The 68,961-nt window shown below is 47.0% G+C and overlaps 4 protein-coding genes and 1 long non-coding RNA gene across 5 annotated transcripts; all 5 read left to right on the top strand.

Moving 5' to 3' along the window:
• Window positions 1-1,280: 1,280 nt before the first annotated feature.
• Window positions 1,281-5,298, top strand: LOC127218934 (uncharacterized). Its single transcript, XR_007834249.1, has 3 exons — window positions 1,281-1,437; window positions 3,339-3,500; window positions 3,883-5,298. It is a non-coding gene; the product is annotated as an uncharacterized LOC127218934 (long non-coding RNA).
• Window positions 5,299-7,449: 2,151 nt separating this feature from the next.
• Tlcd2 (TLC domain containing 2) lies at window positions 7,450-9,558 on the top strand. Its single transcript, XM_051180039.1, has 4 exons — window positions 7,450-7,786; window positions 8,006-8,088; window positions 8,295-8,377; window positions 8,862-9,558. Exons 1-4 carry the CDS (start codon window positions 7,614-7,616, stop codon window positions 9,306-9,308), a joined length of 786 nt encoding a protein of 261 aa, XP_051035996.1. The 5' UTR covers window positions 7,450-7,613; the 3' UTR covers window positions 9,309-9,558.
• A 15,655-nt stretch (window positions 9,559-25,213) lies between these two features.
• Prpf8 (pre-mRNA processing factor 8) lies at window positions 25,214-49,680 on the top strand. The gene is made up of 42 exons (XM_051179988.1): window positions 25,214-25,419; window positions 25,876-26,044; window positions 27,530-27,694; window positions 27,816-28,034; window positions 28,144-28,356; window positions 28,656-28,781; window positions 28,876-28,981; window positions 29,498-29,688; window positions 29,822-29,941; window positions 30,023-30,212; window positions 30,322-30,441; window positions 30,550-30,684; window positions 31,006-31,135; window positions 31,461-31,657; window positions 31,905-32,111; window positions 32,229-32,392; window positions 32,531-32,657; window positions 32,768-32,960; window positions 33,403-33,590; window positions 33,747-33,985; window positions 34,151-34,297; window positions 34,450-34,660; window positions 35,246-35,362; window positions 39,300-39,547; window positions 39,639-39,818; window positions 40,174-40,309; window positions 40,425-40,594; window positions 40,751-40,880; window positions 40,973-41,119; window positions 41,559-41,719; window positions 42,146-42,337; window positions 42,718-42,955; window positions 43,067-43,195; window positions 44,638-44,751; window positions 44,827-45,000; window positions 45,262-45,455; window positions 46,408-46,647; window positions 46,743-46,884; window positions 48,549-48,689; window positions 48,784-48,923; window positions 49,013-49,215; window positions 49,376-49,680. Exons 1-42 carry the CDS (start codon window positions 25,320-25,322, stop codon window positions 49,528-49,530), a joined length of 7,008 nt encoding a protein of 2,335 aa, XP_051035945.1. The 5' UTR covers window positions 25,214-25,319; the 3' UTR covers window positions 49,531-49,680.
• A 383-nt stretch (window positions 49,681-50,063) lies between these two features.
• Rilp (Rab interacting lysosomal protein) lies at window positions 50,064-53,255 on the top strand. Its single transcript, XM_051180036.1, has 8 exons — window positions 50,064-50,543; window positions 50,617-50,710; window positions 50,803-50,909; window positions 51,001-51,189; window positions 51,466-51,611; window positions 51,953-52,075; window positions 52,508-52,591; window positions 52,843-53,255. Exons 1-8 carry the CDS (start codon window positions 50,322-50,324, stop codon window positions 52,985-52,987), a joined length of 1,110 nt encoding a protein of 369 aa, XP_051035993.1. The 5' UTR covers window positions 50,064-50,321; the 3' UTR covers window positions 52,988-53,255.
• A 249-nt stretch (window positions 53,256-53,504) lies between these two features.
• Scarf1 (scavenger receptor class F member 1) lies at window positions 53,505-65,427 on the top strand. The gene is made up of 11 exons (XM_051180013.1): window positions 53,505-53,738; window positions 54,056-54,114; window positions 54,352-54,453; window positions 55,180-55,702; window positions 58,443-58,661; window positions 59,055-59,183; window positions 60,014-60,117; window positions 60,247-60,364; window positions 62,310-62,431; window positions 62,527-62,673; window positions 64,123-65,427. The coding sequence occupies exons 1-11, from the start codon at window positions 53,539-53,541 to the stop codon at window positions 64,956-64,958; spliced, it is 2,559 nt and encodes an 852-aa protein (XP_051035970.1). The 5' UTR covers window positions 53,505-53,538; the 3' UTR covers window positions 64,959-65,427.
• The last annotated feature ends 3,534 nt before the right edge of the window (window positions 65,428-68,961 follow it).

Below are 68,961 nucleotides of genomic sequence, written 5' to 3'. Positions count from 1 at the left end.
ATGGAGAAGGACAGGCGAGGAGGAGGATGTGGTTAATGCTGACTTGTCCCCTGGGCTCGAACAATCAGCTGTTACTAGGGCGGAAGGCAGGAAGTCTCCTTAAAGGCACAATGTCCTGAACGCAGAAACGTTAGCAGTCACTAGAGCAGTCCATACTAAACACAGGAGCTACCTCGGGCTCCCCTTTCAATTTTCCGCGCCCTCAATTTGGAGATAGTGCAAAAGTCATAAACTCTAGGCCACAAGTTCCTCTTTGGGGGTGAGGAGGGAGTGATGAGGTGGTCGCCGGCTTGTCTCTTTAAATAAGTAATTCAGCAGCTTTTGCCAAGTCATTGGGTTCATTTCAGTTTTTGCCCATCCCCCACTCTTCATACTCTGATTGGCCCCTGGGGAAGGAGCAGCCTCTTCATTGGTCTCCACCTTTGAAATCACTTCCCTAAGTAGGTCTGAGTCAGTGAAGCACTCTTGAGGGCGGTACTGAATGGGTGTTAATCTTAGGATGGGGCTTCTGGCTGATATTTCTAAACTTGATTTCTAAAGTGAGGGCTATGCTACAAATCTTTTGTTAGGAAGCTGCCCCTTGAGAAGCCGTGGGCTCTTAGGCGACTAGGACGAGACATTAACTAGAAGAGACCTCTAACTAGACCCACTAAGGGTAGACTAGCTCTCCAGTGAAGACTGGGGTTATGCGGGTGACAGTCGTCCCTATACCCCGAAGCCCTCGGGAGTTCTGCTGCATCGGTGGCTGACTTCCATTTTCAGTTCAGCCCAATCTGTTGCTTCTCAAGCCCCACCTTCTCTTAACTTAGGCCTTCTGTGGAGGCTGGTGAATCAGTTCTGAGGTTGTCTAAAAGTTCCAAGAAGGAGGGGCTGTAGCCCTTTAAGGACTTGCCGGCGACCGATTCAGAGATCAGTTTAAAAATGCCAACTCACATAGCGCGCTGCATTCTGGGAAGCCGAGTGTCACTGTAAGAACTTCATTAACCAGGATGCACTGCAAAAACACACGCCTTCACTTCCTTCTGTTCTTTTAAACTGTGGCTTGACGTAGAGCCGGTCTAAGTAAATTGCCTAGGCCGAGGGATAGCCACACCTTTTCGGCTATTGGCCAGCTGGTGAGTTGTTGGGCGTGGCTTAGAGCAGTTCCTCCGAGCAAGGGGGTGGCCTCCTTGCCAATCAGAGCCCAGACGTCGGGAGGGGCGGGAGTAAGCAGAGGTGCTGGAGCCCCCAAGTGGGTGTGGCCACGTTGCCCAGCAGTGGGCAGTGATTGGCCCTGGGCGGTGCATTCGCAGCTCGTGCGTCACGACGCCGCCAGCTGATCGGAGACTGGAGCCGGTGTGTGCTGGACGCTGAGAAGAGACAGAGCGTTCGGCCGTGCGGAGAGGACGCAGTGATTTTGCTCCCCAGTCCTCAGCAACCCCCCACACCCAGCATCAGGTGGGTGTGATCTGGGGACCCGGTCATTGCTGGGGGAATCGCGGTAACAGGATGATGGGGAAAAGTAGGGTCCTGGCGACCACACCCTGCCCTTCTGGGGGAGGGGAGAGGGGGTGGCGGGCACGGAGACGCTCCTGTGAGAGGGTCCTGGACTGGCCCGAGTAGTGTGTCTGGACGTTTAAAGAGAGGGTCCTGGACAGGAATCGTGGCAGAAAGTCCGGAGAGGTAATTGGGCAAGAAGAGGAGAGGCCGAGGGCTGGGGGCGTCTAACCCTGATGCCCTCTGGTTTGAGAATCCAGGAACTGACCATTTAGCCTGGGGAGAATGTGGGAGAGCGAGTGGTGTGAAGGTGCACTGCCTCTACTGGCGCTGACTGGGTCAGGGCTAGTTCAAGTCCCTGGCAGGGAAGGGGTCGCTGGGCGGGCCGGCCCCTCCTCTCATTTCCTCTCGGGGATGTTATGTAAGGGGGGAGGGGAAAGGAGTAGGGGGCGGCGGTGCGGAGGCCTTATGCAACCCAAAGGTTAGGGTTTCACCGCGGTTGGGCGGAGGTTGGGGGGGCGGACAGGAGGAGGGCCTGGAAACTCTACCCGCACCCCCCCACAGCCTAACTGGCCGTCTTGGACAGAGAGAAGGTCACCTTTGCACCTCCCCCCAGTATGTCCGGTGGTGAGGCCCCTAGCCCCGGCTTGGCCATGACCGCCTGGGAAGCCGGCTGGCTGGGTGGGGCGCCTGGGTTAGTCATCGCTGGGCTCCCTCTCTCCCCACCTCCTGGCCAACTCTTGGCCCCTCCCCACGGGCCTCTGGCTAGGCTAACGTCCCCACCTCCTTCTGGCCCTAGTTTCGGCCTCTAACTCATTTGGCCTGTCATTCTGGCTGTCAGTAGGCTAGGAGTTGTCATGGTGCCAGAGGGTTGATGGAGCAGCTGGTCAGAGGGTCAGTGCCCTGGGCCCACCCCGCCCGGCAGCCAAGGGCACCTGCTTGGCACAAACTCTCAGCAGCCAATGAACCCTGTAGCTGAACAGAGTCAACTTGGGCAGAGAGGAGTGGACAGAGACTTCACCTAGGAGAAGAGAAGGAAGATACCACAAAGTTTATGCTTCCCAAGAGGCTTTTGGAATTTGAAAATCACCCACCCCACCGTAATCATTCCACCCCCTGAATCTAGAAATCCCAAGGCAAAATCTCCTTGGCCCCTCAATCTGGCAATGGCCATGCCCTTGGACTGACTGTGCAGAACCTCCCTCTCCAACTCACAGCCCTCTAGCCTGCCACGCCCCCAGCCCCCTCCCTGGGCCATGCTGCAAGGCCCCGGCTTTTCCTGCTGATTCATGCGTTGGAACTGTGGGGGCGGGGCTTGGAACTTGGAACAAAGTTCAGACGTGGAGGGGCCGGCAGACAGCTTGGAATTCATACCAGATGTACCCGGAATGTGTAAGCGGAATGCCTGGCATCTCAGAGTCCTGAGGAAGCTGCCCAGCCACCCCTGCCCGTGCATCCCTCCCCTCCTGCCTCTGGTCTGCTGTCCTCTCCCTCATATTGCTCAGAGCCCCTGCTGACCTCCCACACTCTAGCCCTTCTCCCCCCTTCTAATCCTCCACAAACCCTCCTTCCAGCTGAATTCAGGAACAGACCTCATAACTCTGGACCTGAAGTAAAAATTTTCACTTAAGACCTGGGTTCTAGACCCTGCCCTTTGAAGGTTGAAGATACCAGATTCCTCAACCGGTTGTCAAGGGTTGCCCTTGCTTCTTGGTCTGTAAAGCAGGTCAAGGCAAGTGTATTTAGAAGTCTCTTGCATCTCACTCAAGAACCAAAGGTATTGAAAGTCAGCTAGAGTGGGTGGCCATGCCCATCGCCCAGCCCTATGCCGAGCTTTCCTGTCTTTCCTCCCTCTCATTTAGGAGCCTGTGCCTCCCACACCCTCCCCTGGCTGAGCCGCAGTAGTTCTTCAGTGGCAAGCTTTATGTCCTGACCCCGCTAAAGCTGCCAGTTGAAGAACTGTTGCCCTCTGCCCTTGGCTTCGAGGAGGAAGAGGAGCAGCTTCTTCGCCTATCATCTGGAAGGTGACAGAACTGGGGTTGGGAAGGGCTGGGCAGCAGGGGTGATGGATGGCTTTAGGGAAGGGAAAGTGCTCTGGGGAGCCCTTACCCACACTGGCCCAGCAAAAGATCCAGGTTAAAGGTCCTGACTAAGTTGGAGAATAGTTGGCTCCAACTCCCCAAGGTTGGTTGATCTCTGTGTACAATGGGAAAGAATGGAAGGAAAGTCCGTCTACCTGTTTATCAAGACTTCCTCATAGGCCTGCCTTTCTTATCTTCTCCCCCCACCCCAGCTTTCACATGAGGTCCTAAAGTAAATGTACTCATAGGAAAGGTGACACCAAAATTCTGATCTAAATAGTCCATCCATATGTTTACCTTTCTCTGTATTTTTTTTTTTTTTTAGATTGGTCCAGATTTTGGATTTAGGGGTACTTAACCTCTGTGGGATCCTTAAACCTGTCTATTTCTCCACCTGTGAAATGGGGAATCCCATAGATGAGTAGGCAGGAGGGCATCACAAGTCCACCTGTGCTGACTCAGAGCCTGGGCTCTTCTTTTCCTGGGGGTAAAAACAAAACAGCTCTTCATACAAATTGTCCCTCGCTCACCCCCTGACTATACAGCCAGGAATTGGGGTGGAGGGAAAGATTAAGAACTAGTGGGAGGCTAGTCCTATGCTGACTTCTCATTATACAAGGGTGACCCAAGGTTTCCCCTCTACCCAAAGTGAGATTCCAGCTCCTGATTGGGTCCTAGCAACCGATGCCATTTATTTTCTTCCTTTGCTTTCCAGGATAGTGAGACTCAGCTCAGTGCTATGCAGGCAAGAAATTGTCTCCTCCAGCCATTAGGGGAGATGGGTTGTCTGATATGAGTCCCTCTGCTGCCTCTAGCTCCTGATTCATTCTCAAGCTTGGGCTTGGGCTCAGATTGTGGTTCAACTTTGGCCCAGTCTCCCTAACAGAAGATGGGTTCAGGGGCTATAGGAAGCTGTTTGTTCTGCTTGGCAGGAAACAGAGGGGGAATTCTAGCCTATTCTCTATTTATGAGAAACTGAAAGTCATAGGGGAGAATAGATCACATAACCTAGTCCTACTACAGCCTGAGATGAGGGATAGGATGTGTAAGGGACTGCAGCAGAGAGGGGGATGGGGAAAACCAAATCTACTCATACACTGCAACAAAGATTGCTCTGTCCCGAGACATTGCTTTCTTCCCCTCCTCGCTTTACTGGCCACAGTGTGTCCCTCCAGCACTGGGTTCATGGCTCTGCTGTCTTCATCCAACATGGAGCCTCAGAGGTGAGGAAGGGCAGCCTGGAAACACAGAGGCAGGTGGAAGACCAGTGAAGGACCTGGCCTGGAGCCACAAGGGCTTGTCCCAGACATTGGTCAGAGGGGCTCATAGAAGCCTGGAGAGCACCAGGAAAGAGCCGCCAGCCTCAATGAAAAGACAGCTTCCAGCCATCTCCTCTCCAGACCTACCTCCCTTGGAGATGAAGAGCTATAATGAAGTGCCCTGCAGTTCCTATATACTCACCCTCAAGGAGCATGAGCCACCTGTGAAAGGAAACACGAGCAAATTCAAAGAGAGGTTCAAATGTGTAACACTATGGAAAAACATGTTTTTGGCTGGGGCTGTAGCTCAGTTGGTAGAATGCTTGCTTTATGTCCACAAAGTCCTGGTTGAAGCTTCTGCATTGCCTAAAACTGGGTGTGGTGGCACAGGCCTACAATCCCTGGAGGTGGTGGCAAGAGGATCCTACAAGAGGTCATCCTCTGCTACACAGTGAGTCATCCTGAACTACATGAGACTCTTGTCTCAAAAAAAAAAAAAAAAAAAAAAAAAGAAAGGAAGAAAAGAAAAAGAAAAAAGAAAGAAATAAATTAGAAATTAGTAATTGAAAGAAGGCAGACATCACTGAAAACATTTTCCCGTGATCACGTTGTAACAAATTAATGAAAGCCAAAAGAACACTCCCATACATTGTGGGTAGCAGGATCAAACATTGCAAGAGATGACTTTTGGCCTTGTAATTTTGTGTTCTAGTAATGTATCTTAAAAATCAGGATTCGATTATAAAATGTTCATCTTGGCATTGCAATAGAGAACAATAGAAAGCAACTGCTTGTTTGGACAGCCATTCCTTTTCTGTAATGAAAGTTTGCAGTAGGGGATTGCTTAAGTGAATTATATTCATTCCGATGGTGAAGTACTGCATTGCCTTCCAAAGTCATGGAGAAAAATGCTCTTTGGATATTAAAAAGATTATAAAATGTATGAATTTGTGACCTTAATTTTGTTTTTTAAACACTTTGTTTTTAAAATTATGAGTGCATACTTGTAATCCGTAGATCTAAAAAAAAAAAAAAGATTGAAAGTGGGCTGAAAATGTTAACAATGGTTACTTTTGGATGGGGGATAGAGCAGTTGTGAATATTTTCTACACTAATTGTATATTGCTTTTATATGTTAAATAAATTGCAAAAGATAAATGTAGTTTTTAATTTTGTGTGTATGAGTGTTTTGCCTACATGCATGTATGTAAATCATTCCCATGCCTAGTGCCTGCCTCCAGAGGCCAAAAGAGGGCTTAGAACTGGAGTTACACAGTTGTGAGCCACCACGTGGGTGATGGGAATTAAATATAGGGCCTCTGCAAGAGCAGCATGCTAACTTCTGAGCCATCTCTTTACCCCCTCTGTAATTTTTAAAAGATTTATATTATGTGTCTGTGGGTATGGATACATGAGTGTGGGTGCTTGCAGAGTCAGAAGAGGTCTTCACAGTCTCGTGAGCTGAGTTACATGCTGTTATGAGCCATCTGATATGGATGCTGGGAATTGAACTCAGGTCTCTAGAAGAGCTGCATGTGCTCTTAGCCACTAGAGCCCTCTCTCCAGTTTGATGTTTTTTTTTTTTTTTTTTTTTTTTTTTTTTTTAAATTTGGAGAATTGGGTGTGGGAGAATGGGCTGTACCTAATGTCCTGTTGAAAAATGTTTGCTTGAGTCACCTATTGCTTCTTGACGTGTGTGTGTGTGTGTGTGTGTTTTGCTGGGAATCACACCCAGGGACTTGTACAAGCTGGACAGGTGCTCTCTGCCACACTGAAGGTAGCCAGCCCTGTGAACGTCATTCTTGTCTGAATCCATCCACTCACTCTGCATATAGGAAGCATTCCTCCGAGTTTCTGGCTGTCAGCCAGCGAAGGTGGTGTATAGCTCAAAGTAAGAAAGACTTAAGAAATGGTCAAAACCAGTCACTCTTCAGGGAATTTGGGGTTGGAGAGGACGTTCCTCTTAAGGCCAAATGGTCTAGTATCTGAACAGTGTTACGGTGTTATTAACTGTGGGTGTTTATCTCTTTGAAGTTGACCTTTTTCTTGAGACCTGGGGAGAGAAGGAGAATGCGTTTCAAGTATGTGGTAGTAGTGATTTCCATTTGCCTCCCTTGCCTAATAAAGATCTCCAGAAGTGGGGGGGAAAAAAACTTGGGAAAGGATCCCCCCAGTGGACTCCTACAAAATGATTGTGGGGAAACTTCTGTTTGGGGGAATAGTATGTAAGGGAATTTCAGATGGGCAGAGGGCACCTCTGCGTAACCGGCCATGTTCACAGGTAAAGGTGTTGTGGGGCAAGGTTTGGTCCCTCAGGGGTTAGGCTGCGCTGGCCTTCTACTTTGGGGCTAAGGGTAAGGATGATCTGTAGGTGAGAGTTGAGGAAACCAGAACAGGTGAAAGTTAGTGGGCGGAGTCCCAGACCTGTCAGGTAAGGCTAGACTAGATTGCTTTCTGGGATTCTGAGGGGTTTGGCATTGGAAAAAGACTTCAAGTGTTGTGCAGAAAGGTCTCTGAACTTGATTGCTGGACTTGATGCCCGGGAGCCCCCAAACCACTATCCCCAGGCAGGGCGGGACACCATTGCTTCTGTGGCTCCACGGGTGGTGGACCCACAGCCGCACCAATCACTGCCCAGACGAGGGATAGGGGCGTGGACAAGCAGGGGAAAGTTACAACAAGCTGGAAAAGCTAGGCGGGCTAGGAAGCCCGGGGCACAGCCCATTGGAAAAGCCTGTCCAGGTCCCAGACACAAGGATCAAAAGCACAAGCTAAAGCCTCGCTGACCTGCCACACCATGGCATCCTGGGGGCTCCTCGTGACTGGTGCCTCCTTCATGGTATTTCGGGGGCTACACTGGGGACTGCAGCTGCTGCCCACCCCGGAATCTGCTCGGGACCGCTGGATGTGGCGGAACATTTTCGTTTCGCTGATACACAGCCTACTGTCTGGAGCAGGGGCGCTGATCGGGTGCGGAACTTGGGGATTGATGAAGCACTGAGGGGAGGGGCGCGGGTGGAGATGAGGGCGTGGAAGACTGAGGTTGGAACACTGGGTGGGTACCTTTTAGAATAGATGCGAAGTCTTCAAAATCTGGAACTGGGTTGGGTTGCGGATGGGTGGGAGTACTCAGGGGAGGAATGGATCTAGGTCTTGGAGAATTTGACCTTAGCTCCCCATCTTCCCCAGGCTGTGGCTGTATCCTCAGATGGTCACCAACCCGATTCATGGCCACCCATCGTGGGCAATGGTCCTAGTAGCAATGTCAGTGGGTGAGTGTACAGAACAGACTGGGCGACGGAAGACAGTGTTGGAGCGGGAAGTCTAGGTCCCTCCCCGGCTTTGGAATGGAGCAGGTGTTGCTGGAGGTTTGCTGTGAGGGACTGAGGACCTGGGAAAAGTGGGATTTGAGACACCTCTATCTATGCTGTGCACCAGCTCTGAGGAGGAGCCTGAACCCCCTCCCCCATGCCCACAGGTTATTTCCTGGCGGATGGAGTTGACATGCTGTGGAATCAGACCTTGGCCCAGGCTTGGGATCTTCTCTGTCACCATTTGGTGGTGAGACACTGATGGGAGAGGCCAGACAGAAAGGAAGCACTCCCAACTTGAGGACCCAACCCCTCTTCAGCCTTCCCACAAAATCCCCTGAAAACCCATCTTCCCAGTCTTGGGCTGAACTAGAGGGAGGTTTTGACTACTAGCCACAGTTTGAAGTCTGGGTGCTCCCCAAGGAGTTTGGATCCCCCACAAACAGGTCAGGAAAACTTTGATACAGTTTTTCTGAGAGGGAGGAGTCATGATACAGGGCGTGGGAATGAGGCAGGAAAAGCCAGGAATGAAAGCTGGGGTGTGCTATGCAAATAGTTTAGCTTCAGAGTGAGAAAGCCTCTGGGCTAAGGCTGCTCACGCTCCCTAGATAAGGGTCAGGTTTGGAGGGAGTCCTACAAAATGCTTAAGAGTCCCCAGTATAGGATTAGAATTAGGATGTCAGGGCTTGGTGGCACAGGTCATGCAAAGGTGTGACTTTGAACTTTGCCCCTAGGTAGTGAGCTGCCTCAGCACTGCTGTTCTGTCTGGCCACTTTGTGGGCTTCGCTATGGTATCTCTACTTCTGGAGCTGAACTCCATCTGTTTGCACCTACGGAAGCTGCTGCTGCTTTCCCATAAGGCCTCATCCTTGGCCTTCAGAATAACCAGTTGGGCCACCCTGACCACTCTGGCCCTCTTCCGTCTTCTGCCTCTGGGATGGATGAGTCTGTGGCTGTTGCAGCAGCACTACCAGCTGTCTCTTGCTTTGGTCATCCTTTGTGGAACGGGGCTGGTCACCGTGGGTATCATGAGCATTTCTTTGGGTATCCGCATTCTGATCAGGGATGTCTTGCAGCCCCGGCCCTACCCTATCTTTGTGCACAAGGAGACTCAGCAGACCAAGACACATGATGGTGAGTCAGTCACCAGGAACAATTCCACTCTCAGTATGAAAGACTAGAGAAGTGGAGGTTTCCTCTTCTGTCAGGCAGGGAATACTGGGGCCAGCAGAAGGAGATAGTAGCCTTCACTGCATAGTCTACTGTGTAGCAAGGGCTAGACTGTATTATCAGCATCAGTGTCTCAGGACCTTTTCCAAATAACTCACTTCTCTCCCCTTCCCAAGTCTCAAGAAGGAATGTGGATGCTAGTGACCTCATGGGAACTTAGAGTCTGCTCACCGAATTCCTTTGCTCCTGAGTAAGGACAGACAATGGGACAGGAGGTCTTTCTAAAATCAGAGAGACCTGGGGGGGGGCACATGCCAGAGGCAGAGAGACCTCATTTATGACCAAATTCTGGCAGTGAGATGAGAGCACAAGAAACATTATCTGGCTGGGCGGTGGCGGCGACGGCAGTGCACACCTTTAATCCCAGCACTCGGGAAGCAGAGACAGGCAGATCTCTGTGAGTTCGAGACTAGCCTGGTCTATAAGAGCTAGTTCCAGGAGAAACCCTGTCTCGAAAATCAAAAAAAAAAAAAAAAAAAAAAAAAAAAAAGAAGAAGAAGAAGAAAAAGAAGAAGAAACATTACATTATCTGTTGCCAGGAGGGATAGGCATGGAGCTGCAAGTGACAGACAGAAGCCGGGCCACTTCAATTGTTGCCCATACCTTCGATCCTCTAGGCCAGTCTACAAATACTTGGATTGTACTCAACCCTATTGCATAGCCTTTCTAATACTTTATGTACCTTCTGGCCATTTTAGAGAAATGTAAATTCTTAAATGAACATGGTCTGTCTCCTAAGGCAGCACAGAGCCAGGAGCCACAGGAGAGACTGAAGTACTCAGTGTGACCACCCACTGAGCTTTTCAAGGCTCTGGATTTCAAGCACAGCAGAGGAGAGCAGCCCCCACCCCCTCCAGAGGTGACAGATAGCTGCCAGATCCACTTCTGTAGTCTTTTGAAGGTTCTCTCCTTCCTGTCTCTGTAGCAAGTCTGCTATTGCAGGTCTCCTCCCTTTCTAGTCTGAAGGTCCAGGTTACAGGAACTAAAGAGCAGATTAAGATTACTTTGTGCTGAACAATGGGGCAGAAAGTGATAACCCTTAACAACCCACAAAAAAGATACAAGAGCAAAAAGAGGCAGGAGGGGCTTTTAAAAATTGATCCTAAGGCAGGTGTTGGTGGCACGGACCTTTGATCCCAGCACTTGGGAGGCAGAAGCAGGTGGATCTCTGAGTTAGAAGCCAGCCTGGTCTACAGAGTGAGCTCCAGACAGCCAAGGCTACACAGAAAAACCCTGTCTTGAAAAACTAAAACCATTAAAAAGAAAAAAAAAAAAAAGACGATGCTAAAAAGTTAAGGGAGAGAAAGATAAAGAGGATGAGGAAGACAGATGTGCACAGACAACGGTCTGGGTAGCAGAGAAAAAGATTAAACCCCATTGAGAAGCCAGGCAAAGAGAGCTTGAGGGTAGGGAAGAGCAAAGCTTCAGCAGACACCGAGAAAGGCTGTTACAGAGGTTGAGAGGAACCCACATCACAGCACTGATGAAATGATCACAAACAAAGAAGGCAGGAAAAACAGGAATAAAGTGGGACAGAAAGGGACCCCAAGAGAGGAAGGCCCAGCTAGCCTAGACATGAAACTATTGAAAGCAGACTCTGGAGAGATGGAGGTGATTAGTGGCAAATGGAGAGATTAACAGGGTGAGAGAGAGGTGGAGATGGAGAAGGGGGGGTCAGCGAGGGGACTGAGAAGCAGGGGCAGAGGCGGGAGACGGTTTGCTGTATAGAAACAGGAAGCGTGTTGATCAGGAGATGGGCAGCAAGACAAAGCACAGGCAGCTGCAGTGAGATGCAGACAGGCTGACAGTTACAGGAAGGCAGAGACTGGTGGGGAGAGGGGTCACGTCAGCATCAGCAGTGAGACAGAAGGGTAAGGCAGGGCAGAGGAGACTCACGAGGAGTGGGGACAGCATGTAAAGCAACTAGGTAACACCCAAAAGAAGTAAAGGAGGAACAAAGAGATGGAGAGAGAGGAAACAAAAAAAGGAATGGGAAGCAGAGAAAGAATATTCCATGAGATCTCCATTATAGTCAGAAAAACAGGAGCCAAGCAGAGAAAATAACAAGCAAAAAGACTGGAGCCTGCCAAGGTGGCACATGCTGATAATGCTAGCGCTTGGGAATGACAAGCAGGAGGATCAGGAGTTCAAGGCCAACCTGGGCTACACGAAACCCTGCCTCAATAAACCAACAAAACAGGAAAAAGAAAAAATTGGATGTGATGTGGTAGCTGCAGCATTACCAAGATCCTGGGTTCAATGGCCAGCACAAAGAATTTTGTTTTTTAAATGTAGGGTTCCACAGGTGCTTTGTTTGATATGGGTCTCATCACCAGAGTAATACCATGGCCAGGTGAAGTAGTCCTCAAGACTGACTCCATGCTGTTCCAGCAACTTGCTGATAGACTCTGCCCTCCAGCAGAGGGGGAGAGCCTCACTGGCGAGAGAACATTGACATTTTAGGCCTCAGAACACTATCCCTATTATACATGAATAAATTGCTATGCAAATGATTTCATTAGTCTACTGTGAATGTGATTGCTTTGAGTCATTTCTCTTGGCTCCAGTGGTACCCTGGTTTGCAATGTGATGTGGGTTGTGGAAGCTTTGACTTGGAAGGGTTTCCTATTACAGATTTCTCTGTCTCTCCCTCCCCCTTTCTCTGTTTTTGTTTGTTTGTTTTGTGGGTTTTGGTGTGTGTGTGTGTGTGTGTGTGTGTGTGTGTGTGTGTGTGTGTGTGTTTGTATGGTGTGTGTGGTCTGCTTGGATGAAGTGGTGACTTGCATTAAATTTTTCCTGATCCTCCTGCCTTCTAGGATCTAGACCTGTGAGTATGGAAGTGTACCATCATCATAAAAGGCCAGGCCAACACAGTCTCTTTATTTTTTGTTTGTTTGTTCAATTGTTTTTTGAGACAGGGTTTCTCTGTGTAGCTTTTGGAGCCTGTCCTGGAACTCACTTTGTGGATCAGGTTGGCCTTGAACTCACAAAGATCCACCTGCCTCTGCCTTCCAAGTGCTGGGATTAAAAGCATGTGTTACCACCATCCAGCACACATTCTGTTTGTAGTCTACAAATAATTGAAATGTTATCAGATCCACTATGATCGGAAAACAAACCTAGGGGACAGATGTCTTAGTAAATAAAGACACTTGTTATCAATCAGGCCTGATGACCAGATGGGTTTTGTTGTTGTTGTTGTTGTGCTGTTGTTGCATTTTTTTGATTTTTTTCTTTTTTGTTTTTAGCTCTGGCTGACCTGGAACTCAGAGCTCCACCTGTCTCTGCCACCACACTTGGCCTAACACCCTGAGTTTGACCCTCAGGGCCCACATGATGGAAGTATAGAGTAGATTCTCACAAGTCCTCTTCTGCCTTTCTCATGTGCTGTGTGGCATGGGCCCTCCTTCCTCAAAGGGGGAAATGTAAGAATTAAAAAAGAAAGAAACCGGAGCAAACTCAGGTCCTGTGTGATGATGGCTCAGCAAGTAAACGTGCTTTCTACCAAAACTGTGGAGACCGAGGACAGCCTCCTTTAGGTCATCCTCTGGCCTCCACAGGCATGCACACACACACGTGTGCCTACACATACACACCATCAGGAAATAAATACATCAAGAAATGTAAGGACATTTTTAAGGTGGTATGTAAAATTAATAAAATAAAAAAAATATTTTTAAAAGAACAATTCCCAGTCTGGAGAGATGGCTCAGAGGTTAAGAGCAGTGAGATTCTGAGTTCAATTCCCAGTACCCACATGGTGGCTCACAATCTCTTCTGCCATGCAGGGATCATACAGGCAGAAAACTGTAAACATAATAAACAAATCAATCTTTAAAAATTTGTAAGTAATAGATTTAAGTAAATAAATAAACAAATAAAAGAACAAATCCAACCAGGCCTGAGGACACACCTGTAATCCTAGCCCTTGGATGTCTGAGATAGGAAAGTGAGGAGTTCAAGACTAGCCTCAGCTAGATGGTACATTCAAGACTAGCCTGTGTTATAGAGAAGCAGAGAAGAGAGAGAGACAAGAGAGAGAGGAGAGAGAAAAAGAGTGAGGAGAGAATGGTCAGTGAAGACTGGGAAAGTGAGACTCCAATTGGAGGAAAAACCCTCCAATTTACTTAAGTGGGTATGAGTGGACTTGAGAGTGGAGGAGCTCCAAAGTGAAGAGCAAGACACTGATGACAAAGACCCATCAGCTCAGATAAATTACCTCCGAAATGGCTTTTCCACATCAGGATGTTTTGGCTTGAAAGTCAGCCAGACTAACTCAGCGACTATTGATTTCTGCAGTCTCTTTCCAGGGTGGTGTCGATTCCTCTGTCCTCTGCAGACATTACTGCTGCTGAAGCTGGCATTGTTGAGCAGTATCTGTCCATGAAATGGTAGACACACCTTCTGCAGGATCCGAACACAGATGCAACTCTTGGTCTCAGGGAGTCTTTCTGCAGAGATAAACACAACGTGTGTGTTTACAACAGGAGAGGGTCCCTGGAAAGGGCTCCCTGCCTACCACCACCAAAAACACAAACCTTGGGCTAACATCTGACATTTCAGGGAATGAACGTATATATTTATGATGTAGCCCTGGATGTTCTGGAATGCACAATATAGACCAGGATGACCTCAAAACTCAGAGATCCATTTGCCTCTGTTTCTCAGGAGCTAGGATTAGAGATGAGGACCACCATGCTTGGGTCATGATTTATTTAGTTTTATTTTATGTGTATGGATGTCAGCCTGCATGTATGTGTGTGTATCATGGGCATGCCTGGTGCCCACAGAGGTCAGGAGAGTGTTGGATCCCCTGAAGATGAAATCACAAATGACTGCATCAGTCCAGTGAGGGTGCTGCGAATGAAACTCAGTTTGCAAGAGTAGTATGTGCTCTGAACTGTTGAGCTGTGTCTCCAGCCTCAGATTTCTCAGTTAATTTTGCCCTCTCACTCAGGTCCACCTGCTCATGTCCTTGAGAGAACTTCTTCATCTTCTTGACCTTCACTGGCCATTGTGCCGGTTCCAGTGGCTGAGAGACTTGCAGATCTCAAGTTCAGGCAGTGAAAGAGGAAGACAGATAAGCCCTTGGAGCTAGAGCACCACAAACACACCTGTTTCCTCTAGCCTGTCTGAGTACACTTTGCCCCAACCTTCTGCCCTTCCTTCCCCCAAGTCTAAATCTGCCCAATCCAAATGTGCCCCTTCCCCATAGTAATCCGAGTGATTCCTGGGACCTTAGGAAGAAGGCAGATGAGAAATTTGCACAGCTTAAGGCAGCTGCAGTAGTATTTCTTTACTGTACATTCAATCTTAAAAATTTATGCCAGGTGGTGGTGCACACCTTTAATCCCAGCCCTCAGGAGGCAGAGGCAGTTGGATCTCTGTGAGTTCAAGGCCAGTCTGGTCTACAGAGTCAGTTCTAGGACAGCCAGGGCTATACAGAGAATTGGGGGGGGGTGTTGCTGTTTCCTTTGATGTACAGCAACTTTTTATTTTCTGTTTATGATGGTTAGTTCCTGTGCTGTGGTGTTTTATTTAAAAAGTTCTTGCATATATGGATATCTTGAAGGGTACGCCCTATGTTTTCTTCTAGAAGTTTCAGGTTTTAAATTAAGGTTTTTAATCCACTTTGAATTGGTTTTTGAAATATTTACAAACTGTCAAGTGCAACTACTGTGATCTAAGGAAGCAGTGTCATTTTATTTTGTCATTCCAAGTGTTCTCCTTTTAACAAATATTTATAAAGGACCCACTATGTTCCAAGCAAACAGGGTGAGATATAATGACAATGAGTAACCGAGACAGATCTCTGGGCCCACAGTCAGCATTTTGTTAAACTGAGGAAGTGGAGTCATTCAAGGATAGAATGAGAGTGATGGTTACAGAGACAGGTGATCCAAAGGACCTGGGAAGGAACGGACTACAAGTGGAGGGTAGGCTTGTTGTATCCTGACATCCAAGGGGCTCTCAGAACCTCACTCAGAACCTTTCTACCCAAGCCTTCACCCTTTCCAGCATCTTAAAGGATGTGCATAGCAACTACCATAGGCTCATTGTGTAAATTAGAAGCATAGGCCTCCTTCCCTAGCTATCCCACCCCGTAGGCCCTATGTATGCACATGTGCATTTAAACACCAAGTTCAGAATGGCTCTCAAATCCCTGCCTCTTTTTCCAACTCTGCCATCCCATCCCAGTTCTAGCCTGGGTGACAATGACAGCCTAATAGATATTCTCCACATAGTTTGTGATTGTTAAAAAGTCAGTCTATCATGTCTTTCCCTGCTTGAGACTATCCAGTGGCCTGTGTGCCTGAGAGTACCTGTGTGTCAGGAGTAGGGTACCCAGGGCGTTGCAGGTGTTACACCACTGAGATGTATGTCCTTTTTGGGGACAGTTTCATGCATGTATAAAGTGCATCTATGTAGCTTCCTCCTTAACATAAAAGCAAAACTGTTAGGTGGTGGTGTCAAACACCTCACTTCCATCACTTGGTAGGTAGATCTCTGTGAGTTTGAGGCCAGCCTGGTTTACAGAGTGAGCTCCAAAGCTTCAAAGCTACACAGAGAAACCCTGGTCAAATAGCATGTAGGTTCCAGGAGCCTCCCTTTGTCCTCTTCGCGTGGTTCTTCCTATTGGCTTTAGTCTTTGTGTGGCTCTCTCCAGCTTATTAACTATTCCATGCTTCTTTCATTCTCTTTTTGAGACAGACCTTCACTTTGCAGCCATGCTAGTCTCAAACTTGAGAGAAATCTCTTCCGTCAGTCCCGAGTAGTGGGTTAGCTCTACTCCAGCTTCCCCTGTACTCTCTCTCACTCCCAACTTCTTCCAGTATGAGTGAAATTTTGATGATGCTATAACTGGGCTGTGTTGTACCTTAGCAGGTAGAGTACTTACTTCTCTAGCACACACTAAGCCCTGGACTCGATCCATAGCACTGCACCATTGCATAGGCCAGGCATGGTAGGGCAGGGCTAGAAGCCCAGCACTTGAGAAAAGTAAGTGGCAGGGTCAGAGGTCAAGTCACCTCTATCTCTCAAGTTTGAAGCCAATCTGGGTTATAAAGGACCCCATGCAAATAAATAAATAAATAAATAAATAAATAAATAAGCAGAAATCAGATTTTGAGCCAAGCAAGTTAGCATTCCCCTTTAGTCCTAGCACTCTGGAGGCAGAGGTAGACAAATGTCTGTGAGGTTAAGGCCAGTTTATGTAGCCAGGGCAGCCAAGACTATGTAGTGAGACCTTGACTCAAACAAACAAACAAACATTTTTTTTGCATAATTATAAAGGGCTGTGGTGATAGGTGCTAGCTGATCCTTGATTGTTATTTTTGAGACAGGAGCTGTCCCTTTCTATAGGGGAAAGTGAATAAATAAATGAATGAATGAATGAATGAATAAATAACTTCTGAAAGTGAATGCTCAAAAAGAAGCTGTGCTTATTAGTTGGGAAATAGCATAAATGTGATATGGAAATGCATACTAAAATAATCAGTAAGTCAGTGAACAACCTTTAAACACAGTCTCACTGTGTAGCCCAGGGCACTTTTGAAGTCTCCATGACTGAATGAAATACAGACATGCACCATGGCAGAGTCTGAAATTGGCCTCCTTGTGAGGGGGCAGGAATAGAAGGTTCTGTCCCTGTTAGCAATCTTGGTCACAAGCTTTATGAGACTTCATTGCTTTCTCTTTTCTTTTTTTAAAAGTCACATTTATTCATTTATTGGAGGAAAGCCTGAGTGTCAGAGCCCATGTGCATGAACACCACAGCATATGTGTGAGCACCAGCAGCCCACATATGTGAACACCACAGCCTGTGTGTGAGCACCAGCAGCCCACATATGTGAACACCATAGCCTGTTGTGAACACCAACAGCACATGTATGTGAACACCACAGCACATGTGTGTAGAGTTCAGAGGATAACTTGACGGAGTCAGTTTCCTCCTCATACTGTGTGGGACACAAGGGTAGGACTGGGGTCAGTCAGCCTTGGTAGCATGCACCTTTATCCACAGTGTCATCCTGCCAGCCCAACTCTCTCTTTTTCCTTTGTTATGTCTACCCACCCCAGATGAGAAGACAGTGGCAAACCAAAGAAGATTCTGTTCCAGGCTAACTTGGCGACCTCATGTTATCAGGGATGCTTATAAGAGCATGGCTAACCTTGGACATCTCCGTCTCTAGAACTCCATCTCCAACAGGGATGACTCAGGAAAAAAAAAAAAAAAAAAAAAAAAAAAAAGCATCACCAAATCACCAAAGAGTTCTACTACTTCACCCAGCAATGTTTGCCTGCTGTATTACCTTGGGGGTGGGTGAGTGAGCCTTGTGCTTTTTCATTAGGATTTCATGTGAGTGATCACAACTAATCTGTGAAGTCTAACTGAAAAGAAACAGCTACACTATAGTGTGCCGCTGCACCTGGTTCTATTTTTCTTTCTTTCTTTCTTTTTTCATTTTTCTTTTTTTGTGGTGCTGAGGATTGAACCCAGGACCCTATGTATTCAAGGCAAACACTCTGCCAGTGAGCTACATTCCCAGACCTATTGTTCTATTTTTTTTCTTTCCTTTTAGATTTTATTTTTATTTAGTTGCATGTGTTTGTGTGAATGTATGCTATGTGTAAACAGAAACCTGAGGAGGCCAGAAGAGGGTGTCTGATCCCCTAGAGTTACAGGGGTTGTGAGCCATTATATGGGTGTTGGAAACTAAACCTGAGTCCTTTGCAAGAGCAGCTAGTGCTTTTAACCATTTAGCCACTTCTCCAGCCCCATGGTTCTATTTCTTTATTAATTTTTTTGTGGGCTGGAATTATGGCTCAGTGGTAGAGGATTTGCATGCAAGTGCTTCAAAGTTCAAATCTTTTTGTTGTTTTTGTTTTTTTCAAACCATGGTTTCTTTGTGTAACCCTGGCCATATTGGAACTCACTCTATAGATCAGGTTGGCCTCGAACTCACAGAAATCTACCTGCCTCTGCCTCTGGTGTGTTACGAGCAGTTTTCCCACCAGCCTGGTCCCACAGGTATAAAGCTGTTGGACTGTTACTAGTGTTTCCTATCGGCTAGCTCTGTCTTAAATATTAACCCATTTCTATTAATCAAAGTATTTCCATGTGGTCTTGGCTTACTGGAGAGAAGGTCCGGCCCTCTGCTCTCTTGGTCCTACATTTTGACTCTCCTCCTACCTCTTCCTGAATCCTCCGTCTCCCAGTCCCACCTATCTTGCTTTCCTATTGGCCAATAGTGCTTTATTCATTAATCAATACGAGAAACGTATTTACAGAATGACATCTCTCATCACCAGAGTGCTGGGATTAAAGGCATGTGCCACCACTGCTGACCTCCAAGTTCAATTCTCAGCATCACAAAACCAAACATACCTGCTAGATGGCTAAGCTGGTAAAGAAGTTTGCCTTGTCAACCTGAAGACCTGAGTTCACAGTCTGAAACCCATGTAACAGTGGAAGGGGAAAACTAACACTTTGAAGTTGTCCTCAGACCTGCACATGGAAAGGATGTCCCTTTCATACACAATATAATAGGTAAAACTAAAAATTAGATTAGTAACTTTTATACTGAAAGTAGTTTTTACATGCATGTGCAACAATAACACAGAGACTATAAAGGCAAGCAAGTACATCAGTGAGTAGCACTGAAATAAAAATAAACACACGGTCAGTTGGTTTCAGACAAAAGTATCCAGGCATTTCAATAGCGAGAATGGCCTTTTCTATAAATTGCTTTGGGTGTCTTAGGGTTTCTACTGCTGTGATAAAACACCATGACTGAAAGTAACACAGGGAAGAAACTGTTTATTTCAGCATGTACAGCACAGCCCATTACTGAGAGAAGTCAGGACAGGACCACCAGCCCAGGGATGGTATTCCCCACAATAAGCTAGGCCTTACCCACATCAATCAGAAATCAAGAAAATGCACTACAGTTTTGCTCACAGGCCAGCTTAGTGGGGGAATTTTCTCAATTGAGGTTCCCTCTTCCAAAATGACTCTAGCTTGTGTTATGTTGACATAAAAACTAGCCAACCTTTTCATGAAAAGAAGACATTTAGATCTCTGTATTACCCCATACCCATAAATTAACTTGATGTGAATCATAGCCCTATAAGTAAGAGGCAAAAACTAAGAAAAAAGTCTTAGAAGAAATCGACAGTAGGGGTGATGGTATAACCCAGTGGAAATACACTTGCCTGGCCTGGGCAAGACCTGGAGTTCTGCCTCTTGCACCACTAACATGGAAAAAGACATTGGAGGGTGAAGCCTTCATGATTTGAGTTAGGTGACAAGTTCCAATTATTGTGACACCAAAATTGTAAGTGATTAAAGAGGTCAACAAGTTGGACTTGATATGAATTGAAAGTGCTGTGTCATTAAATGCCACTGAGAAAATGAAAAGGAGCTGAGTCTGGTGGCACAGGCCTGAAATATAAACTACTGGGTGGGTTGACAGAGGACAATAGCTAGTTCAAGGCTCATCTGGGCTCCAGAGCTAATCCAAGGACAGCTTGGAAAACTTAATGAGACTCTGTCAAGGTTGGTGCGCAGGAGAGATGGCATCTATTCCTCTTCCAGAAGACTTGGGTTCAATCCCCAGAACCCACATGGGTGTTCACAACTATCTGCAACTCTAGTTTCAGAGGATCTAATCCCCTTTTCTGGTCTTCATAGATACCAGGATTACAGAGGATGGTGGGAGCTAGAGAGATGCTCGGTGCTTATAGAGCTGGCTGCTCTTACAAAGGACCGGAGTTCTGTTCCCAGCACCCACACCAGGGACTCACAACTGCCTGTAACTCCACCTCCAGAGAATCTAATGCCCTCCTCTGGTACCACACACACAGATACACACACACACACACACACACAATCATGAATACAGAAATACACATTCTCTAATCCAGAACCTGGGGATATAACTAAGATGGTAGGTACAATGCTTACCTTGCATATATGAAGCTCTGAGTTCAATCACAGCACTGGATAAAATGGTTGTGGTGGTGCACACCTGTAATCCCAGCACTTGGGAAGTAGAGGCAGGAGGAGTTCAGTGATATCCTTGGCCACATAGAGGATTTGAGGCCATTTTTGTCTTCTGGTCTGTATGGGATTCTGTATCAAAAAACAAAACAAACAAAAAAAATCAAAAGAAAGAAAGAAAGGAAATAAGAAAAGAATTCTGATAATTGTCTTGACCCCGACCTCTGTTAAGAAATTGTGTTCAGCCATTGGTGGCTCATGCCTTTAGTCCCAGCACTCCAGAGGCCAATGCAGGTGGATCTCTGTGAATTTGAGGCCAGTCAGGTCTACAGAGTGAGTTCCAGGACAGTCAGGACTGTTACACAGTGAACCTTGTCTCAAAAAAAAAAAAAGAAAAAAAAAAAAAGAAAGAAAAGAAACTGTTTTCAAGGCTCCTTAGCAGGAATTCACCACTCCAGAATCTCCATTCAGAAGACCCAGGATTCAGCTATCACCACCACATAGGTTTTTTGTTTTGTTTTTGTTTTTTGTTTTTTTGTGATAGGGTTTCTCTGTGTAACAGTCCTGGCTGCCCTGGAACTCACTATGTAGACCAGAAATGGAGACACAGGTATCCAGGAGGCTGAGAACAGCCTGGAGCAGAGTCTCAACAAAGAAGTGAATGGAGCCTAGCAGACTATCCTTGTCAATTTTTTTTTTTATTGTGTGTTTGGTTATTTTGAATACATGTATGTCTCTGGACCATTTGTGTGCCTGGTGCCTGTGGAAGGCAGAAGAGGGCATCAGGACCAGATAGTTGTGAGCAGCCACGTAGGTGCTCAGAATCAAATCTAAATCCTCTGGAAGAACCATCTCTTCACAGCCCACTTTAAAACCCCCTTGTCAATTCCCCTGCCTCTGTCCCCCAGTATAAATAGTATAGGTATATGCTATTACATAGACATTTGGTTTTTTGTTGTTGTTTTTGGTTTTTCCTGACATGGTTTCTCTGCATAATAGTCCTGGTTGCCCTGGAACTCACTATGTAGATCAGGTTGGCCTTGAACACACAGAGATCTGCCTGTCTCTGCCTTCCAATTGCTAGGATTAAAGGTGTGCCTTTACTGCCCAGCTCTGAATAGCCATTTCTTTAAAAAAGATACACATGCTAAGACAAGTGTGAACCTTAAGTATGCTGAGTAAAAGAAGCCAGTCACAAAAGACTGACACTCAACAATATAAGAAATATTGAACTTGTGAACTTCAAGATGGAAACTTGGGGCTGAGAAAGAAATGGGGCATTCTAATGGTTACAACATTTCTTTACAGAATCATGAGGATGTTCTAGAATTAAATAATGGTACTAACACAACAGACCTACAAAAACTCATTAGAAGATTGTACAAACATTGTGCATTTTTTTTTTGTGTGTGTGTGTGTGTGAGAGAGAGAGAGAGAGAGAGAGAGAGAAGACATTTTTTGGCATAGTAATAAAATACAGATTTAAAGTACCAACTCAAAAATTGATAATAAAAGAGGAAAACACCATGTTAAGTTTCTCTACACTATTCACTTAGTTTGAAAAGTTTAATACTTTTGACAGGCGGTGGTGATGAACACCTTTAATCCCAGCATTTGGGAGGCAGAGGCAGGTGGATCTCTGTGAGTTCAAGACCAGCCTGGTCTACAAGAGCTAGTTCCAGGACAGCCACCAAAACCACAGAGAAACCCTGTCTCAAAAAACGAAAAACAAAAACAAAAACAAAAAAAGTTTCAGGACAACCAGGGCTACATAGAGAAAACCTGTCTCAAAGAAAAAAATAATCAACAAGAGTTTAACACTGTTAAAAAGATGTATTTGATTTTATGTGTATGTGTGAGTGTCTGAGTACCACATGCATGCAGGTGCCTGGAGCTTGAGTTACAGATTGTTAAGAGTTGTCATGTACATGATGGGAACCAAACCCAGGTCCCTGCAAGATCTACAAGTGCTGTTAACTACACAGCCATCTCCAGCTTCTGAACATCTATACAAAGCCATAGTGTGATAATCAAACTACAAAATTGACATCCATACAATAATATTAATAAAACTACAGAATCTGTTGGAACTTTGCCAGAACATGGAATGACGTTTAACACATAGGAACTGCCATTACAAGGACATCACTATAGTGACCATGATAATGTTGAAGCCAGACTGCTACCATCGCCAGTCCCAACTCAACTATGGAGTAATTTCTCTTCCTAATTTTGTTCCCTTCCTTTCCTCCCTTCCTGTCATTCCCATTTCTCCTCATCCCTCCTCTACTGTGCTCCCCTTTCCCATCCTTCCTTTATTTCCTCCCCTGGGTTCTCCTCTTTTAACTAGGTTTTGCTATGAAACCTAGATTGGCCTTCAACTTTTCAGCTTCTTGCCTCAGCATTGGAAAATAATCTTTCTGCATGTTCACTCTAGGAGTCTGGGGACATACTTTAGCAGCAGAAGGCCCCTCAGTGTTAACTCTTGGGTTCAATTTTTAACATTACAGAGAGAAAAGTAAACAAAAGAGTTCTATTGTAGCAGTTTCTGCTACCTGGAATTACTTTGTTTCTACACATTTGCTTAGGTCAACTTCTTCCCACTCATGTGCCTTTTCAGTCTATAATACCTGCCCCTTCCTTGAAATAATAGAAAGTGCTCTGCTAAGATACAACTCCAGTCTACCTCCAATCTTTTTTTTTTTTTTTTTTTTTTTTTTTTTAGACAGGAGGGTTTCTTCTCTGTGTAGCTTGGAGCTCAAAGAGATCTGCCTGCCTCTGCCTCTGCCTCCTGAGTGCTGGGACTAAACGCATGTGCCACCACCGCCAGGCTTACATCTCCAGTCTTGCTCCTGTATTTCCTTCTAAGATTTCTTATTTTAGCCTTATAGGTCCATGATTCACATTGAATTAATTTTTGTGTATGACATGAGTCCAAGGGATAATTGCCAGATAGAGAAGGAAAAATAAGAGAAGAAAGAGACAATCAATGAAATTCCTCTAAGACATTTTTTAATTTTTCTAGGCTAACTCCTTTTGTCTTTTGAGGGAAATTTTTTATTTTTACTTTTGATACAGTCTCTCTATGTGACCTGGCTGTCCTGGAACTCACTATGTAGACTAGGTTGACCTTGAACTCACAGAGATTCACTTGCTACTGTCAACCCAGTGCTGGGTTTACTACCATGACTGACAGGATTTTTATTTTTTAGCTTATTTCATTGTTTGCAGTACCAGGTGCTAACGCTAGTGCCTCACTTATAATAATAAGTAAGCATTAAGCTAAAAAAACCCTTGCCCTAGTCAGGCAGTGGTGGAGAAACCCTATCTGGAAAGAGCAAACAAACAAACCCTTGCCCTTGAAGGTAAATGAGTATATTCTGCTTACCAGTGCTCATCTCACTGTATTATACACTTTACAAGACTCTTTAGGGGTTAGGAGAGATGGCTTAAGTGTTAAAAACATTTGTTACTTTTGCAGGGGACCCAGGTGGTGGATCACAACCATCTCCAGTTGTCTTCTTTTAACCTTTATGTGCACAAGGCATGTATGTGGTGCATAGACACATATGAAGACAAAAACACTTATCCATATACAAAAAAAGAAAGAAAGAATCTTTGGAATATTTTATTTTGTTTTTGAGGTATGGCCTCATGTAGCAAAGTCTGATCTTAAAGCTGAGGATGACTTTGAATTTGTTTTTTTTTAAATTAAAAAAACAAATAATTTGGTTGAATGTTTTTCGAGACAGGGTTTCCTTGGGTAGCTTTGGAGCCTGTCTGGAACTAGCTCTTGTATACCGGGCTGGCCTTGGACTCACAGAAATCCACCTCCTTCTGCCTTCCAAGTTCTGGGATTAAAGTCGTGCACCATCACCGCCCAGCTAGTTGAATGTATTTATTTGTACAGTGTGTGCAGTGTCCACAGAGGCCAGAAGAGGGTATCAGATCTCCTAGAATCAGAATCATAGACAGTTATGAGTCGCCATGTGAATGCTGGGAATCAAACTAGAACCTCCCGAAGAACAGCCAATGCTCTTAATTACTCAGCCATCTTTCCAGGCCAGACCTTGTATTTCTGATTCTCCTGCCTTTACCCACAGAGTGCTATGTAGTGGAGCCCTATGGTTCTATATAGTGCTAGAGATGGAATGAACCAAGGGTCCCCTGTACAATAGGCAAGCACTCCGAGGTACATTCTCAGCCCAGCCAGATCTTGCATTCTTATCAGCCTTCCTGCTGCCTTGGGCTTCCAAGAGTTGTTTGACCCCTTGGTACACAGTGGGCACTCTACCGCTAAGTGAAGACTGCATGAACAGTAGAACAAAGGATTCTTTGAGTTGGAGCTAGTACTACTTATCAGCTCTGAATTCATCAGAATAAGTACAGGAAAAATGTGCATCGTAGACAAACTTCTTAAAATTGTAATGGCTTTGGCTTTTGAGGGAGCAATATCAATAGCCAATTAAACATCAATTCTATTGGAAACCTCCTAAATCGATCCTACTAGTGGAAGGCGGAGCGAAAGCATATCTGGCCACACCCCTCTCGATGAACTCTACTTTTAGACCCGCCCCTGCCCTCGGCGCGGTCTTGAACGTCCATTGGATTGCTCGCTAATCCATCAGAGGATCTCGGCGCCTATTGGGTAAGATTCTGAACCGGTTGCGCACTTCCTGGAGTTGGGAACGCGGAGCGGACGTCGTCTTTCCGCCATTGCTCTGCGGGCCGAGCCGCTACCTGAGTGAGGGGGTACAGGTGTGTGGCTAGCGTCCGACGCTGGGCTGCAGACGGTCGGGTGGGCGGAGCGGCCTGAGAAGCTGCGTCTGGCCCAGGCCGCGAGCGCTCAGCCCGACTCGTGTGCGGGCCAGGTGGCTCCGGACGCGTTTCACTCGCCCCTTGTGGCCCCGGGCCTAGCGGCTTAGCTTTGGCCTCCCTCTCCTTCCCGGATTCTTCCGGCATGGCCGGAGTGTTTCCTTACCGAGGGCCGGGTAACCCGGTTCCCGGCCCTCTAGCCCCGCTACCGGACTACATGTCAGAAGAAAAGCTGCAGGAGAAAGGTAAGGGGCGAGTGGGAACGGCGTGCGCGGGCTGCAGCGTGCAGGCGGGTTTCACTTCTCTCCGTAGGCAGGTCATCGGGGGTCCGCTCCCTTGCTAGAAGTATTAAATTTTTAAAGTTTATTCAAATCCTTGAAAGGTTGGAAGCACCTGTTATTTTCAGGAGCTGTGTGTGTGTGTGTGTGTGTGTGTGTGTGTATGTATGTTTGTGTATTATAACAGTAGAGACAAAATCCGTCCCTTTATCGTGTTTGCATTACAATGAAGGAATTAGACAGCATTCCCTCCTCAACATCTATAGCAAAAATGTCAGGTAGTTTGGGGGAGTAAAATGTCAAGACATTTGGCAGGGAGTATTACTCCACACAGAATGCTGGGGGTAGGGGTTACCCTAGGGGCAAGGGTGGATATGATTATGGTAAGGTTGTGCAGCCCTTTAAGCTGAGATGCATTTATAGCTCGAAAATGGCAGCAATTGCAAGCCAAGCGCTATGCAGAGAAGAGGAAATTTGGGTTTGTGGATGCTCAGAAGGAAGACATGCCCCCAGAACATGTCAGGAAGATCATTCGAGACCATGGAGACATGACCAACAGGAAGTTTCGCCATGACAAAAGGGTCTATTTGGGGTAAGCAACATCCCGGGATAATTTCATATGGAGTTTCTCTTCTTTCCTTTCTCTGCTCCTTTATTGACAATGGTGGATAGAGGGATTGTCATTTGGAACAGCGCGCGCGTGCGCGCGCGCTCGCACACCCCTATGTTGCCCTGGCTGTAGACGAGGATAGCCTGGCCTGCAACTTACAGAGATCTCCATGCTTCTGCCTCCCAAGTGCTGAGATTAAAGTCATTTGCCACCATGCTCAGCATGGAACCTCACAGGGTGATGATTGTAAAAGTAAGGCAGAGACCATTGGAATTCCATGATAATATTCATTCTTCTACTTATGCCATTGTTTTGCTTTGCCCTTCTAATGTCATTGTAAAATGTCTGTTATCGTTGAGCTGTTTGACACTCAGACTGAGATACTATATATACACTCTGTTTGCTTTTAATTTTTCAGTCACCAGAATTTGGGGGTTCAGGGTGTTTAATTCCTGGGATCTTTGTACTACTACTGTTAATTCTTCAACACTAAGCTGCAAAGTTTCTTTTTTCTTTTTTTTTTTTCTTTTAGCTGCAAAGTTTCTTAGCATTCCATTTGGATACAAAAATGTGGCCAGTTAATGAATTGGTATAGGGGAGCCTTGAAAGTTTTATTTCAAAAATAATTTTGTTTGTTTGTTTGCTTTTCGAGACAGAGTTTCTCAGTGGTTTTGGAGGCTGTCCTGGAACTAGCTCTTGTAGACCAGGCTGGTCTCAAACTCACAGAGATCCACCTGCCTCTGCCTCCTGAGTGCTGGGATTAAAGGTGTGCGCCACCACCACCTGGCTCTTAAAATAATTTCTTAATCAGTCATATATGTAATATATGCCTCTACACTACTTTAATCTCTGGGTTGCAGAGTCAGGCTTGAGGGCAGCTTGCACTACTCCATGAAATGTTCTGTTTAAAACAACAAAAGCTAGATGTGGTGGCATGGGCCTTTAATCCCTGCACATGGGAGACAGGTGAATTGTGTTCTATATAGTGAGTTCCAGGCTAGCCAGGGCTCTACTGGTGAGACCTTGTCTCAGACAACATCAAACATTATTATTACTATCATTGTTGGATCTTGATGTTGGTGCTTGGATATAGCAGCGAACAGACAGTATTGATCCTCTCCTTTTAATAGCATACAGTTTAGTGGCATGATAGATGAGAAACAAATGGTTACAATATAGTACAGTGAATGTCTTGGTATTTACTTGTAGGCTGCTTTCAAAGGGACAACTGTTGATTTATAGAGGCTGAGTCCTGGTATTGTGGTACTGAGACATTTAAAAGCCAGAGTGGGGAAAAAAAAAAAAGGGAGAGTGGTCCTAGATGAAGGTGGGGATAGGGAGGCAGGCAGACTACAAGGCAGCATTTTCTGTGGAACATGTGAAAACTTTATGGCATGTCAGCAAGGGACAAATAACAGAACACTTATTCATATCTAATGGTAATGGTCTCTCTTCCTAATGTTGCAGAGCCCTCAAGTACATGCCCCATGCTGTTCTCAAGCTCCTGGAGAACATGCCCATGCCTTGGGAGCAGATTCGGGATGTACCTGTTCTGTACCACATCACTGGAGCCATTTCCTTTGTCAATGAGATTCCCTGGGTCATTGAGCCAGTGTACATCTCTCAGTGGGGGTGAGAAGGGCCGGAATATGGTGGTTGGTGGTGGCTGGTGTGGTTCTTAGGGATGGGGTGGTGGCAGTAGCAGCTGAGGATCCGTGGGTAGAAACGGTTGTATGATGGTCTTGTATTCTAGGTCCATGTGGATCATGATGCGTCGAGAAAAAAGAGACAGGAGGCATTTTAAGAGGATGCGTTTCCCTCCTTTCGATGATGAGGAACCGCCCCTGGATTATGCTGACAACATCTTAGATGTTGAGCCACTGGAAGCCATTCAGCTTGAGCTGGATCCTGAAGAGGATGCCCCTGTGTTGGACTGGTTCTATGACCACCAGCCATTGAGAGACAGTAGGAAGTGAGTGGAACTAATTCCATGAGAGTGCTGGAAACTAGCTGTGTGAAGGCAGTAGGTAAGTGGCTTGGCTCAATGCCTACTTGATATGGGCCCTCCTTCTTTTCCCTAGGTATGTTAATGGTTCCACTTACCAACGCTGGCAGTTCACATTGCCTATGATGTCCACCCTCTATCGACTGGCCAATCAGCTTCTGACTGACTTGGTGGATGACAACTATTTCTATCTGTTTGATCTGAAGGCCTTCTTTACCTCTAAGGCACTCAATATGGCCATTCCTGGAGGACCAAAATTTGAACCTCTTGTTCGAGACATCAACCTACAGTAAGTTGGGGAGAGTATCAGTTTTAGGCACTTCGTTTTTGTTTGGTTTTGTTTGTTTTTTTAAGACACGGTTTCTTGGTATTGCTTTGGAGCCTGTCCTGGAACTCACTCTGTAGACCAGGCTGGCTGTAAACTTACAGAGATCCACCTGCCTCTGCCTCCCAAGTGCTGGGATTAAAGGCATGAGCCATCACCACCCTGCCATTTTAGGCACTTTGTATGTATTAAAACCTAATTTTTATCTTTAAGATTCTTGTCTAGCAATGGAGTTAGACTACTCATCTTGTTTCCTGTTGTAGGGATGAAGACTGGAATGAATTCAATGATATTAATAAGATCATCATCCGTCAGCCTATTCGTACTGAGTACAAGATTGCTTTTCCTTACCTGTATAACAACCTTCCACACCATGTCCACCTGACTTGGTAAGACTCCTAGAACATAGCAATTAGACAGGAGAAAGCCAGTATATAGTTAGGACCAGAGCAGAGCTGTGGTTGACGCTTGCTTTCCTTGTAGGTACCACACTCCTAATGTTGTCTTCATCAAGACTGAGGATCCTGATTTGCCAGCTTTCTACTTTGATCCTCTGATCAACCCAATCTCTCATAGACACTCAGTCAAGGTAAGAGGAAATCAAATGCTTTGTGGGTGGAGGAGCGTGAGAGTCCTGAAGATTGGGCTTGGGGTCTGATGCATGCTAGGCAAGATTTCTGCCTCTCAATAACTTCAACCCCGTTATTTTTTCCTTTTGGACATATAGTATAGGCTGACACAAATTTATTGTGTAGTTCCAGGTTGGTTTTGTCAGTCCTTTTGTCTTAGCCTCTCCCTAAGTGCTGGGGTTTCAGGTCTCCTAGCTTATTGGAGTTCAGTTGGAACTGACTGCAGTGGGCGCCTCCTATGGTATGGTTCCCCTTTGGGAGGCTTTTAGTGGTAACTGTGGGTTGATTTCCTGGTTAGCTCTGTCTTGTTCTCTGCTCCCTTGCCTCCTTTGCCAGGCTCTTTAAGGCTTTTATTGTCAGGCATCTGAGTCTTCATGGCATGTGTAGTCACTATGCTTGGACCCAGAGAGTTTTCCACTCATCTCAAATCTATACACGGTGAGTAGAAAATGAACCCTTGAGGATTTCTTTTTCAGAGCCAGGAACCACTGCCTGATGATGATGAGGAATTTGAACTCCCTGAGTTTGTGGAGCCCTTTCTGAAGGACACACCCCTCTATACAGACAACACAGCCAATGGCATTGCCCTGCTCTGGGCACCACGGCCCTTTAATCTACGCTCTGGTCGTACTCGCCGGGCCCTGGACATACCCCTTGTCAAGAACTGGTAAGGTTTTTACCTAAGGGGCCAGTAGTAGAGGGATAATATAGGAGAAAAGACTATTTGGATGTGCATGCAGCCTTTCCCAGAGTGTCTGGAAGGAGAGGTGGGCAAAGCTCTGATGGGCTTATTTACCCAGGTATCGGGAGCATTGTCCTGCTGGGCAGCCTGTGAAGGTTCGAGTTTCCTATCAGAAACTGCTTAAGTACTATGTGCTGAATGCCCTCAAGCATAGGCCTCCTAAAGCCCAAAAGAAGAGGTAAGATGCTGGGGGCCCCTGCTGTAGTTCTGTCCAAGTGTCAGTATGCCCTCTTTAACTCTCTTCTCTATTCTTGCCCAGGTATCTGTTCCGCTCATTCAAAGCTACCAAATTCTTTCAGTCCACAAAGCTAGACTGGGTGGAGGTGGGGCTGCAGGTTTGCCGCCAGGGCTACAACATGCTCAACCTTCTCATTCACCGGAAGAACCTCAACTACCTGCACTTGGACTATAACTTCAACTTGAAGCCTGTCAAGACACTCACCACCAAGGTGCCTTTGTCAGACCTCAGGGCCCTGCTGGGCTTAGGGGTGGATGGCACTGTGACATACCTCCTTTTGTGGCCACTGTCATTAATTTTCTTTCTGTTGTTGTCCTCAGGAAAGAAAGAAATCTCGTTTTGGGAATGCTTTCCATCTGTGTCGGGAAGTACTGCGTTTAACTAAACTGGTTGTGGATAGTCATGTGCAATACCGCTTGGGCAATGTAGATGCCTTCCAGGTAAGGCCATGTTGCTCGAACCTCTGCCCAGATGGGGAGCCAGGGTGAAGCCTGTGTTGGCTGTGGAGCTGGTTCAGGCTCAAAGTCTGATGGGTGATTTTATTGCAGCTGGCAGATGGATTACAGTATATATTTGCCCACGTGGGGCAGTTGACTGGCATGTACCGATACAAATACAAACTGATGCGGCAGATCCGCATGTGCAAGGACTTGAAGCATCTCATCTATTACCGCTTCAACACGGTGAGACCCCGCTCTCCCTGCCTATGCCTCAGATGCTCTTCCAATTTTCCCTCAAAAGTGGAGCTCTTTCACAGGACCTCCTTGCAGAGACTCGTGTCTATGTCATTACTGTACTTGATGAACCTCTGCACTTTCCCCAAACGTACCACTCCTGACTTTCTGCCTTAAGTTCTCATTTTCTAGATTTTGAGGACTCAAGAGCATTTACCCTGTTCCCTCAGCAGACTGTCAAAAATCTCTTCCTTCTCTACTTCTACCCTGTTTTCTATCTTTTTCTAAAAGAATTGTTCATTTATGCTCCTGATTTCTGCTTGACTGTAGGGCCCTGTAGGGAAAGGCCCTGGCTGTGGTTTCTGGGCTGCTGGATGGCGGGTCTGGCTGTTTTTCATGCGTGGAATTACCCCTTTGCTAGAGCGATGGCTGGGCAACCTCCTGGCCCGACAGTTTGAAGGTAAGAGATTTTCTCACCTTGTCTCATTGTGTCAAGGGTAGATCAGGTGTATCTGCTGTCCCATGGACTTTTTTTTGGTGGTGATGTCGTCCTTTTTGTTGTTGTCTGTCATTGCTTCTAAGTTCATTTTAGATGAGTCTTGCCTAGTGATCTTGTTCTTAGCTGCTCTGTGATATTTGAGCAATCGTGCATTTGCAGCAGAAGTTCCTCAGAAGTATGGTTGAACCTGTTAGGATGGCTTGTCTTTGCATGTGTGGAGCATGTGGTCACTTGTTACTATTTATTATTTATTGATTTAATCTATGGGCCGTCCCTTCACTTCTAGGCCGTCACTCAAAGGGGGTGGCAAAGACAGTAACAAAGCAAAGAGTGGAGTCCCATTTTGACCTTGAGCTTAGGGCAGCTGTGATGCATGATATTCTGGACATGATGCCTGAAGGCATCAAACAGAACAAGGCCCGAACAATTCTGCAGCACCTCAGTGAAGCCTGGCGCTGCTGGAAGGCCAACATTCCCTGGAAGGTAGGTTTTCCTCTGCCTCCAAGGAGACATAGCCATTCATAGTGTACCTTTAGAGGGTTGTCCACCTTTTTTCACCTCAAACCTCTCCTTTTTGAGTCAGTGTCACTGTGTTGTCCTGGCTGACCTGTAACTCAGTGCAGGCCAGGGTGCTCTCAAACTCAAGAGATTTATCTGCCTTTATGCTGGGCCATAGGTGTGAAACACAGTGCTCAGCTCCTTTACTTTTTCATTGTGTTTGTATTTTTAGGTCCCAGGACTACCAACACCTATAGAGAACATGATTCTTCGGTACGTTAAGGCCAAGGCTGATTGGTGGACCAATACTGCTCACTACAACCGTGAACGAATCCGCCGTGGGGCCACTGTAGACAAGACTGTCTGCAAAAAGAACCTGGGCCGCCTCACCCGCCTGTACCTGAAGGCAGAACAGGAGCGGCAGCATAATTATCTGAAGGTTGGGCCAGTTAGGCTGGGTGTGAGGGCTGGGTGGTGAAGTGGGGTGCAGAGTGGAGATTGTGCTTTGTACTGGTTTGAATGATAGTGGGAGACTAGCTTCATGTTCACCTTGCAGGATGGGCCTTACATTACAGCAGAGGAAGCAGTGGCGGTGTATACTACCACTGTGCATTGGTTGGAAAGTCGTAGATTCTCTCCCATCCCATTCCCTCCACTCTCCTACAAGCATGACACCAAGTTGCTCATCTTAGCTCTGGAGCGCCTCAAGGAAGCTTATAGGTAAGGAATTGCTGGGAAGGTTCCTGCTGGAAGGGTAACGGGGAATGGCACGGTGGTAAGAGTCTAAAGAAAGGTGTAGTCTTTTCTGGTTTTGCATCTTCTTGTGTTTTCTCATTCACCTTTCCTTTGCTTTGTTAGTGTAAAGTCTAGGTTAAACCAGTCTCAGAGGGAGGAGCTGGGTCTGATCGAGCAAGCCTATGACAACCCCCATGAGGCTTTGTCCCGCATCAAGCGTCACCTCCTCACACAGAGAGCTTTTAAGGAAGTGAGTGATGTTCCCTGAGCTTTCTTTTGGTCTATGCTATTTATTCTTGGCATCTAGAGGATGCCAGGTTGGCTGGTGAATTGATGTGAGCCAGGTTTCTTCTCCCACAGGTGGGCATTGAGTTTATGGATCTCTATAGCCACCTGGTGCCAGTGTATGACGTGGAACCCCTGGAGAAAATAACTGATGCCTACCTGGACCAGTACCTGTGGTATGAAGCAGATAAGCGCCGTCTTTTCCCACCCTGGATCAAGCCTGCTGACACAGAACCACCTCCACTGCTTGTTTACAAGTGGTGCCAAGGTAAAACTCTGCTGCAATTACCAGCCAGCAGAGAAAGTGTTCAATTCAGTTCTATATGAAAACCCTTAACTAGGATGCATGATCACTATTTTTGCATGATAAGAGTGAATACTACTGCCTGGCAGTAGTGATACACCTTTGATCCCAGCACCCTGGAGAAAGAGGCAGGCCGATCCATGTGATCAAGGCCAGCCCGATCTACAAAACCAGAGCTACACAGAGAAACCCTGACTTGAGGAAAAAAAAAAGTGAATAGTGTTGATGTTGAGAAAAACTGACACTTGTAGCAACCAGGATGAATGAATGAATGAATGAATGAATGAATGAATGAATGAACGAACGAATGTTAGAGGATTTTGGAATTGTTGAGAGCTGTTGTGGTTACTAGACCTGGAAAGGAATTTCTAATCTGCTATAACTGTGTCATTTTGCTGTGTTTTAGGCATCAATAATCTGCAGGATGTGTGGGAGACCAGTGAGGGCGAGTGCAATGTCATGTTGGAGTCTCGCTTTGAGAAGATGTATGAAAAGATTGACTTGACCCTGCTTAATAGACTGCTGCGACTCATTGTGGACCACAACATAGCTGACTACATGACAGCCAAGAACAATGTTGTCATTAACTATAAGGTCTGTCTTGGAGCAAGTAGCAGAATGTGTCAGGGGGTTATCTGATCCATTGAGTTAGGATTTGCTGAGGCAGAATGAAGAAGATTGGATCCTGAAGCACCTGGGACACAGCCAGCCTTAGCCATACTAAGAGTTGTGCTGCTTTTTTTTTTCTAGGACATGAACCATACAAATTCATATGGGATCATCAGAGGCCTGCAATTTGCCTCATTCATTGTACAGTACTATGGCTTGGTGATGGATTTGCTTGTATTGGGATTGCACCGGGCCAGTGAGATGGCTGGGCCTCCTCAGATGCCAAATGACTTTCTTAGTTTCCAAGACATAGCCACTGAGGCTGCGCACCCAATCCGACTCTTCTGTAGATACATTGATCGCATCCATATTTTCTTCAGGTAAATAACATGGACAGATCCTTTAACCTGCAGAGCACTGAGGCTTGTCCTGCCTGTAAAGTGATATGAAGTCTAGAGTGGCATGGGGTCCCCACATGTGTAGCTGGCATTCTCAAAGGGTCCTAATATACTTGAGCCTCAATAGTGTCCCTTGTATTAATGTAGGTTCACAGCAGATGAAGCTCGGGATCTGATCCAGCGTTACCTGACAGAGCATCCAGACCCCAATAATGAAAACATTGTTGGCTACAATAACAAGAAATGCTGGCCTCGAGATGCCCGTATGCGCCTCATGAAGCATGATGTCAACTTGTGAGTCTCAGTTGGGTTTGTAGGAGTAAAAGGGACGCCAGTCCTAGGGATCCAGAAAACAATTAAAATTGAGGTTATGTCTTGGGTAAGAGGAATATAGGCCTGTCTTCTTGTCTGGTTTTTGAGTGAAAGTGTCTGTTCTCTGTGGACAGGGGTCGGGCTGTGTTCTGGGACATCAAAAATCGGCTGCCACGATCAGTGACTACAGTACAGTGGGAGAATAGCTTTGTGTCTGTGTACAGTAAAGACAACCCCAACCTGCTGTTCAACATGTGTGGCTTTGAGTGCCGCATCCTGCCTAAGTGCCGTACCAGCTATGAAGAATTCACCCACAAGGACGGGGTCTGGAACCTACAGAATGAGGTACAGTCTAGGAAGGACATCACTTTACCACCCCTGTAACTCTACCATCTGTAGGGGTGAAGAACAGTCTTGCTTTTCATTATCAGCTCAGTGAGCCTTAGGTGAGTTGAGCTTAGTGGTAATCACAGTTAATCCTTACTTTCTGTCACCCTAACTGGAATTCACTTCGTAGACCAGTCTGGCCCTGATTGTCTCAGAGATCAGCCTGCCTCTGTCTACCGCCCACAGGTTAGGGTTAAGGCATGTGCCACCATTCCCTGCTATTTGCTTTTTCTTTTTTCTTTGAGACAAGGTCTTACTGTATAGTGATGGTTGACCTAGAAATCTAGGTCAAGATTGGCCTTGAATTCACCAAGATCCACCCCAGACTCTGCCTTCTGAGTAATGGGATTAAGTGCATGCCTACCATGTCAGTTTTTCACCTTTGTTTATTGCCTTGCTACTTTTGTGGAGGTTGGAGGACAGTCAGTTCCATTATGTGGGTTTGGGGGATTGAAATCAGGAAATAAGGCTTGGTAGCAAGCACCCTTGCCTTCTGTAAGCCATGTCGCCAGCCCTTCTAGAACCACTGATTTTGTGGTTTAGGTTACCAAGGAGCGGACAGCACAGTGTTTCCTGCGTGTGGACGATGAGTCAATGCAACGCTTTCATAACCGAGTTCGTCAGATTCTAATGGCCTCTGGCTCCACCACCTTTACCAAGGTATGTAGGTCCCTAAGCCTCTGAGTCTCTGCCATCCTCTGTCTGTCCATCCTTTTCGACTCCTGCTGTGGTTTGAAGTTGCTCTTTCCCAGCTTTGCCTAGTATAATAATCTCCATGTTTTATGTGATGGCAACCTTGAGTGTTGGATCAGTTGGGCTTTATTTCTGAGAATTCACTACAAGAATTTATCAGACTGCATCTGTGGGATTTTGAGGATTTTCTTTTATTTTGATGATTTTTACATTTAGACAAAAGTTAAGGGGTAAAAAGGGGGGGGGGAGGCAAAAGTAAAAGTTTTTAATTTGAACAAAAGCATCTGTTTTGCATTTTCCCTTAGGCTTCTTTTTGGCTTTTTTTGAGACAGGGTTTCTCCCTGTAGCCCTGACTGTTCTGGAACTCGATCTGTAGACCAGGCTGTCCTTGAACTCAGAAGTCCACTTGCCTTTGCTTCCTGAGTACTGGGATTAAAGGTGTGTGACACCACCGCCAAGCCTCTTTAATTTTTATAATTCTTTACTGTGTAATAACTTAGAGTGTGTTCTAGCTTGTTTTATTTGTGGGAAGAGGGTTGTAATAGGATCTCAAAGTTGAGACAGCTGCCTCAGTCTGTCACTTGCTGAGAATACAGGTGTGTTCCATTGGTGTTGTATTACCCAGGCCGGTCTTGGTCCTGGCTTCTTCTGCCCTCATCTCTGGTGTAGCTGGCCTTTGGGCATGTGCTGATATGCCCAGTTTCTTTTTGGGTGATGGGATGACAGGTGTGTTCCAGTACACCTGGCTAAAATATTAAACATTCACGGACATTGGACATTTTCAGATAGGTGATTTCTTGTGGGAGTTTCTGTGTCACTTGGCACCATCCCCAACGTCTACCCATCAGATGGCTGGTAACATTCTTTCTATTGGAACCAAACATGTCCTGAGGTACTGCCATTTACCCCTGGGTGTGGGTAAGGTACAGACCTGGGAGTCTCTTGATGTAAAGGTTGAAAGCTCAAGGAAGTGTGAGACTACCATGAAGAGTGGAGAGTGATGAGAGAAGGGGAGGTTAGGATGATGGGAAACAGTGAGGTGAACTGACCAGACCCGTGACAGTGCTGGGATGTGGGGAGTCAAGGCTGTCAGGAACTGACATCCGGAATTGAGCAGGTGTTTGACAGTGTCAGTTGCCTAAGAACGGTTTGGTTAGATAAGGACTGAATAGGAGCCAGTAGAATTGGCAGTTAGGACGTCATTGGTGACCTTAGAGCTATTTCAGAAATGATTGGGATGGCAGCCAGATGGCATGGATGAGATTTTATGGGAGGTGAGTGGAGACAGAAAGGACAGTTTGCCAGAACCAGAGTAGATAGAAGCCTTAGAAGCCTCCTAGAGGGAGCTGTATGTCAAGACAGGGCTTTTTGTCTTGGGTTTTTTTTTTTTTTTTTGGCTTTTTTACTTTTCTTCCTTTCTTTTTCTGTTGTATAATTTACTTGTATACAATGTATTATAACCATATTAACCTCTTATTACCCTCTTATTTTCTTCCCATTCCTGCTGCCCCTCCTTTAAAAGGAGTTTTGTTTGTGTGTGCATGACTGGGTAAGGGTGGGGTGTTGTGCTGCTCTGTCACCCTCTTCCTGTTCCTTTGAGGCAGGGTCGCTCTCAGGGCTTGGGACTGGACTAGAAGCCAGTAAGCTCCATCAGTCCTCCTGTCTCTGCCCTGTTCAGAGCCTGATAGAGCAGTGACTGAGAACTCAGGGATGTGCTTTGGAGTCATGGTTAGATGTACATGGTCTAGAGTCAAGTTGGATTGTTGGGTCTGTTGAGATTTTGGCAGGTCTTCCACCCTTGCCCACTACCCCCTTATCTATAAAGTGAGAATAACCATAAGTCTAGCTCAGAGGCCTTTTGTGAAAATTAATGAAATAATGCATATAGTAAGTGAATAAACTGTATTATTTTATAAAATGCTTTTATTGGAGATTATAAGAGCATAATGTTAGATTTGAGCTTGTCTACTTTTTTCCTTTGTTTTGTTTGCTTCTTGAAACAAGCTTTATCTGTAATCCAGATTGGCATTGAACTCTTGATTCTTCTTTTGACTCAGCCTCCTAAGAAATGGGATTACTGACATGGGATTACTGACATTGATTTTAGGCCTCCACAGATACATGTATATACACACTCATACAGACAGGTGTATACATCATACAGAACCACACCAGCAAACTGCCCCCTCTCCAGGGGTCATAAGAGAAGAAGAGTTACAAGGAGGCTGGAGTTGGATGGACCTTAAAGCTCCTCTTCCCCCTTCTGTTTATTTATGCTATGTCTGTGCCATAGCCTATGTGTGGAGGTCAGAGGACAACATGCAGGAGTCAGTGTTCTACCATGTAAGGTCCCAAGAATCAAACAGATCCTTCTGGTTTGGCAGTAAAAACCCTTAACTCTACTGAATCAATTTGTATTTTCTGGTTTTTTGTTTGTTTGTTTCTTTGTTTTGCTATTCTGAGGATTGAAGTCAGAGCCTTGCCCATGCTAGGCAAATGTTCTATCACTGACCCATATTTTGAGATTTAGATTTTCCTGTTTCCCAGACTGGTCTTGAACATCTGAGCTCACATGACTCACTGATCTTAGCTTCCCAAATAGCTGAGGCTACAGGGGTCCATCGCTGTCTCAGTTTTCCATTCCCTCCAATTTTGTTAGAGTCATGATGTCATTCCCACTTTGGGTGCTACCACTCTTGCTTTAGGTGTGTGCCCTATATTTATCTCAAGTATGAGTATAACCCTTCTCCGCAGTCATGACCCTAATTAAAATAAAGGCTGGACCATTTAAGCAAGACCTTGATGAAGTCCAGGAAAATGGAGCCGTGTGCCTAATTGGGCAGTCTGACTGACAGCTTTGCTTTGTAAGGGCCTAAAGCTGCCTTCCTTATTAATTCTTCCTGCAATCAGCAACACTGTTTTCATTCTTTGATCTGATCATCACCCCAAAGGAATATTGTATTTGAAATCACTAAACACAAGTTTGACAGCTTATTCTAAAAAATCCACAGTATTTTTTCCTTTATGTATTAATATATTATCACAGATGAAGTTTTGTGAAATTTTGTTGACTTTGCTTATAATGTATTGTCTGTTATATTTTTAGATTTCATTTTGTGTTTTGCCCACATGAATATATGTTTACCATGTGCATGCCTGATGCCCACATAAATCAGAAGGCATTGGCTCTCCTGAAACTGAAGTTACAGATAATGTGAGATGTCGGGTGGGTACTAGGTACCCTGTAAGAGAACAGGTGCTCTTATCTACTGAGCTGTCATTTGAGCCCCTGTCTTCTTTCTTTATTGGTTTTTTTGAGGCAAGGTCTTATTTGTTGCTGGCTTGTACTAAGAAGCTTTTTTTGTTTGTTTCGGTTTTTGTTTTTGAGACAAGGTTTCTCTGTATTGCTTTGGAGCCTGTCCTGGAACTAGCTCTGTAGACCAGACTGTCCTTGAACTCACAGCGATCCACCTGCTTCTGCCTCCCAAGTCCTGGGACTAAAGGCGTGTGCCACTAACGCCTGACCCTAAGAAACATTTTGTAATAGATTTATTTGCGGGGAAATGTGTGCCATAGGATGCTTGTGGAGATTAGTGAAGAAACTTTCAGAAGTGGGTTCTTTCCTTCCACTATGTGGGTTTGGGGATTGAACTCAAGTCTTTAGACTTGGTAGCAGTTCTTTTACCTACAGAACCATCAGAGTGGCCCAGTCATCTCTCTTGATTATTTCTATCCTAGTGGGTGTAAACTAGTTTCTCAATTTTTTTGTCGCTGTTGTTGTCTGCTTGTTTTTTCTAATTACTGATGATTTTAAGATTCATGATTTTTTGGACTAGGGATGTAACAACTAGACCTGGAAGGCCTTCATTGCTCATGTGGAATTTACTCTTCCCACTGTCTTTAGATTGTGAATAAGTGGAATACCGCTCTCATCGGCCTTATGACATATTTTCGAGAGGCTGTAGTGAATACACAGGAACTCCTAGACTTATTGGTAAAGTGTGAAAACAAGATCCAGACACGTATCAAGATTGGATTGAACTCCAAGATGCCAAGTCGGTTCCCCCCTGTTGTGTTCTACACCCCTAAGGAGCTGGGTGGGCTTGGCATGCTCTCAATGGGCCATGTGCTCATCCCCCAGTCTGACCTCAGGTAGGGCTTGCTTGATCATTGAGTAGACTTTGAGGGAAGTGGGTATTTTGTTACTTTTAATTTTATCTCTTGTCTCAATTTTACAAAACAGGTGGTCCAAGCAAACTGATGTGGGTATCACACACTTCCGTTCAGGAATGAGTCATGAAGAAGACCAACTGATTCCCAATTTATACCGCTACATACAGCCGTGGGAGAGCGAGTTCATTGACTCTCAACGGGTCTGGGCTGAGTATGCACTCAAGAGACAGGAGGCTATTGCTCAAAACAGGTGGGCGTCCAGGAGGGTGTATCAATCTAAAGGCTGGGGGTTGGGTCACAACATTGGGAGTCTTATGTGGAGTTTGTGGGCAGAATATGTTTTTTGTTGTTCTGTTTTTCAAGACGGTATTTCTCTGTGTAACCTTTGTTGTCCTGGAACTTGTTCTGTAGACCAGGCTGGCCTCAAACTCACAGAGATTTGCCTGCCTCTGCCTCCCAAGTGCTGGGATTAAAGGTGTGCACCAGACCACCGGGCTCAGAATATGCTTTTTAGGAGTTAAGAAGATTCTGCTTATCCTTGGCTAAAGCATGTTGAATGTTTCTCTTTGCATGAGGAAGGATGTTGATTTTATTTTTTCTGGCAGACGGTTGACTTTAGAAGATTTAGAAGATTCATGGGATCGAGGCATACCACGGATCAATACCCTGTTCCAGAAGGACCGGCACACATTAGCTTATGATAAGGGCTGGCGTGTCCGAACTGACTTCAAGCAGTACCAGGTATGTGGAGTGGAGAATGGAGTGAATTTCTCTTAAATCAGGATAGCTTTTGGCAACCCTGTCACTTAGGGTGGTAGGCACCTAGAAGCTTCACCATACTTGCCTCACTTTCTAGGTTTTGAAGCAGAATCCCTTCTGGTGGACACATCAGCGGCATGATGGCAAGCTCTGGAACCTCAACAACTACCGCACAGATATGATTCAGGCCCTGGGTGGTGTGGAGGGCATTCTGGAGCACACTCTCTTCAAGGGTACTTACTTCCCTACCTGGGAAGGTCTGTTCTGGTAAGGGCTCTGTCCATCTTACAGGGACTTGTCACAACCACCTGAGTTCCTCACTGCTGAGCTTTGGTGGTCTGCTGATTCTCAGTTACCCTGTGAGCATTAGCCATATCTGAGTGATGGATGGGCATCATCTTATTTGGTTCCTCTGCCCCACAGGGAAAAAGCCAGTGGCTTTGAGGAATCCATGAAGTGGAAGAAGCTAACCAATGCTCAGCGGTCAGGATTAAACCAGATTCCTAATCGTAGATTCACTCTCTGGTGGTCCCCCACAATCAATCGAGCCAATGTGAGTGTGATTCTTCAGCACGGGAAATAAGAAAAAAAGATGCCGGTATCCTGTGTTCTCTGGTCTCTAATGTTATTTCTCTTTCCTGGCAGGTGTATGTAGGCTTTCAGGTGCAGCTGGACTTGACAGGAATCTTCATGCATGGCAAGATCCCCACATTGAAGATCTCTCTCATCCAGATATTCCGAGCTCACCTGTGGCAGAAGATCCATGAGAGCATCGTGATGGACTTATGTCAGGTGAAAGATTATAGAGTCATACCATGCTTGCTACTTTTCATTTTTATTATTTATTTATTTAGTTTTATTTAGTTAGGTTTTTTTTTTTTTTGGTGACAGGTTTTCTCTGTGTAGCTTTGGAGCCTGTCCTAGAATTTTCTGTGTAGACCAGGATATTTTTTATTTTTTGAGACAAAGTTTTTCTATGTCGTCCTGTCCTAGAACTCCTTATGTAAACCAGGGTGGCCTCAAACTCATAAAGATATGTCTACCTATGTCTCCTAAGTGTTAGAATTAAAAGCAAGCACCACCATGCCCAGCCAGCTGGCTCTTTTGAGTATAGGAAATTTATCCTGGACACATCAAGGATTAGACTCTTATTGCCTCATATAAATACTGTCAATTCTCATTGTAAGTGGATTTCTATATTAAGGTACAAGCTTTCCATCTTTTCCTCCAGGTCTTTGACCAGGAACTGGATGCACTGGAAATTGAGACAGTACAAAAGGAGACAATCCATCCCCGAAAATCCTATAAGATGAACTCTTCCTGTGCTGATATACTACTCTTTGCTTCCTATAAGTGGAATGTCTCCCGGCCCTCACTGCTGGCAGACTCCAAGTAAGTGTTTTGTGGCCCAGCTTTAGGTACCTGGAAACTTAGTGTTACTATGATAGCCATGCTACTTTTGGAATTAGCCCTACCCTTTTTATTCTGGCTTTGACCTTATATAATAATCCTGTTGCCTTAGCCCCTCAAATGCTATACAAGAGTGGGAAACTTCCCAGCTTTTTGCTGACATTCTTTTAAACTTGGAGCCAGTGTTATCCTGTAACCTACCAAGAATCAGATCTGCCAGTTGCTTGGGGTCATAATTATCTTTTTGTTTCGTTTGATTTTTGAGAGAGAGTTTCTCTGTGTAGCTGGGTCTTACTGATCTAGAATGAGAAGGAGGGAGATTTAGGTGCAGTGTTTGGGAGTTCATGTGATTCTGACACATTGGTTATGCTGTGGTTTTCTGGAAACCTAACCTTTTTCCCCCCTTAGGGATGTGATGGACAGCACAACGACACAGAAGTATTGGATTGACATCCAGTTACGATGGGGGGACTATGATTCCCATGATATCGAGCGCTATGCCCGGGCCAAGTTCCTGGATTACACCACAGACAACATGAGTATCTACCCTTCTCCCACAGGTGTGCTCATTGCCATTGACCTGGCTTATAATCTACACAGGTGAGTTAGGGCTCAGAAGTATGGGTTTCCATTAGCCATGTACTTTGTATGTTTTGCTTCATTTATTGAAGCAGAGTTTATATATATATATATATCTCCATGCTCACAGAGGCTGTCTGACTCAGCCTGGCAAGTGCTGGCACTAAAGGTGTATGCCACCATACCCTACACATTAGCCCTTTTACGCCAGTTTTTGTTTGCCTGGCTAAGATTAGGTTTTATCTTCTGGGTCACTGATTGACGCTTCTTTCCTTATGATGTGTGTTAGCAGGTTATTACATAAGGTAGGCCAACTGGCTTTGTCCTTAGGTTGTACTTTCACTTTTTTCTTGGGGTTTTCTGCCTATGCTTAAGTTCTTGTGATGCTTTCATCCTCACAGTGCCTATGGAAACTGGTTTCCAGGCAGCAAGCCTCTTATACAGCAGGCTATGGCCAAGATCATGAAGGCAAATCCTGCCTTGTATGTATTACGTGAACGGATCCGCAAAGGACTGCAGCTGTATTCATCTGAGCCCACTGAGCCTTATCTGTCCTCTCAGAACTATGGTGAACTCTTCTCTAACCAGATTATCTGGTTTGTGGATGACACCAATGTCTATAGAGTGACCATCCACAAGGTGAGTATGGCCATGCAGGTAGGCTTCAAATGCCTGTGTGATTGTGTGCACGTTGGATGAAGTCAGGGTGGTTATGTTTAGTCCATGCTAACTCATATAATTGTTCTTTAGACCTTTGAGGGGAATTTGACAACCAAACCCATCAATGGGGCCATCTTCATCTTTAACCCACGCACTGGGCAGCTTTTCCTGAAGATAATCCATACATCTGTGTGGGCTGGACAGAAGCGTTTGGGTCAGGTAAGCAGCTGAATGATAGTGAAGCTTTCTCTCATTCTTGGTGGGGGAAGGAGACATGATTAAAAAAAAAAAAAAAAAAAAAGTGCCTATTTGCCTATTTCTCTATTGAAATATAACATTGCTGGGTGTGGTGGCATATATATATCAGGAGGCAGAGGGAAGAGGATGACAAGAGGTGGAGACACTGTTTTGAGTGAATCTACCCTGTAAAGTGCTTATACTGAATGCTTGGCTTCTTGAGCATTAGGATTCCAAGTGGCCTCCATGCCTGTGCCTGGCATTTAAGTGGGTGCTGGGAATCCAGACTCTGGCCTTACACTTGCCACGCAAGCACTTAATGAGTCAGTTCTCCACCACCACCACCACCCTCCAGAGAAGTATTTCTTTGAAAGAGATCCATGTATGTGAAGACCTTCATTACCTCCACATTGGGCTTTCTATTTCCTAAGCATCTGTTCTCTGTCTGAGAGAGCACCCAAACATCATCTTTTTAAAGAGAATGCATACCCTTTGGCTTTCTGGACATTTGATGCCTGGCTGGGCTATACCTAGCCAGCCATGATTTCTCTTTTCTATCTTTATAGTACATATAGCATAATAGTCGCAAGTTCTCTTGCAATTATTCCAAGACCCTACTACTACAAAGTCCCAGTGCCCATCTCACTTCCAGGGCTTTGTCTATATTTTTCTTTCTAGAATGAGCTCTCAGTTTTACTTTTTCACCGCAGTCTTATCCATCAAGACTCATTTATTTTTTTCCTTTTCAAGACAGGGTCTTGGCTGTGTTGCCTTGGCTGTCCTGGAACTTGCTCTGTAGACCAGGCTGGCCTTGAACTCAGAGATCCGCCTGTCCCTTCCTCCACAGTGATGGAATTAAAGTCGTGTACCACCAATACCCGGCCTTATTTAGATTTTTTTGATCATAATTTTCTTGGGCTGGCCATGGTGGCACATGCTTTTAGTCCTAGCAGTTGAAAAGCAAAAGTAGGTATATCTTCATGAGTTTGAAGTCAGCCTGGTCTACATATTAAGTTCTAGGCCAGCAAGGACTACATAGTGAGATCATGTCTGTAAAAAATAAATTTTAGAGTGTGTGTGTGTGTGTATGTGTGTGTGTGCGCGCGCGCACACACACACGCGTGATTGCATGAACATGTTGGGGGAGGGATAGGATCTGGAACTAGAGTTAGAGGTGGTTGTGAGCTGTCTGGTATGGGTGCTGAGAACCAAACTCAGTACTCTTAAACTGTGGGCCATTCGTTGCTCTGTTTGATGTTTTTGAACTATAATTCATCATTTAGCATGGAGTTACTCTTTTTAATTAGTGAGTTCAGCAGCTGTGTTCATGTTCATGATAGAAACAGTTTATTTCAAGATTAGGATTTTTCTCTACATAATTGAGGAAGGTAGACTCAGTTTTGTTTTGTTTTCTCGGTTATTAGTTGGCCAAGTGGAAGACAGCTGAGGAAGTAGCTGCCCTGATTCGATCTCTGCCTGTTGAGGAACAGCCTAAACAGATCATTGTCACCAGGAAGGGCATGCTTGATCCATTGGAGGTGAGAGGTGGACACAGTAGAAGAAAGTAGGCCTGAGCCCTCAGGGCCTCCTCCTGACCTTGGATTTTGCCTTAGGTACACTTGCTGGACTTCCCCAATATTGTGATCAAAGGGTCGGAGCTCCAGCTCCCCTTCCAGGCTTGTCTCAAGGTGGAAAAGTTTGGTGATCTCATCCTTAAAGCCACAGAGCCCCAGATGGTTCTCTTCAACCTCTACGATGACTGGCTCAAGACTATCTCATCCTACACGGTAATTTGGCATCTTAGGAAGAGGGTCTCTTTGAGGTGGATTTGGAACCAGGAGAAAATACTGTACCTCAGGGTTCTCCACAAGCCACCTGATGAGGTCATTTTCAAGTTCTTGAGCTCTGCATACAAAGATGGAGACCTCTTTTGACTTGTGAGGGGTTGGCACCTTAAGGATTTGGAGATAGTGTGCCTTCCTGTGGGGAGAGGGTAAGAGAATCCCCACAAAGCTGATGATCCCCATGCTCTTCTCCATCGCCTCCAGGCTTTCTCCCGTCTCATCCTGATTCTGCGTGCTCTACACGTGAACAATGATAGGGCAAAGGTGATCCTGAAGCCAGACAAAACTACTATTACAGAACCCCACCACATCTGGCCCACGCTGACTGACGAGGAGTGGATCAAGGTGGAGGTGCAACTCAAGGACCTGATCTTGGCCGACTACGGCAAGAAAAACAAGTGAGTGGGGAGGGCCAGGTGCCACAATGCTGACAAGGCAAGGTAGGCTGCTCAGGACATGGGTTTTGGGGTTTCAAACTTTTAGGCTTAGAAGTTTCTCAGATTTTTTAGCTGTGTTTGGTAATGCATGCTTGTTATCCCAGGATTTGGTAGGTAGAGGCAAGTAGATCAGGAATTCAATGTTATCTTCAAGTACATGAGTTAGAGGTTAATTTTGGCCACATGAGGTCACGTCTCAAAAGAAAAATAGTGTCTCAGAGGTGCTTAGGAAGAAATGTAGTCAATATTTAGTAGTCTCACAAGTGACCATTAATTCTCAGTGAAAATACTGATGCCATTTTGAACAGATGCATGCTCTTGCTCTCTCAATTTCTCTTGTGACAGGGTTTCATTATGTATCCAAGGCTGGCTTTGAACTCCCAACAGTCTTCTTGCTTTAACATTGCAAGCACTATATCCAATTTGGAGTTTTCTTTTTTTTGAGAGTTGTCCTTTGTCGAGGCAGGTTTTGTGGAGGAAAACTAAGAGTTACAGATGCTGAATAGATAGAGAAAAGCACATGTGCATTATTGTGTCATGCTGCTTGGGGTGCAACAGTCCTGCACCACATCACTACATCTCCATTTCATGCTTTTCTTAAAAGTGTCAGTTAAAGGATGGTTTGAAATAAAGGTGCTTGCTGCCAAGTCTTAGGACCTAGTTCAATCCCTAGAACCCACAAGGTGGAGAAGAAACCTCCCACAAGTCCTTTGACATGTATACTTGCACTGTGCTATGTTCCCCTCTCCCAGAGTAAATAAATTTAAAAATTAAAATTAAAAAAAAAAAAAGGAATATTATTTGAGGATTATCTTGGCAAAGTATGCCCTGACTACCAGGCTCTACTTTGCCAGCAAGGCAAAGTGACTAGGGGGCGTGGTGGGACCCTGTTTAACTTACAGTGTCCCTACAGTGTGAATGTGGCCTCACTGACACAATCAGAAATTCGAGACATCATCCTAGGGATGGAGATCTCAGCACCATCACAGCAGCGGCAGCAGATAGCTGAGATTGAGAAACAGACCAAGGAACAGTCACAGCTCACTGCCACACAGACTAGAACTGTCAACAAGCATGGCGATGAGATTATCACCTCCACCACTAGCAACTATGAGACTCAGACCTTCTCATCAAAGACTGAATGGAGAGTCAGGTACTGTGGAGGGCAAGAAGGGAGGGATGGACAGGCCCATTGGTGTTGCTGCGTGTGCTTGGGCTGAGATGCTGACACCCCTTTTTGTCCTTTAGGGCCATCTCTGCTGCCAACCTGCATCTACGAACCAATCACATTTATGTTTCATCTGATGACATCAAGGAGACTGGTTATACTTACATTCTTCCCAAGAATGTGCTTAAGAAGTTCATCTGCATCTCTGATCTCCGTGCCCAAGTGAGTAAACACAGCTGGGCTGTAGTGTGAGCCTACTTTCTCATGGAAATAAATGAAAACCCATTGCAGGCAGACTTGTATGAAAATGCCAGACTGGTGAAATGACTCTGTAGGTAAAGGTGCTTGCTGCCAAGTCTACTAGTCACAGTTTGAGCTCCAGAATATACATGTGGTAGAAGGAGAAAACTGACCCCTGTAAATTTTCCTATGAGTTACCCCCACATGTCCAGTGTGACACACTTGTATACTCATGCATGTACACACACTAAATAAGTACATGTTTAAAAGTTTAAAACAAACAAACAAAAAAACCCAGAAAGTGTCCTTGGCAGCAGATGGCTCAAGAGGATAAAAAAAAAAAAAAAAGAAAGTGTGCTGCATAAAGCTGAAAACCTGAGTTAAGTCCCCAAATCCCACTGTGGAGAGAACCAGCCCCTCAGAGTTATTTTCTGACCTCACATACACACCATGGCATGCATTCATCTGCAGGTACACACATAATAAACAATACGTTTTCACAGTGCCATGTGAGTTCCAGGCCACCTTGGTCTACATAGTGAGTTCCAGGACAGCCAGAGCTACCTACTGAAACCCTACCTCAAAAAAACAAGAGAGAGGAGCTGGAGAGGTGGCTCAGGGAAAAAAAAAAAAAAAAAAAAAAAAAAAAAAAAAAAAAACCTAAAACTGGTGAGATGGCTAAGAAGATAAAGCATTTTACACAAGCTTGACAGTTTTGACAGAGTTTTATTCCCCAGAATCCCTGTAAAGGTGGAAGGAGAGAACCTGTTTCACAAACTTGTCCTCTGACCTTCACACTCACTCAGTGGCACACACATACATAATAACAATACATTAAAAATATTTTAAAGTTGCCGAGTGGTGCATGCCTTTAATCTCAGCACTCAGGAGGCAGAGGCAGGTGGATCTACGTGAACTTGAGGCCAGCCTGGTCTAGAGTGCGTGCCAGGATAGGCTCCAAATCTACACAGAGAAACCCTGTCTCACAAAAAAAATTTTTTTAAAGTTATTTTTATTTTATATTATTGGTGTTTTGCCTGCAAGTATACCTGTGAGAGGATGTTGGGTATCCTGGAACTGGAGTCACCGACTCCAGTTGTGAACTGCCATGTGGGTGCTAAGAATTGAATCTAGGTCCTCTGGAAGAACAGTCAGTGATCTTAACTACTAAGCCATTTCTTCAGACTGTGTGTGTGTGTGTGTGTGTGTGTGTGTGTGTGTGTGTGTGTGTGTGTGTGTGTTCTACACGTGTGCCTGCACCACATGCAGGCAATACCTGTAGAGGGCAGAAGGAAATGTCAGGTACCCTGGAACTAGAGTTATAGACAACTATGAGCCACCATGTGGATGCCAGGAATCTGTCCCAGGTCTTCTGGAAGAGCAACCAATACTCTTAACCACTGAGCCATCCCTCCAGCTTTGGGTTTAGTGGCCAGAGAGAGGCACTTGCCACCAAACCTAATGACCCAAGTTTGATTCTCCCAGATCCTGGGGACAGTTTGAAATGAGGTTTGTGTATAACATTTTGAACAAATAACCAGATAATTTTCCCCCAGCAGTTTTTGACTATGTTTTCTTGGGAATGGGAAGAAATTCTGGCATTCTGAGTTGGTACTGAGAGTCTTTTCTGATCCCCTCATTTCTAGATTGCAGGGTACCTATATGGGGTGAGTCCTCCGGATAACCCTCAAGTGAAGGAGATCCGTTGCATTGTGATGGTGCCACAGTGGGGCACTCACCAGACTGTGCACCTGCCCAGCCAGCTGCCCCAGCATGAGTACCTCAAGGTTTGTGATGGCGGAGCCTGGGAATTGAACTTACTGTCCGGTGGCATTTGTCTGCAGATGGGTTGAACAGCTCTTTATTGCTCTTTGCCTACAGGAGATGGAACCCTTAGGTTGGATCCACACTCAACCCAATGAGTCTCCCCAGCTATCACCCCAAGATGTCACCACTCATGCCAAGATCATGGCTGACAACCCATCTTGGGATGGCGAGAAGACAATTATTATCACCTGCAGGTGGGTGCGGGCCTCTTCTAGTGGAAATAATATAGAGTAGGTATTGCAGGTCAGGGCCTAAGCACTCAGCCTGTTTTTTCCTTCCCCAGCTTCACCCCAGGCTCTTGCACACTGACAGCCTACAAGTTGACCCCCAGTGGCTATGAGTGGGGCCGACAGAACACTGACAAGGGCAACAACCCCAAAGGCTACCTGCCCTCGCACTATGAGAGGGTCCAGATGCTCCTGTCAGACCGATTCCTCGGCTTCTTTATGGTTCCTGCCCAGTCCTCCTGGAACTACAACTTTATGGGTATGTGGTTGTGTGCCACAGCATGGGAAGTGTGGGCAGGGTAGGGCTTGGAAGTAGGAGAGGCCAGCACTCTTGGCCCTTGGGATTTGACTGCCCAAGGGCTCGGGCTGGGTGAGGCAGGCAGACCCTTGTTAACACTTGATGTTTCCCCCTCTCTAAGGTGTTCGGCATGATCCCAACATGAAATATGAGCTGCAGCTGGCAAACCCCAAGGAATTCTACCATGAGGTCCATAGGCCCTCCCACTTCCTCAACTTTGCCCTCCTGCAGGAGGGTGAGGTCTACTCTGCAGACAGAGAGGACCTCTACGCCTAGTTATTTCCTTGCTTTCTTCTGCTTTGGATCCCCTTGCACCTCCCATAGACAAGCTGCTGACATTCAGCAGTCTGGCCCCTTTGTGTTTTGTGCTCGTGTTGTTGATAGTCTAATCCTGAACAAAATGTAATAAATTTTGTATAAATAGGAGTGCTGTTGTTTTCTTGCTCTTACGAGTTCAGATTCTGGGTGTAGATTGCTCTGGGGACTGACTTGGGCAGTTCACAGCAAGGTACTGCGTCCCCCCTCCAGGCCTTTGAGGGAACTGAGTTGAGCCTGGCTTTCACACTCCACTACCTTGACCGTATTGACAGGTTTCTCTGGTCCTGGAGCTGGAATGCCTGGCCTTGTCCATATGTAAATGTTGTCGTTCCTGGTGGGGTAACAAGCACATCTGTGGCTGTCCCAGCAGCCCAGTAGAGGATATTTGCTGACCTTCAGTCTTTCACCTCCCTGAAGTGCTTGGCAGCCACGTCTAGGGGTGGAGCCTGGAGCAGGCACTAAGGGGAGGGCTTGCCTAAAGTGACCACTTACAGCCCTTGCCCTCAGCTCTTGGACACCTGCCTGGAAGTTGGCTGCTGTCCTGTATCCAGTGACCTTGTAGGTGGACCAGAATAGGGCTCGAGGGGCCTAGGGCACTCTCCCACCTGAAGGCCTTTTTCCTCCATTTGCCCCTCCCTTGTTGCTTCTACTCCGCCCCTTATGACCCTAAACTTCCTGGGCCGGAACTGTTTGGCTTTTTCCTGCCCCAGTTGAGTGTGGGGGTGGCTTTTGGCCTTAGGAGAGGGAAAATGGAACCCAGGAGGGCAGCGCCTGGACCACCCAGCCAGGACTCTGCTGTGGGCGCAGGGTCAGCTGCGGAGGTCGTGTACCATTTAGCGGGGGCCCTGGGCACTGAGCTGCAGGAGCTGGCACGCCGCTTCGGGCCCGACGCGGCAGCTGGGCTGGTGCCACTAGTGGTGCGGGCGCTGGAACTCTTGGAAAAGGCGGCCGTGGGGCCCGCTCCAGACTCGGTGAGTCACCGGCTCCTCCTCTTACCCCGGTCAACCGGCGGGCCCTAACCCCAAGTCCCCCTGGCTCCTCCAGCTGCAGGTGTCCGCGCAGCAGGCCGAACTGGAGCTGCGGCGGCTGCGCGAGGAGAACCGGCGCCTCCGCGGGGAGCTAGGCTCAGGGCCGCAGGGTGAGTGCGGGTCCCGCCGGAGCACAGTGAGCTAAGGGGCACCCGGGACCTTCGCACCCCGGAGGCCGGTGCTAAGAACACCCCTTCCTCAGAGGAGCGCGCGCTGCTGCGACAGCTCAAGGAAGTGACGGACAGACAGCGGGACGAACTTCGGGCACATAGCCGAGATCTAATGCGCCGAAGTCAAGAGACAGAAGCGGTGAGCGCGGGACCCAACCAGAGCGTGGAGTGGGGCGGGGCCTGGGCGGGCTTTGGAGCCCCGCCCACTAGCTCCCTCGCCCCACCCCCAGCTGCAGGAGCAGCTGCAGCGCCTCCTGCTGGTCAACTCAGAGTTGCGGCACAAGCTGGCAGCAGTACAGACCCAACTGAGAGCCGCGCAGGACCGAGAGAGGGAGCGCCGCCAAATAGCTCGGGATGGCTCCCACCAGCTGGCTGAAGAACAGAGGCTGAAGCCCGAAGCAGCAACCCCAGATGACCGGGTGAGAGCCAGAGCGGAGTCAGGATACATCCCAAAGCTCACAACATCCATTGCTTGGTGGGCCCGGCCTGGGTGTGCTATGCAGTGTAGAGAAGGTCCGCAGGAAGTCGGAAGGCAGCAAGAGTTTCCATTGCAGCAGTAATCCACCACCTACTGTAGCAGCAACCTTGTCCCTTAAGTTTTCCTGCCAGACACTTCCCCTAACATTACTGGGAGCGCTGGGATTTAGGGAACGGCTAAGAGAGGCTACCCTCTGACCGTACTCGACCTTGTACAGGTGGATGCTTTGCAGCAGCCAGGGCGCCCTCCAGAGGCCGTTCAGTGTGGCTTCAGCCGGGAGGAGCTTAAGCAGATCCTTCAGGAGAGGAATGAACTCAAAGCCAACGTATTCTTGCTCAAGGAGGAACTGGCCTACTTTCAGCGGTGAGGGGCCGGAGCTAGGATGCCTGTTCCTGGGCTACAGGTCACCCCACCTCATTCTCTGGATCATTTATAGGGTCAGCAGTGACATTTGCCAATGTCCTGCTCAGGCACTGGGAAGAAATAAATTCCATAGTCCCTGCTCTTCTGGAACCTCAATCAAACAGGGTGACACCAGGGGTCACCAAGCCGGAGCAGCAGGTCGGAAGTATTCTTAGGAGGGGCCATCTAAGTTCAGTTCAGTTCAGAGGTGTTAGCCAATATAGAGGAAACAGAGCTCAGGCACTAGCTGGAAACCTACGGTTGGCATTCCCACTCTCTTCCCCCTCTGACCCCCACTTTAGAGAACTGCTCACAGATCACCGGGTCCCTGGGCTTCTACTTGAAGCCATGAAGGTGGCAGTCAAGAAACAGCGGAAGAAGATCAAGGCTAAGATGTTAGGGACACCAGAGGAAGCAGAGAGCAGGTAAGACCCGGCCTCCATATCCACTGAAGGAACCCTTCTGCCTGCCATGGTTCTCCTGTCCCCAATGACCCAGCCTCATCATGCCCTGCACTCACTGAACCTGCTGTCCAGCTGCCATCCTTCGCTCTGGAACCCACTGCTCACATCTGCCCTGGCTGCTCTCCATCCCGCTGAAGAAACTGTTAATGCCGCTTCTCCACATTGCTTCCCGTTTCTTTCCTTGGCTGGATCTCTTTCCTGTGGCTGCAGTCTTGTGAGGGGCTGTTGTTTGCTGGACTATAAAGTAAAAGCCTCAAGATGCCCCATGTCTCCTCAGTCCCTGGGGCCTCCGCAGCCCCTCCACCCTCCCCTGATGCTCCTGAAAGTAGTTTAGGAGGCTCCATATGAGCTGGACTCAGAGTATCCCTTAAGCCCTCCATTTCTTTATCTTAGTGATGATGAGGATGACTCGTGGCTCCTGCTCTCCAACGACAAGGAAGATGCTCCCCCAGTTCCTGGATCCAGAATACAGAATTTGTATGTTGGAGGAAGGGAGGGCGGGGGGGGGGTGAAGGAGGGGCCTGCCTGGCCCTCCTGCACCCTGTTTTTCTGTTACACTGCTCTCTGTCTTCCCTCCTGCTTCTTTGCCCCAAATACCTTCAGTTCCCTCTGACCTGTGCTGTCCTCTTTCCTCCAAAGCCCCCTCCTCACCTCTCTCTACCTACAGCCCACATGCCTGGCATCTCTGCCTTCCTGGCTCAATGTACCTCTCTTGGTTTTCCTTCCAGCTTTAGCTTATGGTATCGGGGTGAAACTGAGGCCCCTGAAGCTGAGACCAGCAATACAGCTCCCAGCAGTCTACCAGAAGGAGAAGCAGCCCCACAGCAACCGTGCCTGGAACCTGTGGACAGCCTTCCAGCCCCCAACTCCTGACCAGCCCTTCTCTGCTTTCAGTGGTCTGAAGGTTTCAGCCACACGCTAGGCCTAACTTTGGATTCTGGCTGGGTATGGATGTGTGACCTCAAACAAGGACGAGGCTCCTCTTATACCTAACCTGCACTAGGCATGATGGGATTTCAGCCTCTCTCCCTTCCTTGACATCTCTTTCTCTGAGCTCTATTTTTCCCATTGTGAGAAAAAGGGCTGCCTACCTCCCTGAGGCTTATGCAGGTGACCAGTACAATAAAGCTCATATCCATAATACCAAAAATGTTCTCTGTCTTTCTGTCAGTGGTCCTTGTTCCCTGCCAGCCCAGCCAGAAATAGGCATGGTGAGGTGGTGATGCTGCATTGCAAGGTCTCCTCACTGGGGTTCAGGAATGTCTCTTTATTTGGGGAGTATCACTTTGCCTGTCTCCAGTACTTGGGGAGCCTGTGGCTTCAGTCGTTTGTTCCTCCAGACTAAGCCCACTCAGGGTTCTTTTCATTTCTGAGTGTTGAGCTGCCTGCCCTCCAGGGAGGTGCCTCATAGCAGCCCGCCCTCTATGCTGGCTTCCTCAGGAAAAGCCTTGGGAGGAAACAGGGAGGGGGTTGGGCGCTGTGGGGACCTGATCAAACCAGGCCCTCCTACTCCACTGGCCACCATGGGACTAGGGCTCCTGTTCCCTCTGCTGCTGCTCTGGACTCGGGGGACCCACGGATCCACACTAGACCCAACTGGTCAGCATGTCTGTAGAGGCAGCAGGTGGGTCTTGTGGGAGTCTGCCTGGTAGAGATGGTGGCTGACTAGGGTTGAGTCATCTTGGAAAATAAAGAGGCGGGTAGGAGGTCATGGGCCTGAAGGAAGGGGGCTCTGAGAGCAGCCTGTCAGGTAATAGATGGCCAGGGCAGATGATGGGAAGGTCAGGGAAGGAGAAAAGAGGGTTTAGGATGTGGATACTATGACTACGGGCTGTGACATCAGGGCTAGATTTCCTAGGTGGGACTGGGGAGACTCCCACACCTCAGCCAGCATTGGCGACCCATGCTATGGGGACCTGCTGTCCCCTTCCTATCCTACAGCCCCTCTGAGCTCCAGTGCTGCCCAGGCTGGAGACAGAAAGATGAAGAATGCACCATCCGTGAGTAGCCGGGACAATCCCCTAGCCACAGAAAGGAAGGATATGACCCAGTGACAACCCTTCCTACACTACCTCTCCCCTCCTGAGCCCTGGAGCCAGTGTCCACCCTATGACACATAGCCCTCTCCAGCACAGGGAGGATGGTCTTAAAGGGAGCAGCCTCCCAGGAGTGGGTGAGAGGGGCCGGGGTGCCCTTTGTGTCCCAGTCCTTTCTAGCCTGGGTGGGGTATTTTTCAGCCATCTGTGAGGGGCCTGATGCCTGCAAGAAAGATGAGGTGTGTGTGAAGCCAGGCCTCTGTCGATGTAAACCTGGATTCTTCGGAGCCCAGTGCAGCTCCCGTGAGTTTCAATGGCTGGGGGAGTTGTTGGGCAGAACTGGCTAAGGGGCAGGAAGTAGGCAAAGCAAAGAGATGTGTAAACTTAGAAGGGCAAGATTAAAATCCCCCAAACTTCACTGAGGAAAGGGCTCAGAAAGAGGAAGCAACAAGGAGATGCCCTGGGTGGGTGGGGGCTGTGGGGACCCACAATGATCTGGTACCTTCACTTTTAACTTTCCTGTAAGGACAATTAAAAGAGGTAGGCTGGAGACCACAGGCCTGTGATCCCTGCTAACTATACCTCATACTTGAGTGGAGGGTAGGAGGAGCCTGGAACTAGATTCTTCAGAAGGGGTGAATAGCCAGCATGAAGGGTCCCTGGGTTGGAAGAGGATATATGGACTTTCCTGTCATTCTGGTGGGCATCTTTTACTGGAAAGTCAGGTGTCAGTGATGGCCAAGGTTAGGGGACACCTCACAGGAGAGGCAAGGGACTTGAATGAAAAATCCTATCCACTTGTGAGACTGGACACATCTCTGTCAAACTCAAGATCTGTGTTCTGGAATGTGAAATTGAGGTTAAGCTAAGGCTAAGGGCTTTGTCATCTGAATCTGGGGCCGGAAGTGAACTGGGTCCCAGGAGGAAAAGCTGCCAGAACAGGCCTGTGTCCTTTTCCTTGGGAAAGGGGCAGGGTGAGGACCTGTGCCCAGCCTTGAACCCATTTGTCTCCCATCCCTAACCTCACAGGCTGCCCAGGCCAGTACTGGGGCCCTGACTGCCGTGAGACCTGCCCTTGCCATCCACGTGGCCAGTGCGAGTTGGCTACGGGTGTGTGCCAGTGCCAGCCTAACTACTGGGGCAGGCTCTGTGAGTTCCCTTGCACCTGTGGCCCCCACGGACAGTGTGACCAAAAGACAGGCTTATGTCACTGCGATCCTGGTTGGTGGTCATCCACATGTCGTCGCCCATGCCAGTGCAACCCAGCAGCACGCTGTGACCAGGCCACTGGAGCCTGCCTGTGCCCATCTGGCTGGTGGGGTCGCCGCTGCAGCTTCAAGTGCAACTGTCACAACTCACCCTGCGTACAGGACTCTGGCCACTGCACCTGCCTGCAGGGCTGGTGGGGTCCTGAGTGTAATCACAGGTGCCAGTGTGTTCGAGGCCAGTGCAGTGTTACTTCTGGCCACTGTTCCTGCCCTCCTGGCTTCTACGGAGCCCGCTGTGAGCTGCCCTGCAACCCTGGCCACTATGGAGCACAGTGCAGAGAAAGGTGAGGGGACAGAAGGTGAGGGGACAGGGAAGCTGCAGGCAGAGGGGGACAAGACACAAGTCAGGAGGTAGGAGGAGGGTCTCAGGTGATCTCCAAAATATATATAAAGCAGGAATGAGAGAGAAAAGACTTCAATGCGTCTATGTCTACCCGGGCTTCTCTCAGCCCATTAATGTGAAAAGTAGAAGCCAGGCAGTGGCTAACTTTAACCCCAGGACTCAGGAAGCAGAGGCAGGTGGATCTAGTAGTTTGAGGCCGGCCTGGTCTACAGAGTGAGTTCCAGGACAGCCAAGGCTACACAGAGAAACCCTCAAAAAACACAAAACAAAAGCAGTCAAATAAACAAAAAGTACAAACCGCTGATCTGGAGAGAGGCACTCCACCATACTGCTCTTTCAGAGGCCCTGAGTAACCTGAGTATTGTGCCCACCACCCACATCTACTGCCCCCTACTGGCTGATAACTGCACTCATGTACACATACCTCCACATAGATGCTCAAGCACATGGAGCAGTGGTTTTCAACTGTCCTAAGGCTGCAACCCTTAATACAGTTCCTCATGTTGTGGTGACCCCCAAGCATAAAATGATTTTCATTGCTACTTCATAACTGTGATTTTGCTACAGTTATAAGTTATAATGTAAATATCTCATATGTGACATGTGATCCCTGTGAAAGGATTGTTCAACCCCCAAAGGGGTCATAGGGGTCATGATCCACAGGTTGAGAACCACTGATACAGAATATATATATCCTATAATCCAAGCACTCAGGAGGCTGAGGCAAGAGGATTCCCTGTGAGGCTGCAAGTTCCTAGCCTGATTTACAGAGCAAGTTCAAGCCAGCCAGGATTACATAAGTCTCAAAATGTAAAACAAACAGCAATTACTACACGGCCTGTTTTGGTTGGGATAGGACTATAATCCCAGCACTTGGAAGGCAGAAACATAGGATGACACACTGGATGTCAGACTGGGCTGCACACTGGGGTGGCAAGACTATGTAGGATCAGTAGTAACAAAGCAGGCTAGAGACAGGAGGACCATTTACTATCATCTTTAACAACTTAGCATGTCTGAGGCTAGCCTGGGCTACATGCAGATACTATCTCAATGATCTCCCTCCCCACAAAGTAGCAACAAGCTATATTTAGAAAGGGGAATGGGTTTGGAGATACAGATCAAAGGTAGAGAGGCTTGGCACCTTGGAACCCCGGGAATTGAAGCCCGGGGTTCAATTTCCATCACCAGAAAGCTCAGGGAGCAAAAATATAGCAAGACATTATATCCCGTGATACCTGTAGTGAGTCAGGATGTGACCAGACAACACAAACCCAGCCTTTACTGTAAACAAATAAGAATTGCTATAGTGTTTTTCTTTCTTTTCTTCTCTTATTTTTCCCTTTCCCTCTTTGGTTTGGTTTGGTTTTGGTGTGAGTTCCAATCTCATGTAGACTAGGCTGACCTCAAACCCCTGATGCTCCTTGCCTCCTCTTCCCACGTGCTGGGATTACGATTACAGGCATTCACCACCACAAGCCATCTCCTCTCCTCCCCTTTTCTTTGATATTTTTGAGACAGGGTCTCACTCCATAGTCTCTGCTGGCTTTCAGGTCCGAGCCACCACTCTCAGCTTGTAGCTTTTTGGTTTGTTGGTTTGTTTGTTTGTTTTTGTTTTTTCCTGAATGATAGTCAGAACCAGTCAAACTGATTTTTTTTTTTTAATGACAAGGTCTTTTTGTGTAACTCAGGTTGGTGTTTGATTTGCAGAGGTCTTTATGACTCTGTCTCTGAGTGCTGGGATTAGAACAGGAGGCACCACACCCAGCTCAGCTTCTCTGGTTTTATGAGCACCTCTTCTCCCTGGTAATGGATCCCAGATGACTAAGTATCTGGAGAGAAGAGTCAAGCTCCTATTAGCATCAGTGGAAAATTAAGATGAGTTAATCCTAAAACTATTGATGAAATACATTTCTATTTGCCCTATCTAGCTAGCTAGCTAGCTGTCACAGGGTTTCTCTGTGTAGCCTTAGTGGTCCTGGAACTCTGTAGACCAGGCTGGCCTTGTGCTCACAGAAATCCACCTGCCTCTGTCTCCCCAAGTGCTGGGATTAAAGCTGGACACCCCCCAGTACCTGGTTTGTTCATTTATTTTTAATAATACTTAAAAATCTTTAGTTTTATTTTATGCATGTGGGTGTTTTACCAGCATGTATGTCTATGTACTAGTGCCTGCAGAAGCCAGAAGAGGACACCAGATCCTCTAAAATTGGAGTTATATTCAGTTGTAAGTTGCCATGTGGATACTGGGAACGGAACCTCTATAATAGTAGTTCTCAACCGTGCTAATGCTGCAACCCTTTAATGCAGTGTTGTAGTGATCCCCAACCATAAAAGTATTTTGTTGTTACTTTTTAACTGTAGTTTTGCAACTGTTATGAATTGTAATGTAAATATTTGATATGTAGGATATCTGATATGTGACCCATGTAAAAGGGTCATTCAACCCCCAAAAGTGTCAAGATTCATAGGTTGAAAACCCCTGCTCTACAATTGCTCTTAACTATTGAGCCGTCTCTCTAGTATACAGCACAGATGAGACTTCAGCTTGAGGGACCCATCTGGGGCCTGGGTGCTCTCCAGTGTCCAGAGGCCTGAGTGGGCAGTGTGGGCAGTTCACAGGGTAGAAGGTACAGCACTCACCTGCTCCCAGTGAGCCCATGGACCCTTTTTCTTGCCAGCTGTGGCCACTGCACGCTGAATACAACGTGCTCTCCAGTCACGGGCACCTGTGAATCCTGCAAGCCCGGCTGGAATGGGACTCAGTGCAAGCAGCCATGCCCTCCTGGAACCTTTGGTGAGAGGTGCCGCGAGCAGTGTCCCCGCTGCCGGCTTGGAGAGCCCTGTCATGCAGAAACTGGGCACTGCCAGCGCTGTGACCCTGGTTGGCTAGGGCGCAGGTGAGAGGCTACCTTCCTCAGGATACATTTTTTCCTACTGGACCCCTCCTCTCAGCTGCTTTCTCTGGGAGAGATGCCCCTTCTAGAAAGATCACATTCACACAGCTGGGGGGGGGGGGCGCCTCATGGCTCTGCTGAGGGGAAGAGAAGGTTCTGAGGGGCTCTGGGGTGGCTTTGGGAGCTGCCTCCGCCTTGGTCCTTCCCTTCTTCTCCCTTCAGGGACCTGTACTTTGTCACCCACTTGAGTTTGGATCCAGGTTCAAGGCCATGTATACATATGCTTTACTGCAGGGGAATGACCCTTTGGGGAGCCTGAGTCCGGGAACGTGGGAGAGGCCGTAGGGCCTTTCTGTCTTCCCAATTCTGAGTTTTGCTTCCCCTGTGTGGCCCCAGATGTGAGAACCCTTGTCCCCTTGGTTCCTTTGGGGAGGGCTGCAGCTCCACCTGCCCCACCTGTGTTCAGGGGACCTGTGATGCGGTGACAGGGGAATGTGTCTGCAGTGCTGGCTACTGGGGGACCAGGTAAGGACTAAGCCCTGGGGACAGGGGATCGTGGAAGATGAGGTCAGGCCTCTGTATAACGTTTCCTAAACATCTCTCATTGAGCCAGGAGTGGCAGCACACTCCTTTAATCCCAGCACTTGGGAGGCAGAGGCAGGCAGATCTCTGAGTTCGAAGCCAGCCTGGTCTACAGAGCTAGTTCCAGGACAGGCTCCAAAGCTACACAGAGAAACCAAAACCAAATAGCAACAACAACAACAAAAAAATCTCTCACTGTGCCTCTCTACTTCCCAGAAACCCTCTCTCTAACTAAGACATTAATTCTCCTGTATGGGGTGGCACCTTCTGAAGAAATTCGGAGGTTAATCTAAAAGGACTAAAACATAAATGAGACTTTTTAAAAGGGAAGAAAAACTAAAGAGAATTTTTAAAGGGAAAGAAAAACCCATGGGGAGGGAAAGGGGGTGGGGCTCACCACTCAGACGAGTACTTTACTTAGGGGCAGGACACAAAGCCTGCTGCTGTTGCCCTAGTTCTCGGGGTGTCAAGCAGCCAGCATCTTCAGGCTGGTGTTCATCTAAAGGACAGCACAGAGTGTCAAGTGGAGGAAGGGATGGAGGTCCAGGGCGTTGGGAAGGGACAGGTCCTTGATGCCCTACATCTTGCTTCTCCCACATTAAAGCTGGGGGATGAGGGTTGTCAGAGGTGGATGCTATCCAGGGTCTCTACAGTGACTCTCAACACGGTGGGGCCACTTAGCATGTGACTTAGAAGTCAGAGGGGTCCAGAAATCTATTCTACCTTCTCCTCTGAGGTACCTTCAGCCCGCCTTTTCTATTACCTACCCTTAGCTGCAATAGTTCCTGCCCATCTGGCTTCCATGGAAACAATTGCTCTACCCCCTGCCAGTGCTCAGAGGGGCTCTGCCACCCTGTGTCTGGGGCCTGCCAGCTGGGTAAGTGGAAGGAGGGTAAGGGAACATTCGGCCCTTTCTTCATGAGTCTCATGCAGGGAAGGATGGGCCCCGATTCAGAAATGGGACCCTCAGAGTCCCTGAACACGTGACCATCTCCCATGTCCCCAGGCCCCCGAGGTAAAAACGCCCTCATTGCGGGGATCCTGGTGCCTCTGCTGCTGCTCCTTGTGGGTCTCATCTGCTACGTTTATTGCTGCTCAGCCACCCGACTGGACCCCAAGGACAGGTAAACAGCCATTCTGTGTGTTCCTTTTGGGGTGGCAAAGGGCTGACCTTGTCACACTTCAGGTTGTGATGCTTGGCACAGATTGAAGCCTGGAACTGCTTGTCTTCCTTAGAAACCTTTGACAAAGAAGTGTCTGAGTCACATGAACACAAGCAGGGGGCACTGAGTGGCAGGGGACTCAAAGTCAAACTTGTAGCTGAGCTCGTGACATTGTGACAAAGGCAGGGACAGAGGAGAATCCAACAGCTCAGCAGAGAAGGGAAGAGACTAGATCTCAAAATGTCAGGGAAGCCTGGCAGTGGTGGCATATGTCTTTAGTTCCAGCCAGCACTTGGGAGGCAGAGGCAGGTGGATCTCTGTGAGTTCGAGGCCAGCCTGGTCTATAGAGTGAGTTCCAGGACAGCCAAGGCTACAGACAGAGAAACTCTCTCTTGAAAAAACAAACAAACAAAGTCAGGAAAGAGAGGGGCAGAACAGTCTGAGCTGTGGTTTTGCAGAACACATGGCCTGAGAGGTAGATTACGGAGAAAGTGTTCACATATCACATTGCTCTTCGCATCTTTTGGCCCCTTGGACACTCACCACGTCATGGAGGTTTGGAACAGGGAATATGATGGTGTGAGGATTATTTTCATCAATTTACTAAGACACTGAGGCTCATGGTGTCTTAGCTGCTCATGGCTCACACAGAGGCCCTGCCTGGCTCTCTGGACTCTTCGTCCAGTGTTCTTTCTCCTCACCATGCCGGGACTCATCACCAGGGCTTACACATGCTAAGCAAGTGTTCCACTACTGAGCCGCATCCTGAGTCTTATTTGTTTGCTTGTTCTTTGAGGAAATACCTTACTATGTAGCTCAGGCTCTCATGAACTGGATATCTTCACTCATCAGCCACTTGAGTGATAGGATTCCGGGAATGTGTCACCGTACTAGACCCTGATCCTTGATTTTATCCTTTGTGCTGTGGGGCATTTATAGATGAGCAGGTAGCCTGAGGGTAGAGAAACATCTTTCCTCACCCCTGGAAGAAGGTGAGAACTTGTCCAAAGACAGAGAAATTTGACAAGCTGTCATTCCAATTTGGGGGTAGAGTAGAATGGGGACAAAGGCAAGTTCCTGGGACTTAACTAGGATGACAGTCACAAAGAGCTACATTTTTGAGAAACCATTGCAGGTACCTAGTACTGTACCAGCCCTGGGCCCTGCCAATAGTTCTGTGTGATTTATAACTGAGGCCTGGCTCTAGAGTAGGTGTTCTCAACCTTCCTAATGCTCTGACCCTTTAATACAGTTCCTCATGTCGGTGACCCCAATCATAGAATTATTTTTGCTGCTACTTCACAACTGTAATTTTGCTACTCTTATGAGCTGTAATATCAGTATTTTTGTGGATAGGAGTTTGTCAAAGGGGTTGAGGACCAGTGCTCTGGAGCCATATTGTTTTCTGTGATTTAGGTTTTGGGCTCTGTTGTAAGGAGTCTTTTTCTGCCCTGCCCACCAGCTCCCAAATAATGACCCAGAGAATTCTTATTAATTATGAAAGCTCAACCTATAGCTTTGGCTTGTCTTAGCTAGTTCTTATAACATATTAATCTACATTCTGCCTTGTGGTTGTTACCTCTCCTCGTGCACATCCTGCTTGCTCTATGTCTCCTGGTGTTTCCAACTTTCTTTTTCCCAGAGTCCTCTCTGTCTCCGGAAGTCCTCCCTGACCTCTCCCTGCCTACCTATTGGCCATTCAGCTCTTTATTAAATCAATCAGAAGTCACCTGGGCATATCTTCACAGTGTAAACAAATACTCTGTAACACTTTATAGTTTGGAATTGATTCTGTCATCACCGCAGGGCCATTGAAGTAGCTGTGGTCACCTGTCACATCCTGTCAGTCTGTCCTGGGCCCCCATTATTTCTTACACTGGTCACCCTTCCTCTGCCACCCTCTCAGGCCACAGAGAAATGGAGCTGCCTTGTTCAGAATGAAGCAGCAGGTGTGGGGAGCCCTCACCAGCTTGGGTTCTTCACTGCCCTGTGGCTCCCTTAGTAACTACAAGCTACCCTGGGTGACAGGTAAGCGGGTACTGGGGGGCCAGGATTAGGAGTATAGGGCCAAGATGGGACAAAGCTTCCCATGAGGCCCCAGACCTGACTTGGAGTCCCTATAGTTTCTCACCACGATCCGGAGGTTCCCTTCAACCACAGCTTTATCGAGCCACCATCTGCTGGCTGGGCCTCTGATGATTCCTTCTCTTCTGACCCTGACTCTGCAGAAGAAGACGAAAGTCATGCCTACTCCATGCCACCTCGAGAAGGTAGCCCCCAGTATCCCCCAGCCCAAGCAGCCTTGCCCACTGTGATGCCTTCCGTGTTCCTTCAGTTAATGGATGCCTAGTGCTTACCCCCGCCCCCCACTTGCTGTCTCTGGCTTGAGCACAAGTTCAGGACAAGGAAGAGTCCAGTCCTCACCAAGCCTATAGTCTGGTGGGCAGTAAAAAGAAAAGTCATACTGGGCATTATTGGCTCACGCCTTTAATCCTAGCACGTAATCCTAGCACTTAGGAGGCAGAGGCAAGTGGATCTCTGTAAGTTTGAGGCCAGCCTGTTCTACAGAGCGAGTTCCAGGACAGGCTCCAAAATAATAACAGAGAAACCCTGTCTTAAAAAAACAAAAAAAGGGGCTGGAGAGATGGCTCAGCCGTTAAAGACTAGGCTCACAACCAAAAACATAAAAAAACAAAAAAAAGAAAGAAAGAAAAGTCATGCTGAACATGGTGGCACACACCTTTAATCCCAGCATTTGGGGGGGCGGGGAGCAGAGGCAGGTGAGTTCAAGGCCAGCTTTGTCTACATAGTGAATTCCAGGATAGTCGCGGGTATGTAGAGAGGCCTTGCCAAATAAATAAAATAAAATGTCACTAGCCAATAGAGGACAGAATTGTCCTAAAATTCCTTCCAGGAGAAACATAAGCAACTTCTATCCCATTTCCTAAATTAAGGTCTCAGCCTCAAACCATGGCACAATGACACCAAGGCATATTCTGGGAGCCAATGAGTTTATTGGGTTTCCATATAGTGAGGGTTTATTTACAGGGGTGTGGGTGTTCCTCCCTACAATAGGCCATCTCTAGAAAGCCTTTACCCACAGGGATGTGGGCTTACCCAGCCGCATGGATGGAGCCTTCCTCTGTTGTATTTTCCCCCAGCCTGTATATTCTAGCCCCTCCCCAGAGGCACGTGCATTTAAAGTAGAGCTGTATACCATATACCACAGGCGAGGAAGTGCTGAGTACTTGGGTGAGGGTCTTGACCCTCTCTGACCCTCCCTCCGTGAGAAGATATGAACAGCAAGGCCAGCTGGGACAATCCTCTTCCAGGGGAACAGCTGAACACTCCAGAGGAGTCACAATACCCGTGCTTTAGTGGGACATGTTTAAAAAAAAGCAGGGACTCCGAAGCTACCCCTGTCTGGGATAACCGGGGTTAAGGAATGTATCTGTTAGTAGTAGCTGTTGAGTTTAGAAGAATCAAGAGGAATTAGCAAGTGAAAACCAGGCAGGAGTGATGGTGTTTTGGATAAATGGGACTGTGTTCAGAGGCTCAAAGTGGGGAGGGGTAGAGTGGAGGACTGGTGCCTTCTGCCCCAGCCCCTCCCCTGCTCTTGAGGCCTCTGGGAAAAATCTGTGCCCAGGGTAGAATGGATTAGAGCAGTACCTAGCCTTACTCAGCTCTTTCCATCTCCCCACCTCACCCCCCCCCCCCAGTGATGGTCCCTGTGGCCCAAGAAGAGTCTCCAGAAGCCAGCCTTCCTGGAGGCCCCTTCCCTCCCCCTGAGGATGCTTCGACACCATTCCCCATCCCACGCACCTCCAGCCTGGCTCGGGCCAAGAGGCCGTCTGTCTCCTTCGCTGAAGGCACTAAGTTTGCACCGCAGAATAGCCGAAACTCTGGGGATCTCTCCAGCCCCGTACGAAAACCCAAGAGACTCTCCAGAGGTGCTCAGCCATGTCCTGAAGGGCAGGAGGCTGAGGAGCCTGCAGATCCAGAGCAAGCAAACACAGAGGAGGATGCTCCTACTGCCACAACTCCTGGAGATTCTGCCACTAGTCACCAGCACCCACCTACTAACCGGACAGTGGCTGAGTGTGTGGAAACTACCAACGGCAGCATCCAGGAGAGCTCAGGCTCTGTGGACACAATCTATATGCTGGCAGGAACACCCCAGAAACCCGAGGGCCCTGCCTGGTCTGTCTTCCGTCGTTTGGGAAACTATCAGAAAGATCAGGCAGCACCCAAGGTCAAGAGCGCCATCCCTAAGCCTTTGCGTCGATCTCTAGGTCGGAACCAGGGCAGCCCTGGGCTATCCCAGACCTCTGGCTCAGCTCCAGAAACCATGCTCTCTGGAACCATAGAATCCACTGAAGTTAGGCCAGAGGAAGCATCCAGAGGTCTGGGAGATGGCAGTGAGAGCTTAGGGACAGTCCAGGAGCCAGTTTCTGGAAACAGCTCCCTGGAACAGGCTTCCCAGAAACAGGCCAAAGAGGAGCAGGAGCCCCTATATGAGAATGTTGTGCCCATGTCTGTGCCAAAACAGCACTGAGGACCCTGAATTTGGTGAGTGGGAAGACTGTGGATGGGGATGTGGGGAGAGGAGGATGCCTAAACTGCTATGGACCTGCTTGGGGAGAGGAGAATACTGAAACTTCCATGGACCAGTGTGGAGAGAGGAGGATGCTGGAACTTCCATGGACCAGATCGGGCTTTGTGCTGGGAATTGATGCCAGACTAAGCAGAATTTGTGACAGACTAAGCACAAACCAAGCCCTGGAAGAGGCAAGGGTTAGGGGTCACCTGGCTGTAGGTCTGGCCCTGGCAGTGTTCCCAGTTGGGACTGGAAGACCTGGATAGAGACCCTGCAGAACGGGGTCAGAGGAAGGAGGGAGCTACAGAACTCTTCCTCTGTTGTTCTGGACTCTGTCCCAAGACCATTCTTTCCATCACTTCAAAACATTTTTTTTTCTGAAATAGAAAACAACCTAAATGATGATAATGATTAAACTAATATTTCTTTTAGAAAATGTATTAAAGTTATTTATTTTCCGAGAGGGTATGTGGCACAACATTCTTGTGGATGTCAGTGCCAGCTGTTGGGAGTTAGTTGTTTCCCATCACTTTGTGAGTCTGGGGGATACCACTCAGGTTGTCAGGCCTGTGTCCCATGCACTTCTAACCATTAAGCTACTTTGCCAGCCATTCTGTTTTGAGGCAGGGTCTCTCATGTAGCCCAGGCTAGTCTCATTCTTGCTGTGTGCCTGGGAATGTCCTTGAATTTATGATCCTTTTGCCACTACCTCCCAAGGGCTGGCTTGTACAACTTGAGTTTTCTGTTTGTATAGAGCTTTATTCATGGTAGGCAAGTATACTATCAACTGAGCTATACATCAGCCCAGTTGAACAAATACCCCCTAAAATTGGTTTTGCTGGGAAGTGGTGGTGCACTCCTTTAATCCCATCTCTTGGAAGGCAGAGGAGGTCAGATCTTTGAGTTTGAGACCAATCTGATTTAAGGAGCAAGTTCCAGGACAGTTAGGAAGGACAACTTAGAGAAACCCTGTATAGAAAAACTTAAAAACAAAAAGCAAAAAAAAAAAAAAAAAAAAAAAAATTAAGATTTATGTTTATGAGTGTTTCATATATCTGTTCACCAAGTGTGTGCCTGGTACCCTCAGAAGTCAGAAAAGGGCAGTGGATCCCTTGGGACTGGAGTTATGGATGGTTATGATTCACCCTGCGGATGATGGGAACCAAACCCTGTGTTCTCTGCAAGAACAAGTGCCGTTCATTGCTGAACCATCTCTCCAGACTTTTTTTTTTTTTTTTTTTTTTTTTATGCCCATGTGTTCCTGTGCACACACCCTTATCAATGCATTGCTGTGGAGCTTAAGGAACAACTATTGGATATGGGTTCTTTCTTACTTTCTTTTTTGGTTTTGGTTTTGGTTTTTTGAGACAGGGTTTCTCTGTGTAACTTTGGAGCCTGTCCTGGAACTCACTCTGTAGTCCAGGCTGGCCTAGCCTAGAACTCACAGAGATCCACCTGCCTCTGCCTCCCGTGTGCTGGGATTAAAGGTGTGCACCACCAACACCTGGCTATGTGTTCTCCCTTGCTACCTTGTGGATTCCAGGGTATGTGGTTTGTGGGTAAGTGCCTCTATCCACTGACATCTGGCCAGCCACACTTTCTGTCTCAGGATATGCTGAAAAGCATCCCTTGTTTGTCTTACAAAATTATGTTTTTTGTTTGTTTGTTTGTTTTGTCTTGAGAAAGGATCTCACTATGTACCCTGACTGACAGGCCTGGTACTCTCACAGAAACACACCTGCTTCTACCTTCCGAGTACCAGCATTAAAAGCGTGTGCCACCATACTTAGCTTTATTTTTAGATGCCTGTCAATGAATATAAAACTTTTCCATAAAATTTGATGGCCTAATCTCAGCAGCAGGAGGTGGGGGTTGAATGAGCCAGAAGTTCAAGGTTATCCTCAGGCTACATAGCAAGTTAGAGCCAGACAAGGCTGCATGAGACTTTGTGTCAAAACCAAAATAATATGGAATCTCATTGTATGAAAATAACACAGATCATAAACCACCCTTCCTGACCATTCGTGATTTTTTCCCTTTTTTGTTTTGATTTTCAAGACAGGTTTTTGTTTTTTCTGTGTAGCCCTAGTTGCCTTGTAGCTTGTTCTGTAGACCAGGCTGGCCTTGAACTCAGAGATCTGCCTGCTTCTGCCTCCCAAGTGCTAGGACTAGAGGTGTGTGCTACCATCGCCTGGTTTGGGTAGTTGTTTCTAATTGTTTCAATACAAAGTGATGCTGTGGGATGAGTGTATTAAAGCACTTGCTTAGGAGTGAGACGCTGAAGACGTGATGGGAACGTTAAGGAATGTATGTACTTGCTCCAAATGGCCTTCCAACACATGTGTGTGGGTTTGTATTCTTACAAGCTATGAGGGTACTAGGTGATCATGATGGCACACCTTTAATTTCAGCACTCAGGAGGCAGAGGCAGGCAGACCTTAGAGTTCAAATCCAGTCTGGTCCATAGAGTGAGTTCCATAACAGCCAGGAATACACAGAGAAACTTTCTCTTGCAAAAACAAAAAACCCAACCAACCAACCAAACCACAAAAAACAAAACAAAACAAAAGTATCAGAGCACTCATTTCCCCCCCTCCTACAAAATCTGACAGGTTAAAAACAATAGCTCACTATTTTGATATGAAAAATATTATTTGCTAAACTTAAAATCTATAAACACAAAACTTTTTTTTCCTTTTCTCTCTCTCTCTCTCTCTCTCTCTCTCTCTCTCTCTCTCTTTGAGACAGACTCTTACTGTGGCAGCCAAGGTTGGCTTTGAACTCTGGATCTTCATTTTTAGACTCTAAAGTGGTGGGATTATAGGCATACATCCCAAGTTAGACTAGTAAAAGTTTTTTTACTCATTCAAAAATGACATGCATGCTGGTGCATACCTGTAATCCCAGTACAGAGGCAGGCACAGGAGGACTCCATGCCAGCCTGCACTATATAGGGAAATCCTATCTCAGAAAAACAAAACCTGAAGTGTTGGAGGTAGGAGGGAGGGGTAAGAGCGGCAGGCAGGATGCACCTTTAGTTCCAGTGCTGAGGAGGGAGGCAGTAAGATCCCCAAGGCTTGCAGGCCAGCCAGCTTACCCTACTTTAGGAACTCCAGGTACAATTAGAGACCCTGGTCTACACAGTGGGTCAAAAAATAAGAAAAGACACTCTAATCAAACTCTGACCTCCTTCATATGCGGGCGCATACACATGAACATGTATGTGTATGTGCACTCATGCATACAAACAAAAAAGTATAGAAAAACAGAAAACCAAAACCATTAGCAGGACAGTGGTGGCACATGTCTTCAATACCAGCACTTAGGAGGCAGAGGCAGGTGGACTCTGAGTTGAAGGCCAGCTTGGTCTATATAGTGAACTCTAGGACAGCCAGAGCTGTTACACAGAGAAACTCTGTCTCAGAAACAAAGAAAAACATTTAACAAAACCAAACCCCAAACTGTGGCTATAACTCAATGGTAGAGAGCTTGCTTAACATATGTAAAGTCCTGGGGTTGATACCCAGCACCACCTACCCCTACATACAAAAGTATCTTTTTAGGTCCCAGCACCCACATCTTCTATAAGTGTAGTCCCATAGGATATTATGCCCTTTTCTGGTGTGCTGATACACATGCAGATAAAACACCCATGCACAGAAAACAAATAGATAAACCTTTGAGAAAAGTATCTTAAAATGTTTGGAGAGATGCTCAGTGGTTAAGACCATCTGCTGCTTTTGAAGAGGACTAAGCTTGGTTCCCATCAATCACCTCCTTGGCAACTCAATCACTTTATTCTAGTTCCAGGTGACTTGATGCCCTCTTCTGGCCTCCAGGGGTAATGCATGCATGTGGTGCACATTAGACAAAACACTTGTAAACTTAAAAAGGTATCTTGTTGGGCTTAGAGGTTAAGAGCACTAACTGCTCCTCTAGAGGTCCTAAGTTCAATTCCTAG

Source organism: Phodopus roborovskii, unplaced genomic scaffold (genome assembly GCF_943737965.1).
Source record: "Phodopus roborovskii unplaced genomic scaffold, PHOROB, whole genome shotgun sequence".
NCBI classification, from domain to species: Eukaryota; Metazoa; Chordata; class Mammalia; order Rodentia; family Cricetidae; genus Phodopus; species Phodopus roborovskii.
The sequence above is the reverse complement of the archived record's forward strand: the minus strand, read 5'-3'. Positions and strand labels throughout refer to the sequence as shown.

Coding starts and splice junctions, on each gene's coding strand:
- Tlcd2 (XM_051180039.1), top strand. CDS start 7,614: ATGGCATCCTGGGGGCTCCTCGTGACTGGTGCCTCCTTCATGGTATTT. Junction 8,089..8,294: donor CCTAGTAGCAATGTCAGTGG/GTGAGTGTACAG, acceptor CCATGCCCACAG/GTTATTTCCTGGCGGATGGA. Junction 8,378..8,861: donor TTCTCTGTCACCATTTGGTG/GTGAGACACTGA, acceptor CTTTGCCCCTAG/GTAGTGAGCTGCCTCAGCAC.
- Prpf8 (XM_051179988.1), top strand. CDS start 25,320: ATGGCCGGAGTGTTTCCTTACCGAGGGCCGGGTAACCCGGTTCCCGGC. Junction 28,982..29,497: donor CTCATAGACACTCAGTCAAG/GTAAGAGGAAAT, acceptor TTTCTTTTTCAG/AGCCAGGAACCACTGCCTGA. Junction 30,442..30,549: donor GCAATGTAGATGCCTTCCAG/GTAAGGCCATGT, acceptor ATTTTATTGCAG/CTGGCAGATGGATTACAGTA.
- Rilp (XM_051180036.1), top strand. CDS start 50,322: ATGGAACCCAGGAGGGCAGCGCCTGGACCACCCAGCCAGGACTCTGCT. Junction 51,190..51,465: donor CAGCAACCCCAGATGACCGG/GTGAGAGCCAGA, acceptor GACCTTGTACAG/GTGGATGCTTTGCAGCAGCC. Junction 51,612..51,952: donor GAACTGGCCTACTTTCAGCG/GTGAGGGGCCGG, acceptor CCCCCACTTTAG/AGAACTGCTCACAGATCACC.
- Scarf1 (XM_051180013.1), top strand. CDS start 53,539: ATGCTGGCTTCCTCAGGAAAAGCCTTGGGAGGAAACAGGGAGGGGGTT. Junction 54,454..55,179: donor CGGAGCCCAGTGCAGCTCCC/GTGAGTTTCAAT, acceptor CTAACCTCACAG/GCTGCCCAGGCCAGTACTGG. Junction 59,184..60,013: donor GCTGGCTACTGGGGGACCAG/GTAAGGACTAAG, acceptor ACCTACCCTTAG/CTGCAATAGTTCCTGCCCAT.